Source organism: Lissotriton helveticus, chromosome 8 (genome assembly GCF_964261635.1).
Source record: "Lissotriton helveticus chromosome 8, aLisHel1.1, whole genome shotgun sequence".
Lineage (NCBI taxonomy): Eukaryota > Metazoa > Chordata > Amphibia > Caudata > Salamandridae > Lissotriton > Lissotriton helveticus.
In genome coordinates, this window is record NC_136069.1 from 1,257,318,528 (window position 1) to 1,257,390,616 (window position 72,089).

A 72,089-nucleotide genomic window follows, 5' to 3' on the forward strand; every position below is an offset into this window, starting at 1 on the left:
ATTATGAATCACATTGTGCAGATGAGGTTTAGGCCTGTCCGGGGACACAGAAGAGGTCTGGCCTTTGTTCAAGAGTGCAGTGGACATGACTCACTTCATTGGTAGGCCTGCACATTTATTATCTCCTCTGTACTCTTCAACAAACGTAAATTTCATCTGCAACCCTGAGTAGGCCTCACCTCAAACAAACCTCTGGATAGTCCACACCTTATCGTCATCCTGAATCAATCATTTAAAATGTTAGGGACAGATTTATGATAGCCGTGTGTCTCTTTTGCGCCGCTGTGCGTCACATTTGTGACGCAGCGGCGGTGCAAAAGATGTGCTATGTTGCGACATATTTACAACTTGATGCATCTAGGCAGATGTGTCATGCTGTAAAGTCCCAAGCCACATGAAACCTGCGTCAGGTTTCATGTGAGTGTTTTGTTGTAGGGTGGGCAGTCATTTGTATGGAAGCCCTGTAAAACTAACACAGTAAAATTAAGAAGATTTCACTGAGACACCTTTATGGCATTGCTGAATCAAATCCTTACGCCTGTTTGAAACAGGCATAAGGAGTGATGCACAATGCAATGTGTGGCTTGCCCCTGTGCATTGCAGTAGATATGTCGCGCTTATGACGTGATTCCTGCAATGCGCCGTTTTTGTGGAACAGATGCGTGACGCATCTGTGCTGTTTTTGCTCAATGGTGCTCTGCATTGTAAATGCGGCACATCATGGGTGGCAGAGCAGTGGCGCACGTTAACTGGTGCATCCCTGGGGATGCGCCAGTTAACATAAATCTGCTCCTTTAAATTTAAGTATTAGCAGGGGACACAGTGTTGGTGAGGCTTATCCAAGGTTAAGAAGAGATGAGTCCTGTTCACTGAAAACTTGGACATAGGCCTCACCTCCTCAGCATCGCTGGACATGGTTAAATAATATCTGCAAAATGTTACTCTTGTTAAACAATTTTACTATTATAGTCTCTGAGATTTGTCTCTTACTCTGCAACATCTCATTGTTGTTCTCTTTTTTTAAAGATCACGACAACATCAAGCATGAGTGATAATGAGCAATCTGTTGATCTCGATCTTATCATTGTTATGTTATGTTATGTTAAATGGTTTTTTGTAGAGCGCACGGCTACTCAAAAAGAGTGTCCCGGCGCTTTTAATTGAGGCAGGCTGCAGTAAACTAACATAACACATTAAAAGAATAAAAGACACCAAAGTGGAAAAAGAAAACAGCACACAAAGATTGAACTTGTTATTGAAACATCAGTGGAAGTAGATCCCTTGGATGATTTATATCCTGTGGATGAGGAAGAATATGATGAGGATGCTGATTTGTCAGAATTGTATGACATAGGGTGGGCAGCTGACCTGCTCGAGCCTATTAACCTATAAAGACTTTTAAAAATAAATTTAAGTTACTCGAAATGAAAAGTAACCATGAAAACCGTTTATTTAAAATTAAATACAACTTCAAAAACAGATTGTGTGAAGTGTCTTTATTAAAATAGTGAAATATGCTAATAAAATTAGTTCAGATTCACATATAAAAGAGCACAGGTCAAATGTAGAAGCATTCCATTTCTTTGCTACTATTTGTGAGTTTTAAATTTGCTAATGCACTAAAAATTATTGTATGTAGAATTGACAACTAGTCTGTTAATTTTTTGACGACTGTTATTGATTTACTGTTTGGTAATAGTGGTTAATAACATTTTTATTATATTTTACCACAGATTCAACTGCAGATCACTACAAAATTTTACGATGCCTTCGAAGGACAGGAGGAAAAAGGCTACAAAACGTCAAACACAGCAGCTTACTAAATGCTTGCAGCAGTCCTCTACAATAAAAACTTGTCAAGTCACTAAGAAAGCTCCGGGTAAGACAACGAAATCTTTTTTAAGAAACATTTGCAGACGAAAAAGTATCAGTACAGAACATGTTTTAGTCCAGAAAAAGAGAGCTAATTTAAATGGGAAGGAAAGGCCACTCAAAAATGTTACTGCTAGAGCAGTAGATAACTCTGTGCATGGTAGTAGAAGGAAAAATCAGTTTAGGGACATTCGTAGACGAATGTTCCGCAATAGGATAATTGGCAATTTGTTAAAAAATATTAAGAAAAGTCAACAGAAAGTGGCTTTTTATAAGAGAAAGAAAGATGTAGAGAAAATTAATGATCAGGCTTTCGAAATTAAGCCAAAGTTATTTATTTTGATAATCAATAGAATTAGGAAACTAAACAAGGCAATTTATGATTTCAAATCAAATAGTAGATGGAAGAGAACAGTTAATCGTAGTAATTTTTGTGAAGATTTTTCAGGAGAATGGATGCATAGTTCAAGTTGTGAGGCATTTTTTAACGAGGAGAGTTATTTCCAGGATAATGATTTGGTGCATGCAGTTGACACCAGTGGTCGAGCATATGAGGTGAAAGATGGATGTGTGGTTGAAAAAGAAAAACTTGTGACAACAGAGGCAGAAGAGGTGTTAGGTGATGAAGTTTTAGGGAGACGTCCTAAGGGTCCAGTGTACACCTGGAAGTGTAGTAGTATTTGCAGTGTGCGACAGAAATCAATTGATTTGTTTTGTAATTTCTTACGTACATATAGTAAGAAAAGTCTGAAACAAAAAATTAAGTTGTTGCAAGACTTAGATCCTTGCAGATTGAGAGAACTGACAGGTTTGCATGGTCATTCATTGGCTTGTCTTTCCAGGAGAGTATGCCAGAGTGTTTTTCATCATTTCAGGATGCTAGCAGTGCATCATGATAAAGTGAGGAAAATAGTTAGAATGTTGTATTATGCTAAGAGTCCAGCAATTATGCTTAAACAATTATGCACTGCTCTTTTGCATGGTTCAGAAGTAGATGTGAAGAATATTTGTGCAGAAATTGAGTTTTGTTACTTTGCAAGAGGAGAATGTTGAAATTGACCCAGAAGAAGAAGGTAATGTGGAAGAGAGTGTACAGATTTCCAGTGCAGATAATTTTCAAAAGGAAATTGCCACGTTTCAGGTGAAATCAAGTGAGAGGCCTAATTTCACTTGTGTGTGTTGTCGACGCACTTATTATAAGAATCAGACTAAGTTAGTGGATTTATATGCAAAAAGTGAAAGAGAAAATAATAGTGAATGGAAGGATTTCGCAACATACTTGATGGTAGAAAATTGTTTTGATTTGGGATTGGATCAACGTGTGTGTACTTATTGTTGTAACAAATTAAATCAAAACCGGATGCCTGCTGGAGCGGTTCATAATAATCTGGAATTGGTTGAGATTCCTTCTGAATTTAAGGATTTAAATACTTATGAATCTATTTTGATTCAAAGTGTCCATCCCTTTCAGGCTATTGTACGAATGGAGCCAAAGACAGGGAAATTGCCTCCATCAGATTTACAGAGAGGATTAAAGGGAAGAGTTGTTTATTTGCCTCTAGATTTGAAGAAAAACATTAATTCAATTGGAGTAGAGAAAGTGGAAGAGGAACCTCTGGTTATCTTAGTTAATGGGGTTCCGACAAAGAGTAAGAAAATATGGCAAGATTTAGTGGATGTTAGGAAAGTCAAAAAGGCAACATTGTATTTGAAGAAAAAAAATAAGTACTATAAGAATGTATATGTTGCAGAAGAGGAAGTAAGTGAAGAAGAGGATAGCGATTTGTGTGCTGGTCAAATTGAGAAAGTAGAAGCCTCTAAAAATGAAGGAATATATGAACATTATAGTGTTCATCCTTTGCATTCCAAGGAAGTCATGGGGAATGCTATTGAGTTGTTTCAAATGAAACAAGCCAAAGGGAGTCCCATTAGTGTTTGGGAGGAAAGTTTGGAAGCTCGGTGTTTCCCACAGCTATTTCTAACAGGTGAAGGAGGAAGATATGATGAGCGACCTGATCAAATTCCTGCTTCTGAATACCGTACTTTACGATTGTATGCAGAAGATCCTAGGTTTCGTCAATGCATTCCCTATTTGTTTCATCTCCTGTTTGAAAGCGATCTGTCTGGACTGTCAGATGCAGTGAACCACATCTTGAAAAGTGGTGTACAGATGCAAAATATCTCGGCAAGGGACTTTATGGATAAAGTCAATGTGCAAGACAGTATTTTGGATTCTCACCTGATTATTCTCATGGCGTGTCAGCGTGGTACTAATGAGTACTGGTACCGTCGTCATGGTGATTTAAAATGTATGCTGAGGAACTTAGGAACTCCCACATGGTTCCTCACTCTCAGCTGTGCCGAGTATGGCTGGGAAGACTTACTTGAATTTCTACGAGAGGCAAATGGAAACATTGAAAATATCGAATTCAAGACATCCGGAGAACTGTGCTCTTTGGATCCAGTGAATGTATGCAGGTACTTCAATCATAGGTTTGAAGCTATGATGGCTTGTGATGTATTCCTATAGGTTCTGTATCGATCCCCCTATTCCTGACCCTATTCTGGTTAGCAAACTAACAAGTTAACTAGCAGCCATCCCATGAGGCAGAAAACCCCCATGATGCAGGAACCGTTATCTGATAAAGCCACACTACGGCACAGGAACGTGTTATTTGATTAGGTCATAACGCTTGCCATCTAATTAGACAAGCGATATTCCTCCAGCCCCTGATAAGGCATACGGAGTTCTCAAAACAAATCAAACCTATGACAACCTGGGAAAAACCCTGCGGCCATTGTTTTGATTTCACCGAGAACTTCATTTATTTGCTGGTTTTTATAGCGCTTGAATCGACTCCAGATGGAGTATCTCTGCGCTTTTGGTGCCGGCTAAACAGAAGATGTGATATTGGAGCAGATGCTAGATCTCATTTTTAAATAAAACAGTTTTCAGTTGCCTCCTGAATTTCAAGTGCTCAGTACACTGTCTTAGGGACAGAGGAAGTCTGTTCCATAGTGTGGGTCCTGTAATTGACAATGCTTTATTCCCATGCCTCGCTTTCTTGGCGCGGGGCACCACTAAGAGCAAATTGTTGCTTGATCTTAGCGTTCGAGATGGCATATAGGGAATAAATTTGTTTTTAAGATAAGCAGGCCCTTGTCCATGGAGACATTTGTGGATCAGGCAAGCTATCTTGAATTTTGTTCTTTGCCGGATCGAGAGCCAATGTAATTGCTCAAGGAGGGGTTTGGATGGAGTCCTTGGCGGGGCATTCAGAACTAGTCGGGCTGCTGTATTTTGAATGACCTGGAGCTTAGCCAGCACACCTTCATTGGCTGAAAGCAGCAGGCCATTACAATAATCGATCCGACTTAGCACGAGTGCCTGTACTAGCGTCCTCCTAAAAGAATCCGGCAGTAGAGGGAAGACCTTGCGCAGCAGGCTGATGGTATGGAAGCAAGAACCCGAGATAAAGTTGGAGTGCTGTTTTAGAGATAGTTCTTGGTCCAAACGGACCCCCAGGTTTTTCACTATCTGCTTTGGTTCTGGGGCTGCTCCCAAGTCCTGTGGCCACCAATCTGGGGCCCATAGCATCCTGGCTTCTCCAAACAGCATGACTTCCGTCTTGCTGACGTTGCACTGAAGGCAATTGGAAGACATCCAATGTGCCACTGCCTTCATGCCTGATGAAAAGGAGTTTCTTACTTCAGCGGAGAGGGTTTTAAAAGGGAAGAGGAGCTGGGTATCATCAGCGTAGGATACTGGGATAAACCCGTACCTACGCATCACTCTAGCCAGGGGTGCCACATAAATGTTGAAGAGGGTCGGGCTAAGACACGAACCCTGGGGCACCCCTTTTGATATCTCCATCTCCGCTGAACGATATGCACCCATGGTGACAGTCTGGGTGCGCTCGGATAAAAAACTCCTTAGCCAGGCAAGGGCTTTGTTCTTAATGCCAGCGTTCGACAACCGCTCAGTCAGGATGCAATGTGACACGGTGTCGAACGCTGCAGACAGATCTAAAAGAAGTAAGATTACTGAGATGCCCTTGTCCTGGTACATGTGCAGGTCATCAGTGACTGACAGAAGGGTGGATTCAGTGCTATGTTTGGGTCTGAACCCTGACTGAGAGTAGTCTAGAGCCCCAGCAAGTTCGATATAGCTGGAGAGATGGTGGTTGACATGCTTCTCAGTCAGTTTTCCTAGGAAAGGTAGTAATGAGATGGGCCTCAGATTAGCCAATTCGGTCCATGGAGTCGCAGTGTTTTTCCTAATTGGTCTAACAATGGCTCGTTTCCATTCTCTGGGGACATTACCTGTGCTCAGAGAAAGGTTTACCATGTCTCCAATCATGGGGCATAGTTGGTCCGCTAAGGCGGGCATTATCCTTGCTGGGATAGTATCGTCTGGGCTACCACTTTTGATCTGTAAGATCAAAGAGAGGATGTTATCGGACGAAATAGGAGGGAAGGTATCCAAAGAGTACGTACTCTGCTTCAGGTCGGCGTCTATTGGGAGAGGCGCTGTATCTGTAGTGATGGTCTTACTGGCATTGATTATTTTCTCATAGATTTTGTCTATTTTTTCTGTAAAAAATTGAGATATTTCATTGCACAGCTGCTGTGATGCTACCTCAGGTGTTTCACATGCTGTGGGTTTAACAAATGTTTGAAGGATTTGATAAAGGACCCTGGGTGAATTCCCTGCAGCTGTGATTTGTGCCGTAATGTGGGTTTTTCGTGCTACCCGGATGGCTTTATGGTAGATGGATAGTGAGTCCCAATATTTGTTCTTGTCCTCTACCAAATGAGAGGTTCTCCACTTCTTCTCCAGCTTCCTGGCGGTTAGCTTTAACGTCCTTAGATGGTCCGAGAACCAGACTTCCTGTTTTTTAGCAGGTCGGGATTTAAATTGCTTCATGGGGGCAATTTTATCTATCGCATCCCTAGTTGCGCATTCAATTTTCCCAAGTGCTATTTCAGCATTATCAGTGGGGAGGATGGCAACGGGCTTGAATTTTTCCTTGAAGGTCTCAGCAGTAACTTTGGGCCATTGTATGCACACACTAGGTAGGGAGATAGTCCTTGCAGGGGTAGGGTTAGAATATGGGGTGTAGAATTCCATTAAAAAGTGATCAGTCCAGTTAACCTGAACTCCAGGTAGACATGAAATTGACAGGAAATTAGATAGAACCAGGTCGAGCGTGTGTCCGGCCTGATGTGTGGGCCCAGAATTTCGTTTTAATAGTCCTAATAAGGATAAATCTGTCAGTAGGGTCTGTGCCTCCTTACAATCCAGCTTTTCGCTGTGAACATTAAAATCTCCTACTAGTATGAAGTTGCTCTCATTATTAATATGAGGGGCCAGTAGCTCAATCAGCCTATTGGAAAAGTTTCTGCAGGGCCCCGGAGGACGGTATACTAGGGCACCTTTTTGACTTTCTTTGGGGGACCATACAATTTTAAAAATTAGTAGTTCCATTTCAGGGGTACTTAGCTCATCTAATATCGTGATGCTGATTTCTTGTTTATATACAATGGCTATCCCACCACCAGATTTTATAGGTCGGTCCAGTCTGACTATCTTGTAGTCGACAGGAATTCCTAGGGTTATAGCAGGGGTGGAGTGTGGTTTTAACCATGTCTCTGTAAGATAGCACAAGTCGGGCTGTTTTGAGGAGATTAAGTCCCATACTTCAGCAGTATGTTTGGAAAGTGATCTAATATTGCAAAGTATGTTTTTCCTCCCAGAGGGAGTCTGGGTAGAATCGATCTCAATGTTTCTAGGCAATTTGCCTGGTTGATAATATTTAGCCCCAGAATTATCTCTTATTAGAGTACTGAACTGACTATGGCAATGGTAGCAGGAAAAAGGGCCCTCTATCTCAGGGAACACATCCCGTTTACAGCCCGATAGAGGGGCAGATTTAAGTTGCCACAGTACCTGAGGTGTATATTTGAGCCCTCGCGGGGAATGTCCTTGGAGACCGATTGAAGCAGCCCCCATGGCCCCTGTGCCCCGTCCTGTCGCGGACGGGCGCAGACGGGCTGGTCTTTGGCTCGTCTTAGGCGCAGACTTAGGCGCCACCCTGTGCGCAACCGCTGCGCGCTAGGGCCGCCGAGTGGCTAAATAGCCCTGTGTGCTAGAAGGCTAGAGCGCTAACCGCTCCACTCGAGCTTTCAGGAAGTACCTGGGCGTTTCACTCTGGCTCTTACCTGCCCCGCCCTCCGCTCAACGGTATTGGCTACCGAGTCGGACCGGGGCGGGCAGGCTGCAACACGGAGCAGAGATGTAGAAAACGAGCCTGAATGACCCTGGCAGCCCCAAAGAACGTGAGTGCGCAGTAAATGCGTGTTTAAAAATTATCACATCAATTTTAACACAAGGAACACACAGTGAGGTTTTAAAAATTCGTTATCAATTTTTAAAATAGCGTAACATAGAGCTAATTAGGAGAGAACAAAGCCAGCAGAGTCTTCTGCTCTGCAAATGTTTTACCTGGCGCCAAGCGGGGTAGGGAGACACTGCCACTGTCTACCTTTACCGCAATTCGCCTCGCCTCCTCGCAGCCTAAATAGCCCTGTGTGCTAGAAGGCTAGAGCGCTAACCGCTCCACTCGAGCTTTCAGGAAGTACCTGGGCGTTTCACTCTGGCTCTTACCTGCCCCGCCCTCCGCTCAACGGTATTGGCTACCGAGTCGGACCGGGGCGGGCAGGCTGCAACACGGAGCAGAGATGTAGAAAACGAGCCTGAATGACCCTGGCAGCCCCAAAGAACGTGAGTGCGCAGTAAATGCGTGTTTAAAAATTATCACATCAATTTTAACACAAGGAACACACAGTGAGGTTTTAAAAATTCGTTATCAATTTTTAAAATAGCGTAACATAGAGCTAATTAGGAGAGAACAAAGCCAGCAGAGTCTTCTGCTCTGCAAATGTTTTACCTGGCGCCAAGCGGGGTAGGGAGACACTGCCACTGTCTACCTTTACCGCAAAAGAATGTGCTAACGACCTGGTCGTATGACATCCTTATTGACGTATCTATGTCCATCCTTACGTCAACCTCGGCACCTTAAAGGTATAAATATTACCGATATTGCCCTATGCAATACACACGCGGTGGTGACGAGGACGGAGCAGCCAGAATTGCCGAATCCCAGAGCAGAGCAGACCCCGCTGGCGCAGCCCCGCCTTCTTGACGCGCTGAGAACGAGCAGCTGCCTATTTCTCCTGCCGAGAAATCCAGCTCCGGCGCTTCCGGGTAGCCCTCGCAGGCAGCCTGGAATATCGAGACCAGAGACGAGAGATACCATCCCTCATCCATCCTAGATTCCAGGTACAGAACTGAATAACCCCTCGCAGAGAATTCTTTAGTCAGTCACTTGGCAAAAACAAACTTAACTTAAACTGTAACTTTCTATTCCCGCCCACGTATTAGGCTTAGGTCAGGTACACGGGGTAGGCGTAGCTAGAAACCCCAGTTGAGTACGATTAGTCAAATGTATATGTGTATGTAATATATTTTATTCATTTTAAACCTTCATATGGCTTAGAAACCATATCAATGTTTTTACAGTATTATTTTATACTTCTGCTTTTAATGTATGCACTTTACTTAACTATAAGTATTGCAATAATATCGATCCATTTCTCTTGTACGAGAAAAGAGACTGATCAATAAATAACATATTTTATTGAACACGCCCGTCTCTTCCTTTTCTCTACAATCTGATGAGACTAAGAATGCACGTACTGACTGAGTAAAATAAATTGCCTTTTGTTCACACGACTCTCGAGATACACTCTTGATTAGGGGAGAGCAAAGTTGTCATGTTCTATGGTTGTCAGAAACTAAATCCCTTCTTGTCTATCCAGGGAGGTTCAACTCCTCCTTGCCTATTCGAGAAAGTTTCTAGTGAACTCTGAGCTAGCTGGCAAACCCAAAACTTTAAGTCTAATATCGACAGTAGTAGACCTAGTTAACGTCTGGTCTAGGCCTATACTATTGAAGGTATTATTCCAATGCGCAGAGCCTATTGGGATAATAGGAACTACACTACATGGCGCCCAACGCGTTTGGAAGGGCGATAAAACTAACGTAAGACATTTAGAGTAACTCCGTCGTGCTTTCTCACTCAGACCCCTTTTTCCCATAATACTCCAAAGACGTCTGGAGTGGGTGAAAGGTAATATCCTCCAAAACCTCGCAGGAGGAAACTCCTATGTATGGTACTTGGTTTAGTCAACGTTGAAGGATAAAACCGTTCCAAAATATTGTGCATCTAATCTTTGTTTCCATAAGAAACCTGATCTGCAAACAAAAGAACTAAGCTTCCTGTCGGTACAATGTCAGACAGTGAAGGAGAAAGAGAGGCAGTTAGATTAGCAGCTGAAATAGCAGCAGCTGATACTGCGCTGCAAGAAGCAGACCCGGGTATAATACTCATCCCGGTCATCAAAAGGAAATCTATAACTTTAAAACTTATAGAAAATGGACTGACACCTAGAGGTGGTACAGTCATATTCGTAATTGAGGCACACGAATATCGGCAGACAGAGGTATACTATTCATGGATAAATTTTCCAGCAGCAAATGCTGTAACAAAGTACTTCCACTATTACAAAATAGAGGAACCTCCTGAAATGTACACTCCTTTCGAGGAGGTGGAAGTACCACTTAAATTTCAAGAGCATTTGCTCTTATTTAATGGCGCCCTAAAACACAATAATCACATCACCAGGCTCGGTCCCTTAGGTAGACCAGGAGCAACGTGGCCGGTCCTAGCCGGATACACACCACATCCAGACATCAATGGGATGTCTGCAGCAGATCTTTTAGTACAACTAAAACAATTAATAAAAATACATAGACAATTAGTCCAGTATGTGATGCGGACTACAACAATTCAGCCAGCAATTAAAATTCCACAGCTGACCCCTCACCAGGGGAACACAAATAAAATTACACCACAGAACATACAATCCTGCCTAGGTAAAGTACCGGCTAAACGGGAACAAATACCATTCTGGTTGGCACAGAAAATCACCCAAATAGAGGCGGTGTTTCCAGACACCACCCCGTTAGAAAAACACAGGATTCTGAATATCTGTCTTCCAATGGGAATCGCACCACACATTAAGGACTGTGACACTTGGGGTACAGTCTTTGCTTCCATCTACACAAAAACGCACGGTGTTCCATCCATTTCGGTAATACCAGATGTGCTAAAACAAATTCAAGACGAATACGGTCCAGAACCCGCTTTAACTCTTGGTATGAAATTACTAAAAGACTTCAAGCAGGTCTTGGCTATATTGTTAGCCAACATAAAGGGTGAAGCAGCAAACGTGGCGATCCGCCAGAGGTTAAAGGAGACAGATATAGCAGACCAACCAGCTGAAATTGCCAGAATCATAGAAAAATCCTATGAGGAACTAGGTAGAGATAGTTTAGGTGGAATACCAGTAAAACCACAACTAATTGAAAGTCCTGACAAAATATTTTTTAATAATAATTCAACATCACAGAAAAAGAGCTGGGATGGAAACAAACAATCCAATCCTAAAGAAAAGAAATTCCAGTCCAGAGGAAGGTCTCCTAGGCGAAGAGAAAAATCTCCGAACCAAAGACACAGGTCACCCCAGAGTGACCCCTCTGGGAAAAGATATAACCTTAGAAATTGGGATAATATAAAATAGCCTGATAGATATCAAGACATTGATACACGTCCCTCTCAATCTTTTCAGAATTCCTCGCAGAAATCGGAAAGAAGAGGACGATCAGAACAAAGAGAAGAGCACGCCAAGTCCAAAGACAAGGAACCTGCTCATCTAAAAAAGAAACTACAATTTCCAAAAAAGAAGGTAGCCAGTATCAAGGTAGTTAACAATGCCGAGAATACTGAGGACACAACTGAAAAACGGAGAATGGGCTCAGACAATGCTAGACAGCGCAGCAGAAGTGAGCATAGCTCGCAAAGTCCTTATGAATCTTCTGGAGACAGTGGACACGAATGAATATCTTCAAGTGGAAACTGCAGACACCAGAGTTAGCAAACCTCACAAAATATATGAAATAACATTACGTATAGAGGGGGATAAGACTAGAAAAATAAGGGGACTATTTTGGGATAATCTCTCCAAGGGCTATGACATCCTTCTAGCTGAAAAAGACTGGCCACCAGAGTTTGTCAGGGAGTGCCCTCATGGCGAAGAAATAATTATGCCTGCCTTCTCAAATCATATCCCAATTCATAAAAAATATACACTTGCTAGAAAGTGGGCAGTAGCTCTAGCTCCTGCTTTATATAAAAATCACGTAGGATGGGATGAGGACTCTCCTCCTCACAAAATCCAGTTAAAATCACAACCTACTGCACAGAGACAGTACCCAATTAAGCAAGAAGCTAAAAAACAGGTAAAAGAAATCCTAGATCAGCTAGAATACCAGGGGGTGATTGAAACTTGCACCTCACAAATGAACAACCCTTTGTTTCTGGTCTCCAAACCAGACAATTCATATCGTCTAGTTTTGGATTACCGACACCTTAACTCATGTTGCAAAACTTTTGCAGTGCAAAATTCGCATAGTGCTGCACTAATGAATAACATAGTGCGCAAAAAATACAAAACAACATTAGACATCTCTAATGGATTCTTTTGTCAAAACATAGCACCAGAGAGCAGATATTTGTCTGCGTTCTCAATAAATGGCACTCAAAAACAATTCTGTCGGTTAGCCCAGGGGTACAAGAACAGCCCGGGAGTATTCTCAGCGAGAGTAACAGAATTACTACAAACATATGATGACGAAGCATTATCTTATGTCGACGACATATACTTAACAGATGATGACTTGGAGACTCACTTGAAGAGAGTGAACACCATAATACTTGGGTTCGCAGCAGAGGGTTACAAATTCAACTTTAAAAAATCCAGAATTGCCCATCTGACAGTCCTGTTCTTAGGATATGAATTATCAAGTGAAGGCAAAAGCCTGGCTGACAATTTTCTAGAGAAATGTGCCGTACTCCAAGCACCTAGAACACTAAAAAACCTACAGTCAATTCTAGGCTTCCTAAATTTCGGAAGAACATACATTGCAAATTACGCAGAAAGGGTCAAACCCCTTTATGATCTAATAAAACCAGATTTTAAAAGAACCAGTTGGACTCAAATACACACAGAAATTCTGAGATCCTTACAAACAGACATGCTAATTAAAACAAAATTAGAAACACGTGATAACACACGCAATCTTGTGATTCGAGTCATCCCAGGAAGATGCGGATTCACATACCTGACCTCTAATGAGGGAGAAAAGGTACCAATTGCATTCAAATCACACTTGTACACTAAGGCTGAAATGAAATTTAGCCCAACGGAAAAAATTCTTACTGCAACACAGACAGCTATAGCAAAAGAACGAGCCCTGGCACAAGGTAAACGAATAATAATCGTGACACCGATACCAGCCTTAGAGGCTGTAACAAAAGCAAGCATTCCGAATGCTAAAGCGCTCCATCCGAGATGGATACAATGGGCTAATTCTCTTGCTGCAACAGACGTGGCGTACGAATTTGATCCTTACTTAAAAACACAAGAATTTCTCCAATATGAATTTGAATGTCCTCCGCCGACCGAAATTCTGCCTCTAGAACACTACGGCTGTATAATATATACAGACGGATCAGCACAACCCGCAGTGGGGGGTAAGCAAGCTTACAGTGCTGCGTGCGCAATTGTTAAAGGTCGCTGGCACGAAGGGAAATTTAAACCAGCTATCACTAAAACACAATCTCTAGGAGATTGTACAGCTCAGCGAGCTGAATTACTGGCGTTCAAGATGGCGCTTGAAAATACCGATCGAGAATTCCCCACACTCATAGTGTGCGATTCGTATTATTGCGTTCAATCTTACAATGAATACTTGCAGATCTGGCTTCAGAATGGTTTTAAGGATGCAAAAGGAGGCACAATCAAGCATAAAATGCTCTGGGAACAAGTAGTTCTATTACAAAAAGAACTACCAAAGACTCACGTGATACTCACGTGATGGCGTTCACGTTGCAGGGAATTCATTGGCTGATGAGGCCGCGAAGGCAGCCGTGCAAACGGCTTCCGTAGCTGCCATCACCCGGTCAAAAACAAAAATAGACAGCGAAATATTACAGGCTGTCAGCGCTACAGAAAAGGATTCGATAGAAACACTCCCGAAAGGCTTTCCTGTAAAATACTCATACATAACTGATGCAAACAATGTTCCTTTTGCTCGAATCCCTGGAGTGGGGGATAGGGCAATTCCAAACATGGAACATAGGTTAGGACTGATAATAGCGGCACACGAAAGGCTTGCGTCTATACATGCTGGCGTCTCAGCCACAGTAATATTATTAAAACAGAGATACTGGTGGCCACAAATGAGAAGACAAACAAGGAATTATGTTTTAGAATGTGAAATATGTCAAAAAATGAAAGTATCAACGGTGAGACGTCCAGCGCAGACGCCCCTTCTAATCTCGGATAAACCATTAGCCTGTGTTTACCTAGACCACTGTGGTCCCTTACAAAGGGATGGTAACTATAAATATATCTTGGTTGCAGTGGACTCATGTACGAGATTCATATGGATGTGGCCCCAGCGAACGGCTGACGCCAGAACTGTTATAAAAGATTTGCGAGTCTTTATCAGCACATACGCAATTGGCATGCTGCATTCGGACCATGGTCCTGCTTTTAGCTCTAGAGCTTATAAGGAGGCCATGGTCAGCATGGGCGTTACATTGCGGTACTCTTGTCCATTTCACCCTGAGGGGAACGGAATTGTTGAAAGAAAAAACCGTGACATAAAGCAATCTATAACGGCAAAGGTATTAGGTTCGGGAGCTGGGTGGGTCAAACATCTAATAAGTGTCCAACGTAGTCTAAATAACTTGCCAAGAAATTCTCTGAAGGGATTCAGTCCGTACGAATTATTATTTGGAACTAGGATGTTAATCTCTGACCTTGACAGTCAAACTTCAGTGGTGAAGGAAAAAAGCTTTGATATCAAAGACCGTTTGGCTATTTTGCAGGACTTAAATGAAACAAGAAAAGACCTGAGCAACATAAAGTTGAAACAACAGCCAACAACCACTGAAGAACCACCACCTGTCCCAGCAAGACCTGTCTGGATTCCAAAAGTCGGGGATCTAGTCAGAGAAAAGATCGCGGTAAAGAAGGAATTTGGGCCTTCTTACAGAAAAGCAGTTCCTGTCTTGTCTGTCAACGGGACAAGATCAGTTGTACTACCGCCGCTTGCTGGTAAAAAGGAGAACCGAGTTGTATCCATCGACCTGGTAAAACCACAATCATGTGGCCGATAACAAATAGTAGGCCAAGTGGACTCCCCATAAGTAGCAGAACACCAAGGTTTGCTACCAGTACAGAGGTCCTAACAAAGAGACTAATCACATTCGAAACGCCTACAGAAGAACAACAAGGACTATGCAACAATGCAATGGAACTTAGACCTCTGAAAACCCAAATAAAAACATTTAGCAGAGACACACCAACCTATAATGAAGTAACAAACGACTATGCAAGAAACAGTAATCCTGAAGCAATTGGAACAATTGACAGAACTGCATCCGGCTACTTCATAAACTTCGATGATTCCTCTGAAGGTTTCACTGAATCAAAGACACAGCCATCATCAAAAACCTTTAAAGATAAAGCTAAAGAACTTTTGAAACAACTGAAAGAAACATATCTGATTTCTCCATGGATCGAATTTTGGGTGGGTTTTGGTGCATTTATCCTCATACTTTGGCTCATCATGGTACTTACTTTGGGACGCTTCATTGAGGGAAAATATGCTAAAATGGACACAGCAAGTCAGAAAATCAACTTGATCCTCAAACCACACACATCTTCACACGTCGAGAAAAGAGAACTTTCTTCAGTCAACTTCACAGCCAATCCTATACCGGGTGGGGTAGCATGGGACAACACTGACTACGAAATCTATGGTCCGGTTGAAATCCTGAAATATCCACACCAAATTAAGATCTCATTGAGTGACTTTGTAAAACCAAGCTCATTTGCTGATGATTGGGACTTCGAAAGCATTAATAATATGATGTCTGACTTAGTAATGTCTGCTAAATTTACCAAACATGATTATTTGCAGGGTTCTACAAATTATGATAGTATGTATTGCTACAACCACTATGGTAACCATTTTTTACATAGATCTGCACAACCTAGAAATGTTTTAAATTATAATCAATAGGAACATTGTGCAACACCTCCAAAAGGAAGCTCAAGAACCGTTTACGACAAATAATCATACTTTTCAGGTTTTAACATAAGTAATGCTGAAACATTTTATTTCAAATTGTCAAACAAGACAGGGACGAAGACCATTATAACAAACACGAAATTGATATATTCAGACTCATTCTTTGAACAAATGAATACTTTTGGTTTTGATTATTGGGACAAAAATGTTGAATTGAAAAGTGTTTGGGGCACAAAAGAATGGCAAGTACAGGGTATAGAATCTTTGTTTAGAGCCTGCATGATCCCAGAACAAATTATATTTTTAAATGACACTGTTCAACAAACTACCTGTCTTGGCCTAGCCAAAATCAAAGACTTAAATAAACCGTCTATTCCAAAACCAACAATGAACAGCAATAGCTCTACGGATGAAGAGATAGACGTAAATTATGTATTAAACCAAAACAGAACACATCCAGATTGGAAAAAGTGGTTGATCTGGCCCACAGATACTAATAACTGTCAAAACAGATTCCTGAACAAAACACAGGGGTTCAAAATGACCAGGCCAGACCCTAGATAGCCTCAAAGACAACACCCAGGGATAATAACCACCTACAGTGTGGGCAAATTATGCCTTCAATGGCTACAAACTTCCACACTGGCAGAAATTAAGCAACACCTAACTTTACTTACTGATGGTGCTGACGTGCGTGATTTCACTATGGGACCACGCAAACAGCGTCAAAAGCGTTTCATAGCAGCCTCTGTATATGCAGCATACAATGAGGCCTGGAAGGTTACTCAAATTGAGACAGCAGAAAGGATACGGGAAATTGACCGTATTAATTTGGAAAAATCACTTTCTGTAGTGGACAATGGGTTAATGACTCTGTCCTCCAGAATTCTTTCTTTGGACAGCATTGTGTCTTCAGCAATCGACATATTATCGCAAGACTTGCTGTTGTTACAACACGGTCAGTCACAATTGCGTTCTATTGTACAGCTTGGCTGGACGTTACAAAATCTGCGTTCAGGCTATGTGCCTTTGCGTCTAATCAACACAACGTCACTATTCTATATCTTTAACCTTACTGATAGACAAATCAGTATGGCACAGAAGGGGGCTGATTATACAATCCTGAGCATTGAGAAACTTGAGAGATTACCAGTGACAATGTCAGAACGACCTGTCAGTGAATGGATAATACATGGGATAATTAATATTCCAATATCAACCTTCAGGTTTCAATACTGCCAAAAATATATACAGGCTGGCATGTATGAAAAATTAGGAAAAGGGTACATTAAAACAACATGGAACTTGCCCTATTCACATGCATGTGTCAGTAATAAAGGACAGAAAGTGTTTCTTAGTGGCAATAATTGTGCAATGTCACTAAGCTGTACACTTCTGTGTAACGGAATTAGTTTGCATGGAGCCTGTGAAGGGAACTCAAATAACCTTTCATGTCACCAGCAAGGCGCACCTGCAACAGAGATTGAACCATTCTTTCAAAGACTCTATAATGGGAGTTACATTCTAATTGTAGATCGCAGATGTTGTAGTCTTATGCCCGGGACTCCTTATCTCGTAACTACGACTGCGAAGGTCAAGTGCTGTGGACACTCATTGTTCCCCAGCTCCTTTCCAGACAGGGAGGCAAGGGCATGGCCCAACTTGAAAATTACTTCTATTCGAATAGATACTTTAAGCAGAATGAAAACAGTGCTTCTTCAGACGCCGACAAGGCTCACGCCATCAAAAGAAACGTATGATCTCCAAGTCACAAGGACGACTGCAGAGATACATTCATTGTTATCAACTAATTCCCCCATACATTTCGCAGAAATCCTGAATGAAATCTTAAATATTTCTGATACCAGTGGAGTCTCAAAGGTATTTAAGACAGTATTTTCGATGGCATTAACACCATTCAAAGCCATACTGGGTATTTTTCCAGATTTCGTCCATTCGATTTTTGGCGGACTTCCCCTCATTTTAGGACTGATTGCAGGAATCCTATTCCTAGTCCTTATATTTCGTTATGGCAAACCATGTCACAGACAGAACACCTGCGACAAGGGAAGAAACAATCCTAGCCATTGGATACCGGGACCGGATATCAAAAATCCTGGGACTATCCCGGCTTAGAGACCTGAACATGACTTGGTTTCTATCATTTCGACCAATGTGGCAACAATGTGTTTTACCTGTATTAAGGTGCCTGCTATGCGGAGAAGAATGCGTGTTAGACACCTGTCTGACGCTACAATCGGATGCGCCAATGGATGCAGAAACATTGTTGAGTCCAACAAAGGCTCATGCTTTGTGCTGCCCTCAACGGCTACCAATCCTGATGACGGCATTCGTGGAGGCTTCACCACTACGATTACGGGGTAGTGAAGTTCAAGATGAAAGCAGCATCGGTCAGGTACGACCTTCTGTCAGCAATCCAAATCAGAATGTCAATGGAGACAATCATGCGCACGAATGCATGGTTACACCTATTTCCGAGTTAGTGGCACTCTCCCAGGAAGCTGTTGACAACTTTTTCGAAAGCCTAAATGATATGATGTTCTCACCAGAGCAGAAATAGAGACTTTTGAGCAAGCTCGTACACGGCGTTCCCTGAATTTGGCCTTCAACTTTAATAATAAAGTCACATGAACAATTTTCCCTCCAGTTCACGGACAGCAATTTTTTCAGCAGCCCCAAAATATTTTGCATATTTTTCGGGACACTATCTTCTGCTTAAAGTAAGAACTATTCTTAGAGAACTAAAATTTCTAATTTTAGATAGCTTATAGACATTAGCTGCCCGCTGGTATGTTCATAAATATTTTATTCTGTGATGAAATGGTCTCGAACCTTTTTTTTTTTCTGTATTAAGAGCCATTTCATGTGTAAATTCTCATATACAAATTAGTGATAATGTATAGATATGCGTGATTACTTTAGCATTATTCTACAGCTTGAGTGCATACAATACATGTGACTGTTTTTTTCCGTATATTTGATAATTGCAAAATGCATCTATGTATTTTGGGGTGGTAAGGTATACACAATACTCTATAGTATGTTTTACTATGCATAGATTAGTAAATATGTCCATAGTTAGCGTGGAGTGGGTGTGATGTATTCCTATAGGTTCTGTATCGATCCCCCTATTCCTGACCCTATTCTGGTTAGCAAACTAACAAGTTAACTAGCAGCCATCCCATGAGGCAGAAAACCCCCATGATGCAGGAACCGTTATCTGATAAAGCCACACTACGGCACAGGAACGTGTTATCTGATTAGGTCATAACGCTTGCCATCTAATTAGACAAGCGATATTCCTCCAGCCCCTGATAAGGCATACGGAGTTCTCAAAACAAATCAAACCTATGACAACCTGGGAAAAACCCTGCGGCCATTGTTTTGATTTCACCGAGAACTTCAGCAAAAGAATGTGCTAACGACCTGGTCGTATGACATCCTTATTGACGTATCTATGTCCATCCTTACGTCAATCTCGGCACCTTAAAGGTATAAATATTACCGATATTGCCCTATGCAATACACACGCGGTGGTGACGAGGACGGAGCAGCCAGACTTGCCGAAGCCCAGAGCAGAGCAGACCCCGCTGGCGCAGCCCCGCCTTCTTGACGCGCTGAGAACGAGCAGCTGCCTATTTCTCCTGCCGAGAAATCCAGCTCCGGCGCTTCCGGGTAGCCCTCGCAGGCAGCCTGGAATATCGAGACCAGAGACGAGAGATACCATCCCTCATCCATCCTAGATTCCAGGTACAGAACTGAATAACCCCTCGCAGAGAATTCTTTAGTCAGTCACTTGGCAAAAACAAACTTAACTTAAACTGTAACTTTCTATTCCCGCCCACGTATTAGGCTTAGGTCAGGTACACGGGGTAGGCGTAGCTAGAAACACCAGTTGAGTACGATTAGTCAAATGTATATGTGTATGTAATATATTTTATTCATTTTAAACCTTCATATGGCTTAGAAACCATATCAATGTTTTTACAGTATTATTTTATACTTCTGCTTTTAATGTATGCACTTTACTTAACTATAAGTATTGCAATAATATCGATCCATTTCTCTTGTACGAGAAAAGAGACTGATCAATAAATAACATCTTTTATTGAACACGCCCGTCTCTTCCTTTTCTCTACAATCTGATGAGACTAAGAATGCACGTACTGACTGAGTAAAATAAATTGCCTTTTGTTCACACGACTCTCGAGATACACTCTTGATTAGGGGAGAGCAAAGTTGTCATGTTCTATGGTTGTCAGAAACTAAATCCCTTCTTGTCTATCCAGGGAGGTTCAACTCCTCCTTGCCTATTCGAGAAAGTTTCTAGTGAACTCTGAGCTAGCTGGCAAACCCAAAACTTTAAGTCTAATATCGACAGTAGTAGACCTAGTTAACGTCTGGTCTAGGCCTATACTATTGAAGGTATTATTCCAATGCGCAGAGCCTATTGGGATAATAGGAACTACACTACAGGCTTTCATCATGAACAAGAAAAATCCACCTCTTGGAGAGGTGTTGGATTTCTTCTGGAGAAAGGAGTACCAAGCAAGAGGTGCTCCTCATATACATATGCTGCTATGGATCAAAGATGCACCCAAATTTGGAACAGATCCGGATGACTTAGTGATGAGTTTCATAGAACAGTATTCTACATGTGCTGTTCCAAAGACAAAGGAAGACAAAAGCATAAGAGAATAAGTTTTACGCTTCCAAAGCCATCGTTGTGGAAAGTACTGTCGTCGTAAATTCAGAAACAAGGACAAGTTCTACACAAAATGTTGTTTCGGCTTTCCACGACCGGTGATTTCTAAAGGAAGAGTGAACAGTTTGATGTCTTTGCTGCGACATAATGTGACGAGGAAATCACCCAAAAACACATACAATTTGAAAAGGAACGAAGAGTCCAAGTACATCAACGACTACAACCCAGTGATTTTGTCCATGTGGAATGCTAACATGGATATACAGTTTGTGGCTGATAACTGTATGGCTGTGGCTCGGTATGTGACATCTTACATCACTAAAAAAGAAAAGACAGATTTTAAGGATATGTGGGAGGACATTTCCCATGAAAAAAGCCTCAGTAAGAAGTTGTACAGTTTCAGTCTGAAGATGTTGTCGCATCGAGAAATCGGAGCTTACGAATGTTCTGACCGGTTATCTTCAGCAAGTCTCTATGCCAAATCTAGGAGTATCATTTGGGCGAGTCTTGGTCTTGCTGCAACGCGTAATCGAGTTTTGAAACCTGTGCGAGAAATTGAGTATTTGGCGGAAAAGGAGCCAAACAGTACCGATATTTTGAAGACTAACATGTTGGATACATATTATCCAAATAGAAGCAGTCACCTCGAGAATGTTTGTCTGTATGAGGTTCTACAAAATTACATATTCAAGAGGAACATCAAAGAAGATATTGATAAAGGAGTGTATGCTGTAATTGGAAGTGAGGGATGTCTGGTCAAGCAAAGAAAATGCCAATTGGTAAACCATCGAAAATTGAGTGGCGAATCTCCTGAAAGAAAAGAGTTTTTCTATTTAGCTCTTTTGCAACTTTTCAAGCCTTGGCGTGCAGAAGAGGAACTGCTTGGAGATTTCCTCTGTTACGAAGACTCTTTCAATGCCGCCAAGGAGACCATAGAATGTCCTGTTTTTCCCAAATATCTAGAAATGTTGAATGCGGAAATCGAGCAGGAAGCAATGATTGCAGCCGAGATTGCTAGAGACAGTTCTCAGGACAGTCAGAGTTCTGTTTCATTGAGTCAGGATCCACTAGGAGGACCAGTTATCGAAAATGAAGCTGCCACTGCCATGATTGAAGTGGAAAGAGCCATGGCACATGCTCAGGAGGATGCGGTTAACTTAGAAGACTTGGAAAGACAACTCAACGTTGAGCAGAGGAAAATATATGATGAAGTTACCAACCAAATTGATCATGGATTAAGTCATGAGAAGAAAGAGTGCTCATGTACGTCGTTGAAGCCTGTCCGACTGTACGTGAGTGGAGAAGCGGGAACTGGAAAAAGTTTCCTCATTAAAGCAATTTCATGTTATTTGCAGAAAAGGACTGAGTCATCGCTGTCTTGTGTTGTCACCGCTCCAACTGGACTGGCAGCACATAACATTAAAGGTATTACTTTGCATCGTCTATTGATGGTGCCAGTGGAGCATGATAACAAATTACAATACCACAAGTTATCTGGAGATGCTTGTTGTGAAGTTTCAAGAGTCTTGAGGAAAATGAAACTTCTTATCATTGACGAAGTAAGCATGGTTTCCAATGTCATGCTTGCCTTTGTGCATTTGAGAATGCAAGAAGTTCTCAAAACAGAGTATGATGTGTTATTTGGTGGCAAACACATCATTGTTTTCGGTGATCTTCTACAGCTGACACCAGTGAAAGGACAACCTGTGTTCAAAATGCTCACGCATGAAGATACCAGGAAGTGCCTAGGGAGCATTGGCAACGTCAATATATGGTTAAACTTCAATTATGCTGAACTGCGTGAAAATATGCGTCAAGCGAAGGATGAAGATTATAAGAATATTCTACAAGATGTTAGAATCGGAAAAGTGACCGAGCATGGGAAAAAAGCTTTACATGCACGATTACTGTCAAATTTGTATCCAGAAGAAGACGTTGTGCCTGAGAATATTTTTCGGAAAATTACTGAGAAGAAATCTGGAATATGTTTGATTCCAACTCTTGCAGAATGTGCCATCTTCAACAACAAAATGTTGCATTTAGAAAACCAAGAGATTGTGAAACTGGAAGCTATTGACAGAGTAGAGCATATGGGATCAACAATTATTTTGTCTGAGAATTTGAAATTAAAATTGGATTCATTAGAGAAGACTATATCTAAAACTGCAGGTTTTGAAAAGACTCTGAATGTGTGCTTAAATTGCCGTATCATTTTAAGAAGGAATTTACATGTTGAAAGAGGTCTGGTAAATGGATCAATGGGTAATGTTGTTGATTTTGAGAAATACAGAAATAGAGATGGAATTGAATTTTTAAAAATTAAATTTGATGGCATTGAGGAAGTACAGCTAATTGGTCGTTGCTCTGCTAGGTTTTTGCTTGTAAAAGACTTATATGTTCGCCGTAAGCAGTTTCCTGTTTGCTTGGCATATGCGGTGACAATCCATAAATCACAAGGTTTAAGTGTAGACAGTGCATTGGTGAATATTGGCAGTTCTGTGTTCAAGGAGGGTATTGGCATATGTGGCATTGTCACGAGTCAGAAGTTTATCGGGATTGTACTTGATTGAGTGTGATGTCACAAACATGTGTGCGGATCTAGATTGTGTTAACTAATACAATAGGTTAAGAAGAGAGTATGCGCCACATTTGCCTCAATATCCTTTGTTTGAGAAACGTGTGGTAGGCCGGAAAGGAAGAAATGTGACCAATAGTAGGGAGGTTGTGGCAAAAAGACGAAAAGTCGATGAACCTGAAATTATAAGCAGAAAAAAAATGGATTCTGTTGAAGATGTTGTTGGTTTTCAATTTGAAAATAGTTCTGGTGTCAACTGCTATGCTAATGTAGTGGTTAATGTTGTCTTTTCTCTAGACACTTTAAAAGAAGAGATTGTGGTCAATTCGGATCAAAGATTTTGCAGTTTGTTGAATTCTGTGTTAGAGAAATGTAGCACTGATAGAACAAAAATAGAAAGTGTGTCTGAAATTCGAAATCTGTTAGACAAATGTTTAGGTCAAATGCAATTCTCTCAAAATATTCAGCAAGATTGTCAGGAGTTTTTAATGTATATGCTTGATGTATTGCAAGATGAAGGTGTAGATGTAGATCATCTGTTTGGCCTTTCTTATCAATGGCAGCATGACTGCGAGAACTGTAGGGTATCAAGTACTACTAGTGTAGGGTCTGAAAGATTTATATATTTAACTTTGCCAGACAGTAAATCAGTGTCCTTTAGTAAGCTAGTAAAAGCAGCTGATCACAACATGGAGTGTAGCCAATGTAAGTCTGCAATGTTCTCCACATTATTTATACGAACATATGGCCAGTATGTCATTTTAATGTTCCAACGATGTAGGCCTGATGGAACAAAATTGACAACTTTAATTAAAAAATTTGTGGCTTCGCAGTTGTCAATATCAGGAAGGACTTTTGTAACTGCAGCAATTATATATCATGACGGTCCTTCAACAACATCAGGACATTACACAGCTTATTTGAAGTCCAGACACGGCTGGTCATTCTGCAATGATTCTGTTTGAACTTTCCAAAAAAAATTGCCTTTTGACCTTAAAAATTCTTACCTGGTGTTTTTACAACCAAAATTTTAGGGTAGGAATCTCGGGATTTGCTCTGAGGAATTTCAAGAGGTTCTAATGGCTCCTACACTATTTGGCCTTGAGGATAAGTGTAGTACAGAGTGAAAAGTTAATGTGGAACATGAGTGAGCAAGAAGGGTGAGATATTACTAGCAACGACAAAGTGACCAAAGTAATAATCACGTATTCAAAGGACAAATTTGGTATATATAAGAATTATCTTGACATTTATTTGTACATTTACAGAATTAAAAACAATTTATTCTTACAAAAGTATAAAAAATCACAAGCAGTTAAAATACAATTCGTTACGAATACGTGATTATTACTTTGGTGTTGGCTGACACAATGAACATAGATCCAATTTAATGATTGGGGTGTTTTGGGTGCTTATATGTTTTGCTGTCCAACAATGTATATGTAACTTTATGGAAGTAGAGGGACACTTTGTCGTTGCTTGTTCTGAACCCGGTCCCTATTGCAAGTAGTAGGGTATCTCCCCCTTTTTTTAAATTTTTTTTAATTCTGAGATATTACTAGTACAGGATTGTGAAAGTGATCTTGGACGTTTTCTTTCTGAAAGTTGCGGAAAAAGAAAATGACGGGATTTGCTTAGAAGAATTCCAAGAGTTATAAATGGCTCTTACACGATTTGGCCTTGAGGAGAAGTGCGGTAGAGAGCGAGAAGTCATTTATTGTATGTAACATATTTGTCAATACGATGGAGCTTTTCTTTCAGAAAGTGGCGGGCAGAAAATATTAACAGCACAACAGAGTATAAGCTGTTCATAGGACATCCTTCGACGTCATGGAAAGTAAGTTACTTTTCAGGAGTTCTGATTTCTGATTGGTTATGTTATATGGGTTTTTTAAACACACAAATGATTGTGTTTTTTTTCCCCGCTGTTATATGATGAATACCTTCAACTCACTGTTTTTAGTGAAATTTGATATATTCTGAGAACAGCAAAAATAAACCATTTAACATGTATAATTATTTCTGTACCTTTTTGTATTTATGATATACATTTAGAACTGTGTAGGAGGCATGGAGAAACTGAGGCTTCTGTAAGTGTCAAGGGAGGTGAGTAATGTACATTGCTCTGTTGCATACAGTCCTCACCTTCTGCGTACTCTTGGATATGCTAGACTAAATCTGCACAATGAGATACCTAAGCTGAGGAAATACAGGTGATGTGATTGTGAAATGAGCAAAAATATTTGCACGTTTTTCAATTATATCACCTGTGTTTCCTAACATTACGAATCACATTGTGCAGATGAGGTTTAGGCCTGTCCAGGGACACAGAGGAGGTGTGGCCTTTGTTCAAGAGTGCAGTGGACATGACTCACTTCATTGGTAGGCCTGCACATGTATTATCTCCTCTGTACTCTTCAATAAGCCTAAATTTCATCTGCAACCCTGAGTAGGCCTCACCTCAAACAAATCTCTGGCTAGGCCACACCTTATCGGCATCCTGAAACAATCATTTAAAATGTTAGGGGCAGATTTATGATGTCATTTGAGATATCATCAGTGATGTCATCAGTGATGTCACTGACCATGTCATGAATGATGTAATATGTGAGATCATCAGCAGTGGATTGCAGGTGCGTGATATATAGTTAGTGCAACTAACTATATATGGAATTTCAATGGTTTTGTGTGAGTAAAATAAGGTTTTGTAAATGCTAATTCCTAACTATATATGGTCTATAACCTATGGTTTTTTCAGTGAATTTTCAAGGTTTTGTAAATGCTAATTCCTAACTATATATGGTCTATAACCTATGGTTTTTTAAGTGAATATATATATAAACATATTTAAACTTTACAGACACCCACATTCACAGGATGATGTCATCAGCGATGTCATCAGTGATGTCATTTGAGATGTCATCAGTGATGTCATCAGTGATGTCACTGACCATGTCATGAATGATGATGATGTAATATGTGTCGTCATCAGTAGTGCATTGCGGGGGTGCGAGTTATAGTTAGCTGAACTAACTATAACGGTCAAATTTCTCTGGTTTTGTATGAGTAAAATGTCCAACTAACTATAACATCCCTGAAACACAACACTTTTTTGTCCAAAAGGATCACAACTGCCTTCTAAACTACAATCGTTCTAAAGATCATAAACCAGTCATCCACTTCCTGACCCAATTTCATAATGGAAAACAGCATGTATGCAAGACCCTCAAAAAACATTGGAATCGTCAAATACAAAATCCTACTATATCAGATGCCCTCAAAGATTCAACACAACTCACTTTCACACGGAGAAAAAATCTTAGAGATGTTCTATTTCCCTCCTTTTTTCAACACACCTGCTCCAATTACTCAATCTGTAAACTAGGCAAGTCCAAAACCAAGGATGTAAACATGAATGGTCACTCATTCCAAATCAGATATTTCATAAATTGTGAGAGTATAAATTTCATTTACCTTATCTCCTGTCCCTGCAAAAAAACACTATATAGGCAGCACAACCCATCCGTTAAATATTTGGATCCAAGAAAATTATCGGAATATCCACAAAACTGATGAACGGCAGCCATTAGTTGGAGATTTTTGAGAAAAATCATCCACATCACCGCACCTTTACCATTTGTGCCCTCAAAAATTTGAGACAACATGCTAGAGGAGGCAATCTTGAACACAGGAAAGTGCCCTAATTATCCGCTTTGAAACTGTGGCAAAAGGTCTGAACAAAGATAACGAGTGGCACCATTGGCTCTGAGACAATTATCATGCAACTATAAGAGAACCCGTCATCCCCCAGACACTCCATTTGTAGACGTACATTATTATTAGCCATGCTGATAAGTTTGCCATTGTTTAATGGAAATTGTATTTGTAAACCTGGTTACACATGTTAGAGTCTCTGGCCCAGAAGTCTTCCTTTATCTGAAATGTTATACCTTAAAAATAGCCCAATTATGTGTATAACCAATGTTTCGGTAGTAGAAGGATTCCATCTGTATCTCATGCTCTTGCCAATTGTCTTGATCTTACTTCTTATGTCTCTTTACAGCGTTTACCTTCCCATAAAAAGGACTTATCCTAACCTTCTATTCTTTTCCCCTTAGTTTCTTTGCTTTCCTCTTTTGGTCAATACCCCCATAATATATGAGCTATCTCCGCTCCCCTCCCGTTATATTGTTATTCTGGCAATACATTTATATTAGTGCCTTCAAGATGGCCCATGCTCGTCGCCCTTTTTTTCTCTAAATCTTTATTTCTCTAAAATAATTTCTAGATGTCATCACTTGTCCCCAGTACAACCAAGATGGCTCCCAAATTGCGACGCATGGCAATTTCTGGACAGCCCAAGGTGCAAGTTCACTTATCAAAACTGGTCATTCCTGCCAACCCCTAGTACTAAAATACCAGTTACTAACTCCCCTAGGACCCTGCTACAATAAACATGCTAAAAAATAAGCCAAACCTCTCCGAAACATGTCCCTTACTTTTTCGGAATCAGTGAATTTTAATTGAAATGTACTACTTTTTACCACAGCGGCGTTAAATATGAAATATATGCTCAAGACCAACCCGTTAATGATACACTTGTGAAACATATGATTGATCGGAACACAACACAATTAATTAATTTACGGTTACTCAAGAATACAATATAAAATTAATACTTAAAGATGGCGACCAATCTTTGTGGACTGCCTTACTAACAAAAGCCCAGCCAATTGACTACTTAAAGAAGGCGCTCAAGTAAAACGCTGCTACACTGCAACAACATTAGCAATGCAGGATTGACACAGGACTGCCGTTTTCCACTCAGCAGAAGTAAGTCGATGGATTTCCTTCCCCCTCACCGACCTGCACGGCACACTACTTTCCTTTATGCTTTTTGTTGTCTTGTAAAACCAGGAAAGGGAGCAAGACTTATGTAGCTGCTGTTAGCTCTTGGACTCGCTCTACCCCTGAGCCTCAGTTTAGTTCTGCGCTCATAATTCCGAGCTGAATTACATGCCTCCCCGTAGATAATCCACCCAACCTATTCCTTGGCAATATCACTGGCACAAATCATGCTAGTTACTATAAAAAGCGTCCTATAGTTTGTGTTTACCTCTAATCGGTGTCAATATAGTGTTCCATTATCTAGGACCACTGTACCCCCCCCTTCTGTCTATGCTTGCCTTACCTGAATGATTTCCTCTTGAGGACCCTTTGCCTTTCTTCTCCCAATATCAACAATAATTCAATCATACCGCAGTCCTTACTACACAGCCATATATATAGCTGCAAGCATTTAATGTCCTGGAAGAACATGTGGCCATTTGGAAATAACTTGCTATCCTGCTGTGAACCAGCACTCGACCCAGGACACAATCAGACCTGGGGCCTCTCACAAGCCCCTTAAAAGTCCTGTCCTTTGCAGTTTTTCCATCCTGTTCTTATACTAGAAATCCTACCCACACACTAGGGAATTCCAGTTCTTTTTAGCCATCACAGTTACATGCCGCCACTCGTATTCCCCCGCAGTTATAACATTAGTTTAGCGATTATTTTGACAAATGTTCGGCATAATGACAAAATATCCAAAATCTAATCAAGTATTCATCTGTCTTTCTCTGTTAAGTATATGATTCGATTCGATTCGATTCATAAACTTTTATTCGGTTGCAAATCATGTAACCATGAAAAGTACACAAATATAATATTACAATACATATAAAAAATCAATGTATGTTACATTAAAAACAGTAGACATAAAAACCATAATTATAGACAATTCATTTAGATAGGGCAAAATACTTCAAAGATTACAACGAATTTTAAGACATGACTTTAAGAAGCAAGCTATGCATTTAGCAGTATGTTGAGAATCCAGAAACTGCAAGCTAAGTAAGCAGGCCGACAAGTTCTTAATCCCAATTTCCGAAGCAAAGGAATGATCCAGCACCTGCGGGGTGTATCATAGTATCTGCAAAACAGAATTACATGGATTGTTGATTGTGATGATATACCATCGCAAGGGCATTTCATAAGAGTATGCGACCAGTCCTTTGCTGTAGGAAACGTAACTAGGCGAAAAAAGGAATCAAAACGAAACCTAGTCAAAACATACTTTTCATGGTTAGTTAGATAATACGACAAATATGGCTGAATTCCAAAAACAATCTGGACAGACAGAATCTGTACATTTGAAGTTTTTGTGACTTTCTGTATAAGACGCAAATCTCTCAGGTGGCTTAAGCACAATTTTTTTAGATCTTTCCTATTGATATCAGCCAGTGTGCAAGGGTCTGAGAAATAGGATGTACGATTCAAGTCTTTGAGGAAGTTAGAGACGTAGGAAAGCCAGGGGATTTTATTCCAGTTTGCCAAAGACAAGCAGTCCGTTATCAGAGAACGGGTAAGATGGCATTGCTCTTTAGTCCAAATACAGTGCCATAGCAGGATCGGCTGGCATTTGATGATGTCTGTCAGGTAGTCAATACCCAGCTCGACATGGCATCCGTACGATGGGGCACTTTGTGGTAAAGCTAAAAGATATTTTAAGAACCCGTTCTGGACCGTTTGGAGAATAGCTGTAGGAGCGTACCCCCATACCCCTGCTCCGTAGGTTGCTACGCTGTGACATTTGGCATGGTAAGTTTTTAGCAGCTCTCCTGGGGCTGGTTTGCCCAGTTTCCTGGAAAAGGAAACTAGGGCGGAGGTTGCTCTTTGGAAGAGTAGCTTTTTGCTTAACATGGCTTGTTTCCATGAAAGTTTGTCGTCAACTAAAATTCCTAAGTAGGGATATTCTCTGGTACTTTCCAACCTGTCTTGATCTATAAAAACTGAATTAGGTTTTTTCGCCTTGGGGCCGAGATGCATGACAAAAGTTTTATTTTTATTGACTTTTAAGCCTAAGGATAGCATGAAGTGGCAGTACTTATTTAGCTGTTTTTGTAGCTGGTTTAATGTTCTGGCTAGGATTACCGAATCATCCGCATATAACAAAGCGGGAATGGGGCGGTGGTTAATAGTTGGAAGGTCCTGGCAGCCTTCAAGCATGGCAGCTTCCAAGCCATTAGTATATAAGTTGAAGAGGAAGGGAGCCAGGACACAGCCCTGTCTAACTCCTTTAACAACAGGAAATGATGATGTTAGTTCTCCGCCGATCCCATATCTGACGCACGCAGTAGCGTCAGAGTAGAGCTCGCGGAGGAATTGAATAAGAGGGGGATCTACCCCCAAATTACCTAGTATTGACCACAACCTGGTGTGAATAACGCAGTCGAATGCTGAACTAAGGTCAACATAAACTAGGTAAAGATTGCCTTTTTTAGCCCCCACGTATTTACCGATTAGAAGGGCCAAATTCAACGCTTGTTCTACAGTGCCAAGGCCCTCCTGGAAACCGTACTGGAGATCAGTCAAGATGTTGTTGGAGGATGCCCAATCCTGGAGGCGTTCCAGGATCAGGCACCTGCGACTTTCCCCAAGGAATCCAGGAGGGAGATAGGCCTGTAGCAAGCGGGGTTGTTACGATCGCCCTTCTTAAATATAGGGAGCAGAATGGAGGTGGACCATGAGTCTATTAAGCCAGTTTTTGTAACTGCTGACATGACCTGTGTGATAAGGGGAGTCCAGAGTTCTGGATTATGTGCAAAGATATCCAGCGGGACCCCGTCCGGTCCGGGTGCTTTACCAGTTTTTGAGGATGACAGCGCCGTAATAACCTCGTTATGGTAAAAAAGGAGGTCAACAGGGAATATGGTTTCCGTGGAGGGGTTACCGGATAAACAAGCCTCAGCACTGGTAACCTCTGGGGGACTACTGAAAATCCTTGAAAAATGGGCCACCCACTCATTTGCTGTCACTGCCACGTCAAGGTGCTGGGGGGATGTGGCTTCTGACAGAAAATTAGATTTTACTGTGCACCAGAACAGTGAGCTGTCTTTATGTAGGCAGCTCTCATGTAGTTGGGCCCACAAATTCTTTTTAATTTCTTTTCTGCGTTTATTAAGCGCTTGATTGTAGATCTTTCTGAGTTTAGTAATTTCAGCGCGATCTCTAGCTTGATTGTGAACTGCTTTTTTTAGATTAGTTAAAGCTACACGGCAGGTAGAGTCAAACCAGCCTTTAGATTCTGGGTTTCTGGATTTTTGTTTACGAAACAACTCATCTCGTATAATTTTTATAATTTCCAAAAAGCTGCTTAAGATCAGCTGTGGAGAAGAGTCTATGGATAAACAGTTGTTCATCCACGATAAAGCTCTTTTTACCACTTTTCTAGTTATTGCTTCTGGGTCGGTTTTGGACCACTTTACAGAGAAGCCATTTACTCTATCCATAGACAGGGATTGTTGATTCAATAGACTGTCCCTTGATGTATGAGGAAGGGGATTTTTAAGTATTACATCGATACTGATGGGGAAAGGATCGCTGGTAATATCAGAGCCTGTATTAAAATTTTTAAGTTGACCCTTAATTATCTGTGAACATAGAATATAATCGATGACACTTGAGAGACCCCTACCATGTAAAGTTGGTGTAAAGTCAACGGGTGGGTCTACAAGGTCATTCGCATATTCCAGTTCCAAGGAAAACATGCATTCATTTAGACAGTTTCCTAACTTCGTGTGGGAAAAGTGGGTCATAGGGCAACCGTTATCATGCTGTAGGCCACAAGTACCGTTCTTATACTTGTTACATAATTGTACGTTAAAATCACCCCCCCAAATCACATACGGGATTAAAGTAATGAACCTATTCCTCTGTTTCGTTACGTACGAAGTAATCTCAGTCAGAGTATTAACACAGTCATTAGGATGAAGGTTGTTATAAAAATTAACCAGAAAAAACAACATACATTGATTAAGTAAGACCTTTAAAATCTGAAAATTTCCACCCGACAATAGGACAGTTATATCCATTTCTGATAGTTTATTGGAAATATATACTGCAAGGCCACCTTTTGGTCTGCCCAAGGATTTGGAGCTAGCTGGGATGTGATAAGTTTTTTAGCCTACAATATGTATAGGTTCGACAGCCCAGGTTTCCTGAAAGCATGCTATTTGGTGTGCATTAACTACGTCCGACCAAGATTTAAGTTTTGTCTTGGAACGCAGACCAGCAACGTTCCAAAACAGGACTGATAGGGTCGGTGTTGAGTTTATCGGGGCAATAATTTCAGGAAAAGCGTTACAGGGTCTTATACCGGGCGGGGAAGCAGATCAGGCCACGAGGCTGCAGGGAGGTTATTAGCGGAATCATTGTGCGTGGATGGAATCGCACTAGGTGAACCTACTTCTGCTGCACTCGCGTAAACAATCTTCCCCGCGTTACCGAGTTGCTCATTAAATTCATTTATGTTAGCGTGGGACTGTTGGAAATCAGGAGTCATTTGAAGGGTAAGTATGGGTACATCCTTCATCAGCTCCAGGGCTTTACTTGGACGAGAGGTTCTTACAGATTTTATAGGTGGGGATGAGGTTTTGCGTCTTATGGAGAGGGAGCCCTTATGTGACTGATCACTAGCCAATAGTGGTCAATCAACCAATTCTAGGCAGTCGAATCTATTGACGAGTGGTGGTCCTCTCCAATTTATAGAGGGGGCTGTGTCTCTAGCATCATATCCTGACCAATTAACCCAGTCTCTTCGCCTATCCCGGCTTCCTACATGGGTCCAGTTCCAGGATAAGCTATCATTATAGCGAGGTTTTGGAGGGTAGAAATAAGCGAGTCTTTTTGTATCGACCCCGTCATTATTGACTTGCATACCCCAGGAGCAAATTTGCTCAGCTGTGTAAGGATCATCAAAGTTAACTATTACGCAGTCACCGGAAATTCTTTTCGGCTCATTGCCTATTCACGGGACCCTGCGGACCGTAGAAACTCTGGTTGTAGAATACGGTGGTAGAGGTCTATTCGTGGATAACCAATGCAGCACCTTATTTTTTAAAGACCATTCTGGTTCCTCCGCATTGGCACTCAGCTCGGGAACCCCGGTCATAATTACCACGAAGGGACTTGATTCTGGTGGCAAATGTACTGGATACCCACCCCTCCCCCTTTGTCTGATGTTAGTGATTTTACCTCCTGAAGGCTTAGTTTGGTTGTGTTTCAAAATGGTGGGGGGGACTGGAGTTTTGGGTACTTCAGGAATTTTTGTTGTCACTGATGTTTTTGATATCACTGGGGTTTTTGTTGTCATTGGGGTTTTCTTTGCCCCTACTGGTGGTGGTTTTGATTTAGCAGTTGTTACATCAGCGGGGGTTTTTGAGGCTTTTATGGCTTGCACCCCAACCTTGGAAGTTTTAGTACACGCTGATAGACCCCCTATTTGAGCCGTTCCCTCCCCCTTGTGGGAAATTGAGGTTTTGGTCAGGGTGGCTATCTGCTTTTCTAGCTTGATAAGGGGTTGCAGATAAGTTTTAACTAAGTCACCTAATCTGACTAAGAGTTGGTTATTTATTGCACACACTTCACACCCTCCACCCGTGCTGCAGTTTGGACTAAGATTTGCAGTATTCGAGGAGAGGTTAATAGTTTCAGTGGGTATAGTGTTTAACTCTCTAAATGTTGGACTAGCTTGTCCTACTGAGTGAATTGTAGGTTGCTCTTTGTGGTTTAGGTGTGTCTTAGGGTGTTTTGCTTTGTACGATTTCTTTTTGGTTTTTTGTTTGGGAATAGCACCCTCCCTCAAACCCCTACTAGGAGCTAAACTAGGGTCCTCCCGGGTCGGACTTGCAAATAGGGCGGGGATTTTTCTAACAGCAAGGATGATTCAGGGTCCGATAGCTCGAGTGAGGCAGACAAATCAACCATGCTTGGCATTGTGTGTGCTTCTGCGTGAAATTCAGCTTGCACTTCCAACAGGGGCCCGACTTCCTGATGCTGTGTGGGTGTGTTAACTACTGCTATAGAACCTAACGAGGAGCGCTTGGCCAGGGCCAAATCCATCGATACCCTGCGTTCGAGTAGGATTATGCCCTGATCAATTGCCTCATTCGCCCTGGTTATATATTGGTCAATTGGGCCGGTTATAAGTGCGTTCCCCTGTGCCGTTTTACTCCTGCTACCTCTAGTAGACATAGTTGGTAGGTAGGAGGTATCAGTGTAATAGCAATAGGGGAAAGGCAGAGGAATGTCCAACCAGCAAAGTTCAGAGTAGGTAATGTCAGAATTCAAATGTAAAGGGGGGTGGCCCAGTCCAGTCTTACCCGGTCTTTAACGGGCTTAAACGGGCCCGCCCTTGGCCCGGGCTTCGCCCGGCACATCCCGCCCACGTCCCGCGACATACAAAAACTGCATGTTTTTTCTCCCTTTTTTCTGTTTCTTGCTCCCATTTCCCTTGTCTCCCCCTTTTTCAGGTATCTGCATTTATCATGCTTGTTTAATGATTGACGCACTATTTAATACGTTTAAAGGGAACTTCCTCGATCTACTAATTTATCAAGAAGGTATTAACCAAAATGTGTATCATGTAATGCTGAATCTCTAATTTCACCCATAGAGCTTTCTTTCACATACTAATGAAACAGCCCAATCCTATGTAATGGCCTCCACATGAACTTTATAAATTTACCGCCGACTAACAATATACCTTAATAATAAAATAACTTTGCATGTTCACCAGAGTAACATTATACATGCACCTAATACTGGAATGCTTTTATGCAGAAACTGCAAAATGTCGTAATCGCTAAACGTCCTAATTGGTCTTTTGCCAGCATTGAAAAATGCGCTTTTAACTTCTCTAATCAAACGTCCATCTTTTTTCTTGTATCACTCTCGCACACTCCTTTTTCACATTTATCCTGGTCACTTGCTCTCTGACATTTTTAGAAATTGCACTTTTAAATATTGTGTACCATCTCCACTCCTGAACTTCTAATACTATGTACTCAGTGGTGTCTTATATCCAGTTCCTCAAAGTACATTGACTTATACTGTCAAAATACATCTCTTGCAGCCTTGAGAAAGCACTGGCCCTACCGACCACTTAGGGCAAAACATGTGTCGGCTGTTGCAGTACTCATAATGTAACCCAAATAACACTCTGGAAAAACCAGGATGTAACCAATAAGTTTGTTCATGACAAGAATATAAAAAGAATTTAAAAAATGTTTTCCAAAAACCAAATGGGATTCATGACTATCAAAACAAATGCCAATTAAGGAGGAGTACATGCTCAACTCATTCCGTACAGTTAAATAAATGAGGCTGGTAAGTGTAGTGCCTCGAGCTAATCTCCTCCACCCATCTAAATGATATTTGGGCAATACCATCCGGGTTCAGGATGCCTGGACCTTCTGTGAAACTGGGAACTTTGCTTAGATATGTACTTCTGTTATAGTTGACCTTCTTTTCTTCTGTTTAACCCATTCGGTGCTGCGGACGGCCCCCGGCCGTCCCACATGACGGTGGGTGTGTGCGGAGGACGGCCAGGGGCCATCCGAATCCCGCCCACTGATTAAAACGCCCGCACCGTCGCAGAATTCGCGCCGCGGTCAACGGGTAAAAAAAACATTTAGGTGACCAACAATTACTCACACCTGTAGTAATAATTTGTTACTCAAAGTGTCAAATGTAAGCAGTTGTAACATCACACATTGGCATGATGAAAATATGACAACATCACCCATAATCACATTGAAAATGTGGCAGCTATGTAGTACTGAAGGAGACGCATAAACGCATATTGGTGTAAAGTAGCCTTGTGAAGTGCCGGAGATCCTGGATTTTGTAGCATCTTCCCAGCCAGGGTACTCGCCGATGACTATGCCACACACGGAGCTTGGTATCACACTTCTTCATTCATCTGCGTCTAACTCCCCCTTTTGTACCGCTAACTGTGAACACAGAATTTTAAAGCAACCTTCACTGTATTACCCTTAAGCCATTACGTCATAGTACAGGAGCCAAAGGGGTTCCGTCATACCTCGCAAGACACTACAGATTTGACTAACACTTTTATTTAGTTTGTCCCCATTACCATGAGGATTGAAGACTGCCATGATGTCATAGCTGAGTAAACAAAACCTATTGTGTTACTTGTATTCCTCTCTTCTCAACTCGTGGTAGTGTAAATGACAGGGCAGTGACACATCATGGCTGGTCGGACCCAAGCCTGACATTGTTTGTTGCTTATGACAGGGTTCAGTGCATTTAGTCTATGACTGAAAACTAATTGAACAGCAACTGTGTAGTCTTAGCTCCTCCATGAAAATTGTTTTCTGTATTGTTTTCTGAATTTACTCATCCCCACAAGTGTGGAGCAGTGCATCACCAAGGCACTAGGTAGTTGTGAGGAAATAACTAGGGAAGAGTGGAGAATAAGTCTTATTACTAAGAATGGTTTCTGCCATATGAGGAGTATGGCTAGTGGAGAGAGCTGGCAAATGGTTCCACCAGCTCACCATAAGGCAAAGTCTCCACAAAGTAATTACTTTTTCTATGTGGTCAATAGGGACCTACAACTGACCAGCAACTGATAGTCACTGTCCATATTGGTCTGGCCCTGCCATTAGCACTCCAAAGCACATACCTTCCTACTTGGGCACTCACAGACTTCATGAGGCAGTTCAGCCTGACAGCAACTATAAAGTCCCAGACAAAACCATGACTGACCGTATTTCACAGCACTGACTGTGTGTTGTCTATAGCCTGACTGTTCCACATCTTTAGCTTTGTTGGCCCACCCACCCACAGATATCCAGCAGCCTGAAAAGGCAAAGACAGATTGGCTAGCAAACAAACCTTTGACAATGAATATTGCACTGAGTGTGCCAGTGAAGCAGCATCACTGTGAAATGAAATGAAATGAATGAAATGAAATGAAATTGGGTTTTGTAAAGCGCGTTACTACCCGGAGGCCTCGTAGAGCTGTGGAACGTTAGGGGTTAGGAGGCTACTTTCTGACTTTAATGGAAAAGAAGTGTTTTCAGGCTTTTCCTAAACTTTTGTAGGTCGGGTTCGCTGCGCAGTGTGGGTGGCAGGGAGTTCCAGACTGAGGCTGCGTTCCAAGAAAAGGAGCATCCACCCCATTTAGCCCGTTTGATTTTCTTAGTTGTGGCCAAAAAAGCTGTGCTTGAGCGTAGTGATCTCGGTGGATGGTAGGGGGTGGCTAGGGAGCAAATCATTGTGGGGGCTTTCTTCCACATGGCCTTGTGCATTATGCACATCGCCTTAAATTTTACTCTGGCTTGGATGGGCGGCCAGCGTAATTTCCTCAAGGCGGTGGCTCCTGAGTGTCTTCGGGGCAGTCCAAGAAGAAGGCGGGCTGCCGCGTTCTGGGTTACTTGGAGTCTTTTTATTGTGCTGGACGGTGCGCCCAAGTAGAGGGCATTCCCATAATCAAGACGGGACAGAACAACGGCCTGGACCATTATTCTCCGGGCTTCAAAAGGGAGGAGAGGCAGGACTTTCCTTAGCATCCTCAGCAGGCCAAAGCATGTGGCCGAGAGTATTGTGGCCTGTTGATTGAAGCTTAAGGTGTCATCTAACCATAGGCCTAGGCTTTTAATCCGCTCTTTTGGTTCAGGTGGGGTACCCATGCAGATCGGCCAGTCGATGGTAGGTCTTGGTACTGTTGTATTCCTCAGAAACATTATCTCTGTTTTGTCCCCGTTCAGCTTCAGGTGGGACAAAGCCATCCATTTTGTTATCGCTTCTAGGCGGCAACTCAGATTGTGGGGAGTGCTGCCTGGCTGATTCAGGGATACCACTAATTGTGTGTCGTCAGCATAAGTTATGATTTCAAAGCCAAATGGGAGCACAATTCCTGCCAGGGGTTCCATGTACACATTAAATAATGTGGGGCTCAGGGAGGAGCCCTGGGGCACACCCTGATTGAGGGGCCAGATTTTAGAGTGTGTGGCCCCCTCCACTACCTGAAATGTGCGATCTTTCAGAAAGGATCTTAGCCACCTGATAGCATTTCCTGTCACTCCCAGATTTATTAAGCGGGAGATTAGGATGTTGTTGTTCACGGTATCAAAGGCGGCACTCAGGTCCAACCGCATGATTGCTGTGGTGCCGCCTTGATCCATGTGCTTCCGGGCTAGTTCTGTTACTGTTAGCAGGGCTGCCTCTGTCCCCAGTTTTGGGCGGAAGCCAGCTTGAGAATCATGGAGTAGGTGGTTGGTTTCCAAGTATTGCATCAAGATGGAATTGATGTGCTTCTCAAGCAACTTGCTTATCCAGGGGAGGAGCGAAATCGGGCAATAGTTTGCCATTTTTCCAGGGTCTAGATTGGGCTTCTTCAAGAGGGCTCTTACTGGTGCACATTTCCAGGCTTTTGGTACGTTCCCTGTGATTATAGACCTGTTCATGATATTTAGGATGGTTGGTCTAATGGTGTCCGCAACCTTCAACAAGTGACGTGGAGGGGCGGGAACGGTGGGAGATCCGGATGTTACTTTTTGCATTAGTGCTTTAAGCGAGTCTTCCTCAAGCAGTGGGAATTCCGCTAGCTGGCAGACAGAGGTAGTGGGGATGGTATCTGTTTCAGAGGAGTGCGGTTCGGTAGAGTTAAAGGATTGGGAGATGGAATAGATCTTTTGATAAAAGTACTCTGCCTGATTGTCGCAGCGGTTTTGAGCTTCGCTGGGGTCGTGCATAATGGGAGGGGTGCTAATCAGGGATTTGGCAATTCGGAATATTTCCCTCGGGCTGTTGGACGCGGACCTAATTCGTTCCTCATAGAATGCTGACAGAGCCGAGTTAATTTCGGCTTTGTATCCCTTGATGGCTTCCTGATGCCTGTTCTTGTCCTGTTCCCTGAGTGTACGTCTCCATGTCCTCTCTAGTCTCCTACAGTTTTGTTTTAGCTCTTTTAGTTTAGAGTTAAGCCAAGGTGACTCTTTGCACTTGGTTTTTTCCTTGAGGGGTTTCAAAGGAGCTATCGCATCTAGTGAGGACCGTACCCATTCATTGTAATGTTTGTAAAGTATATCTGGATTGTCTCCTGTTTGAAGTGGGGTGGTGGAGAGGGAATTAGCCCATTGGTCGGTTGATATCTTCGCCCAGTTCCTGCCCCTTAGCATGGCACGAGGAGGAAATGATGGGGGGTTCAGAGTTTCCAAAATTAGTGGCACCAAGAAGTGGTTGGACAATGGAAGGGGGACTGGGTCCCTACATCAAGCCTGCGATCGTTACTTAGGACTGCGTCCAGCAGGTGACCTTAATTATGCGTGGGTTCGAATCCCTTTTGGGTAAATTGGAGGGCTGCAAGGTTATTTAGAAAGGACTTAGCTAGGGGGTCTGAGAGGTCATCCAGGTGAATATTTATGTCTCCCAATAGTGTGAAATAAGGTGAAGAAATGGCTAGCTCGGCAACGTAAGAGTGAAGGGATTCTATGAATTCTCCTATTTGTCCCGGAGGGCGGTAGAGAAGTAGTCCCGAAAATGTTGAGGTGGCAGATAGGTCTAAGGCAAAGCTCATGCTTTCACAGTCCGGGATTCCGACTGGGCAGGCTCTACATTGGTAGCAGTTTTTAAATAATATCCCTAGTCCTCCTCCTCTTCCCCCCTTTCTGTCAACTCTCTGTAGTCCATAGCCACGTTGCAGTATGGAGCTAATGTCTAGGTCAATCTCGTCTTTTAGCCAGGTTTCCGTCAGGAATATGGCATCCAGATCGAGATTGTCAAGGAGAAATGACATTTCCATGAAGTGTTTAGTCAAGGACCGGCAATTTAGGAGAAACATTTTAGGCGGGGGGATGGGGTTCTCCATTAGATTGCGCGGGGGTCTAGGGTCGAAACAGCAGTGTGAGCACTTCCTTATGGCATTGTTTGGGCACATAGAATGGCGGCATGATGACTCTGTTTTGGGCTCTAATTTCCTGAGGGCGTCAGAGTCATACCTTAATCAAATAGTGGATTTCTTCGGGCTTGAAGCAGGGAGGCTGGCCCCTGGGCGCTGCGGGGCGCGGACGGGCGCAGACGGGCTTGCCGCCGGCGCGCCGCCGGTGCGTGCGCTTGGCTTGCCATTTTTGTAGGGTGGTGCGCTCCAGGACTAGAGCTCTACCCTCCCGGAAGTGGTGGTGGAGCCGGCGGAAGTACGACTTTCCTCACTCTAGCCCTCCGCAACAAACGGCAGAAGCCGTGACGGAACGGGGCTCGGGAGAGTCAGCACATGTGATATCAGGCGCAGCTAGCAGCTGGTTCAGTGCACAATGAGGTAATTTGTTTTAAAAATAGTAATTCATTTTAAAACATAGTCTAAAACAACAAGGGGTTCTTTAAAAATAGTAAGTCATTTTTAAACAGATTTTAGTACAAACGGCAATGATATTCGCTGGCAAATTGTATCAGTGCTTCTGTTTACCATACAGTGGTCAGGCAGAGTCTCCGACAGAGACCTACCGCATCCACCGTGCGTGCTCCCGCCTTGCCACTTTTGGAGGGTGGTGTGCTCCAGGACTAGAGCGCTACCCTCCCGGAAGTGGTGGTGGAGCCGGCGGAAGTGCGAATTTCCTCCCTCTAGCCCTCCACAACAAACGGCAGAAGCCGCGACGGAACGGGGCTCGGGAGAGTCAGCACATGTGATATCAGGCGCAGCTAGCAGCGGGTTCAGTGCCCAATGAGGTAATTTGTTTTAAAAATAGTAATTCATTTTAAAACATAGTCTAAAACAACAAGGGGTTCCTTAAAAATAGTAAGTAATTTTTAAACAGATTTTAGTACAAACGGCAATGATATTCGCTGGCAAATTGTATCAGTGCTTCTGTTTACCATACAGCGGTCAGGCAGAGTCTCCGACAGAGACCTACCGCATCTACCACAACTAGATTGTTGTCTACCACTGATCCATCATCTCGGAGAAATAGCCATTTTTACACCACTTATAATTTATTAAGCATATGAATACCTACTGCCTGGGCTGCTGACTGGTAATATCAACACGTAGAACAACCTAGGTGCTAAGAATCAGACAACAGTGAAAACATAAAATACAGTGAACCAGTTGCACAAACATTATATTCACAAAAAGTGGTTAAAAATTGCACACCACCTTTTCGTGAATGGAATAGAATTTTTCGCACAAACCAATGCACTAATAGTTCAGTTCACAAAAATCCCTTACACACCCAAACTGCCTCATCTCAATACTATTCATGAGGTAGGCTGCAAATGGTGACTCACTCCCACTAGTGGCCATCAAAGGTGTGGTGGCCTGTCTGAGTCAGCAAACCACCAAGTCTGTTTTTTGAAAAGTAATGGGACTACATTTAAACAAAGAACAGTTTTGTTTTCTGAAAAGAATCATTGCTTGCTCCCTAACAAACTTTACTTTAACATTCACAAAGGCTAAGGGTTTCCAAAGGGGAATCTGCCCTTTTGCAAATGGGTTATCAACTCAATTCAGGTATCTGTAACTTTTCACAATGTTTTGCAACAGGATTTCTTTCGCAAAACATGTATACATTGCATTGTGAACTTCAATTTGGAAGGAATGCCTGAAATGCTCCCCTTCTAAATACTAATTTGTTCTGCACTTTTAAACCCAATTTGTGATGTGCTAACCATTTGCTGACTCGCAAAATGGGTAGAGTCCGTATCGATAAGCCATTTGGCTATTGCAAACCAAATGATTTTTGGAATCGCTGCTTTCCAACTACAAGATGGCGTTGTAAATCTGTCCCATGGTCTCTCTATTACTGTAGCCCCAGAGAGAAACTCCATCAAACATTGCATTGTTGGAGGTGCCAAAAGTGCATTATTACATTGCCTTGTGCAGAGTCGATAATGCACCACTGCTTGCACTCCCCTGAGATTCCTGCACCACTACTTCTTGGACTTATAGTTTGATAACATTATGCTATATATGCTGAATGTAACACACTTTCAGCAAGTTCAGGGTTTCAAAACCTGAAACCCATGTAAACGAAAGTCCCAGAAAGTAACATGTTGCCTCAAATTCCAAAAAAGGGTGGGGAGGGGAAGGGGGCTTTTTTCAGAAATATATCTAAATACCAAAGTGTAACTTCTTGGCTTTACTTTGCACAAGATGGCACTCAACTTGTCACACATGGCAATTAAATGACACACCTAAGCACATAGATAAGTCACACATTAGCAATCTCAAAACAAAGCAGCCATGCTAAATAAAAACAGGCACAAGGGCCCTGTTGTCCAGGGCCTGGGCTCTGGAAGCACAGGAAGACAGGTACACACACTACTTGCAGCAGTCTTGGTAACTCGTCAGTGCTGTCAGTCCTCCTAGTGCCTGCAGGTGAAGGATGTTTCTATCTTGTCAAGTCGTGGGCCGGAGAGGCCTTGAAACGTGTGTTGCAAGGTAACACTTCAGCAAACCCTTAGCTGATAGGTCACATTGAAACAGTTGCAAATGTCAACTGCTACTTGACCCCAGCAAGAGCAGCCTGCAAATCCCGGAGTTCCTTTTATTTTTAGATGGAAATGTAGTGCTTCCTCTGCTCCTCATGGTGCTCTTTGCAGCCTGAGCGTAGGGGTCACACGGACAGTGGCAGGGGTTGCAGGGGGCAAGCTAGTGGTCGCAATTACGACCCCTGGTGACTCCTAAATGATATCCATGATCACTGCTCATTCTCTACTACTTTGTAATATATTGCATTGTGCAGTCATAAAGTATAGCTAGTACATGATTGCATCCGTAATTAGCTGCCCTCTGATGCAGCTACCAGTAGTGCATCTGCTGCAATGCACAGGGCCCAAAGGTGGGAAGGGGCTGAACAACAACAGGCCCTTGAGCCTCTAGAGTGCACATAAATAACGATGCTGGAGTTCTGAAGAAGAATGAGCATTAAAATGACTTTGCATTTTGTTTTTATCTTGGCACATTACCTGTGCGCTCAAAGACAGAGGTTAAACATCAGTCAAGTCTTGACAAATTACTGTTTATTCTTTTAACATGGAGACTGGTGTTTGCTTTTCTTTCTGCTTACTGTAAAGTATGTGGATTAATGTAGTATCCTCAGTTCATTTAATTATGTTCTCTGTACCTAGCTGTTCAGCCAGTGTGAGTGTTCCGGTTAGAATGTTAGTGTTAGTGGAATGCTTGGGTGCCTGGTGTGAGTGTTGTCAGTTAGAAGATGGGCAGAGCAGCTAGGAGGCTGTTCCTGGTGGGGCTTGCTGTACCTCCTTCTAAGAACTTAATAAACTTCATCTACTTTTACCTGGCCATGTCTACAGCGTCTACTTGTGCCTCCTGCACACGTGGGGCCAGCCCACTACATTTTGGCGATGATCTGCAGGGGATTTTTCTTCAAGTCAACATGCCAAGTAACAGGAGTTAAGATAAAGCTGATGGGACCAAGAAGTCATACTGCTGGATGGCTTCTGAAGACAAGACAGTCACAGTTATCAGTGCATTCTGCGTGACGGGCAGAAGGCAGACGACCGTTAATAGAAGAACATAGACTTCCTTAGGAAAGAGTGCTGGACCTGCAAAAATGAATTATTTGAACATTGTTTGTTTCATCTTTTGATAAAACAAAATGCTCAGATAATTTTAAACAACTTCTTGGGGTTAATAATGCACAGTTCTTCCTCATTTATACCAGAAGTAAGAATATTTATCCTGAAATCTGTGGAAACCAGCTGGAATATTTCAAAACAAGCTGCTGCTCCCCAGTGTAAGATGCTCAGAGAGGGAGAGGGAGAGTAACTGTTATACACAGTACTATAATAGAGATGGGTGGGCCAACTAATTAATAGGGAGAGCTGAGTTAGAGGTCTGTCTTTTTTCTTCAGAGTCCATCTTGGCTCTAAGAGCCCAGGCACTTTACTCTGGGTATTCTGTTCATGAAATAATTTTAGGTGCTGCTGTCGATGTGATACCTGTTTTGTATGTGAGGCTATCTTAGCTTGCACTGCTAGAAACTATCTGTACCTGTGATGCGTGTGAGGGGAAAACACATGGTTGCCAAATGCTGCACATTGCATGTGTATGTTTACATACAGTCTTGAACTGCTGCTGAAAATGCTTTCCATGTTGTGTGCATGTGAATGAAGCTTTCATTGTATCTGACCAGTTCAGTACTGTTCTATGGGTGTGTGGAAAGCATGCATTCCTACCTGATCCTGTACCTGTTTTGTATGTGGAAATCTTGCTGTGCGTGTGAATCAAGATTGCACTCATACACTCCTGTGCTGTTCTTTACATTTGTACCAAATCTGAAATGCGGCTTGTTCAGTGTGTCTAAGGAAGGCGTGAAATGGTGCTGCACTTTGCCACACTTGTTTCATGTCTTTGAAGGAAGCTTACAATGGGCTTGCAATGCCACACTTTTTCCATTTTTTTAAGAATGCTTACACTGGCTGGCCCTGCAATACTACAGTTGTGCCATTTGTTTGAAGGAACTTTGCCCTGACCGTGCATTACCACACTTGTTACATGCCTTTAAAAGAAGCTTGCACTGTTCCTGCCATACTACATTTGTTCCTTATCTTTGATGGAAGCTTGCTCTGACTGGTCCTGCAGTAGCATACTTGTTCCATGTCTTTTGAGGAAACTTAAACTGATCCTGCTATACCACACGTGTTCCATGTTTTCCTAAGTAGTCTGTGATACTCTTTACTAATGTTGTATGTCATGCATGTGAGCCAATGACCCCCTGCACTCCTGCTCACTGTGCTCTATCTATTTCTGTGTGTTTTAGGTCTGCCAAAAGACTGGTTTAGCTGTTTGACCACTCTCATCTTTTCTAAAAAATAATAACGAATCTTGCTTAGAGAAAATGGACTTTAGGTAACCCAAGTTTAGGTATTCAACGGACGCTGTGTCATTCAGCCCTTCAGTACAGCATACATACAATTGGGCAGTGAGTCAGCCCTCTTCAGCCAAAGTCTTTGTTGCCAATGTTTAGCTCATTCTGATGTCAGGTAGTCTGAGTAACTATATTTTGCCTGCTTACTTTGTGTTACTCTGCATCCAGAGAAGTCCAACCTCAGGAGATAATTCCTCTAGTTCATCACCCAGCAGCTTATCTGAAAATGCAGAGTGGTGCTAATTGAGTAATAAGAGTACTAGCAACTGCGCTGCCATTGCTACTTTCCTACTGCTTACTTATGCAGAGTGCCAGGAGTAACTACTGCAAGCTTCAAAATAATGCCACCATCTTGAAACAATATTCTGTATACTCCCTCATTTTTTACTGTTCCAAGATGGCAGACCAGTGCAAAGCTTTACTTTTTAAATCTTTTAATTGAAATACCTGCCCTCCACATCTAGATGGCATATTTTCTCACTCTCTCTCTCTCTCTTTTTCTGTCTTTGTTCCTCATTTTTTTCTTTCTTCATATGCTTGCACTACAAAGAAAACCACCAGCTTTTTTTAGAAGGCAAGTGGGATTTTTTTTTATGCTAAGATTCTTGCTCAAAAAAGTCTACAAAGATCATACTCACGTAGTCTGCAGTGCTGGTCCAATTGTGGCTGATGGGAGGTTGGATAACGTCAGTGGACATTCAGCCTTCAGTGTATCTTGCTTTTAGAACTTTGAGTTAAAGATACTCAACATGTGTCTCCTATTCCACCATCTGTCCAGACTCTGCTCCTTCCTAGCGGTGTACCTGTGTTTGAGCAGCATGATTGTGTGAGGGCAGGATAGCCATGATTTTATGTGAGTGCATTGTAAGGGATGCGCCAGTATGAATGCAGGATTAACATTGTCTTTTGTGGGGGGAGGTTTTGGGGGTCCCGCTCCAACAGGAACCCAAGCTGGCACTATTGGGTATGACTAATGAGGTAGACCTGCCACGCCCACTCCTCACCTTCCTAGTTCTCGCACTGGTAGTAGCGAAAAGGGATATTGCAAAGTACTGGGGGTCACCGGAGCCGCCAGGACTAGAGGAATGGAGAAGAGGTGTGGACCTTTACATGGCAGCCGAGAGAGTGACGTATAAAGCAAGGGGGTGCCCGAAAAAATTTCGAAGGGTCTGGACCAAATGGCGGCATTACCATGGGTTGGATGGGGGCTGTGAGGGGGGAACTTACCAATCTGGCTATTTCATCGCCAGAGCACCGACAAGCGGGCTTTGACTGGGACACGATATGATAATTGCACCTTGTATCAGTGGACGTTGAATTGAGATGTTTCGCACTGTGACGGAAATTTGTGGCTTTGAGGTGGGTGGGTGTGGGAGTAGAGGCCTATGTACTGCTGATTTCACGACTGTAATGTTGAGTTTTGATAAAAATGCAAATAAAAATATTTAATAAAAAAAAAGAAAAAACATTGTCTTTTGTGAGTGCAGTGTAAATGATCCACAGGTTTAAATGTTGTGCCTGGGTGAGTCCAGATTCCAGCATATGCCTGTGTGAGTGCAGCATGAGGGGTGTGCCATGTGAGGGCAGCAGTGTGAGTGTAGGGTCCGTCCATGTTATGTCTTTAGATGTATGCACTTTACAAGGACCAAAATATTGGCTTTCGTAATGTCTTTTAGGCTTGTGGCTTTGACTTGCAGAAATGCAGTCTAGTGATTGGAAATATAATATTGTGTGTATTAGAATGGTATTCAGTTTTAATATGGCAGATCCAGGCTCTGTCAAAGGATGCTGAGGAGCGTCAGGGGCACCTCATAGACTGAGATGTTACCCTAGTGAGGGGGGGGTCAGTTACTTTACATGCACTAGGGCCCATGGCAACCGAGCTGCGTCACTGCTTTGAGGCTGGTAGAATCTGTCTGGAAATTCACAGAGAAAAAAGATAAAGAACACACTTCACAAAGAAACTTTGATTCTGAAGATCTGTTTCCCATTCAGACCTGAGATATCCACAGTTCCCCTTAATTGCACTGTCCCTGATTTAGAATGGCAAAAACCACATCTACCCTCTAGCACATCCATCATGTAAACATTATGCATTGGATACACAGCCACAATTGGACATTGAGGGCCACGCAAAAGGGACACAAGGCAACGCAGGTCACTTAGTGGGATTCACTAATCCATGCAAGGTCACCTTGCGTGGCTCTGTATGGCTTAATAAATTCAGAGTAACACATGGTAGCGCAAATCTCTGCCTTATGTTTCTCTACATAGGGAAGGCATCTCTCATGCATCCGCCCATGGATTTTGAAGGAATACCAGATTTACTAAGGTTAGTAAACCTGGGATTGTGTCAAAATGATACACCTTCCCAACGGAGCCTTAACAGGGAGAAATATGTAACGAGGAGAAATATCTTCTATATTTCCTCTTTCAACATGTGCTGCATTCTGCAGAAATCGTAGAAAAGGGAAAATTCCTCCAAGGAAGGTTTTTGTCCAGGGAGGTGTCCCTTACTGCAACACAGGTACCCTTGCACTATGGTGCAAGAGTATTTGCATTGGTGCTAGGCATCACCCAGTGTGTCAGCGCAGGGAGAGAGCAGGAAAGAGTCATATCTTAGGAGATAGGGTGAATTTATGTTCTCTCCCTGTCAAACAACACATCACAGCAAGTTCTCTTGCTGAGCTACGTTACATGAGTTTTGATAAATCTGCCCTATATAGAATATTGCATACTGTTCCAGGTGACGACTGACATGCTTTATCGTATATTGCCTTCCAGTGCTCTTTTTTAAGCAAAATTGTATCTTATACCACTTGCTGTATTGTTCCTTACTCCATATCTCCCAAGATATTCCAGAGTGTAGTGTGTAAACTCCTAAAAAACAGCAGACGGAATACACATTAGCATAAATATAGCTGAATTGAAAATAGGTCAAAACAAAAAATAAAAGTAAAGATAAAGAAATGAATATGAATTTCCCCCCCAAAAATCACAATCATACATAGAAAAAATAATATGGACCCTTAAGCAAATTAAGTTAAGAAGGGTAGTTTTAATATTAAAGAAGAAGAAAGAGCTAATGATACGAGTGTAGAGTGAGGAATTATAAGGAAAGGGACGAAAAGAAAAATTAGGGTATGAGAGTGGAGCTCTCAAAAAAGTGAAAAAGTAGGGGCTTGGGTGTTAAAACCTTTTCAGGAGTCCCAGGTCAGACATGGATTATTGTGTTCTGATTGTGTCACTCAGAGCATTTTACCACTGGTGTCCTGGAAATTATCCCTGATATTGAGCCCAAAACTGATCATGAACTACATCCCTCTAGCACCTGGCCTCAGAATAGTGAAGTTGAGGTTTACTCACAGAAGTGATGTGGGGCTTGAAAAGACAACTTGATCATTCAACCAATACAAGCAAATAACTCTAATGTCCAGCCAGTACATAATTGTTGTAAAAGAGCAAGTACTTTGCTCACAACACAAAGAATTCAATGCCACACATTCTACTGCAGATGGTAGGAAACTATAACTATAACTTTCAGCGATAGAAAAATGTTTTCATTATTGCTTGTGCAATAGTTCATAATCAGCCTTTGTAGCCTCCAGTACAAAGGTTAGGTTCTGGAGAGTCTCTTGAAAACGAACCTGTTCATGGGCCAGAACCTTATGATACTCCCCCTATTAATGAGGTCACCCACACTTTTTACTCTAAATACTGATGGTTATTACTCTGATAGTGCACTGGAGCCTGCTGCCCAGATCCCAGTCCCCAGTACCCGCACTCTTTACTAAAACTATTATGCTTGACTTGTTAATCCCAAATTGGCAAAATCTTTGCCCTCTTATAAGTCCCCAGTATATGGCACCAGGGGAACCCAGGGAATTAGTGATAATGGGGCTGCTACAGCATGGGTTTGTGACATGCTGGTGCGACCCATGCAACCTACTGACAGCAGGCCTGCCATTGCAGACTGCAGGAGCAGTGCAAACTGCTCGAACTAGTCTGTGCCCTCACCATGTGTGGTACAATCACATACACTGCCTTTAATGTATGTAAGGCACACCTAAGGTATGCTTCCTCAGCCAAGAGGCAGGGTGCATTATATTTAAGGTGTGGACAGGTAAGTGTAAGCCTATATGTCCCTATTGTTGTGCTCCCCATTGGAAACCACAATATGTGTTATTGGTCCATAGGTGAACATGTGCTGCCAAACGGGCACCCTCAATATTGGCAGCTCAATTATGGTACCACTAAAATAGTCATGTTTGGTATCAAACAACAGGCGTTCTCATCTCTGACATGTTTCATATGCCCTGGTGACAAGGCATGCACCCAGACTTAGAGGTTACCCCTTGTTGCCCAAGCTTTAGTGTGTTCTGGATGACCAGCCCGTGTTTTCCGGTGCCTGCTGCCACCAAGACAAGATTCAGACCTCCTGCCAGGCAGTGTGATCACTCCCAGGATCCAGAAACAAAAACTGGGCAGGAAGGAGGTCACACCTCCCTCCTACCCAAATGGCTAGTGAATTGGCACATCAGAGCAGTGAGCTTCAAAGACTACACTACCTCTCATACACATCTGGGCTTCTTCCTGAGGAGGAAACAGCTCCCCTCTTGCCCCAGGTATACTTGCACCAATGCAAGGTGGTAAGTTAGCTACACAGGAGGTGCACACCCCCAGGAAGGCTGGCCACATCTTTAGGGTGGGTAGGCTGGTCTGTATGCTTATAATTTAATTTAGACATCTTTAGGCGGTCAGAAATAGTGGGTTCTGGGTAGAAATGGTGACCTACACCACCAGATGTGGTCACCTCGGGGGCGGACTAGCTGCAGGGACTAGCTGCCCATTGGCTACAAGCTCCTACATCGCTAGCTCCCCTAAATCTAGGAGTTAAGGAACCCCCCGCAGGCCAGATTTTCAGATCTGAGCAACTTTCTTCAAGCAACGACCAAGAGGAGACCCGTGTCCCCAACAACAGGAGTTTGTTCCCCAGCACAAAGCAAAAGAGGGATAGTTTGTCCCTCAGGCAACAGACTTGGAACTGCATGATTGACCGTTGTCCTTAGCCAAAACCTGGCACTCTAGAAGAGGAGGACCCCTGTGAAAGTCAGAAGCACCCTCCGTCTCCACTGGGCGAGTGGCACTAGTCCCTGCAAGCTGCAGGTAAAACGCTCACCCGATCTAAAGAATCATAGGCCATCAGACCTTCCAAGGGATAGCCCAAATCCAGCTGGCTCAGAGCATTGTGGTAGTTGTAGTCACGCCTGCCCCAAAGTCTCAGGCTGATATGTTACTCCCCCAGACTCAGTGAAGTTCCCAAACCTTTTTGTGTGCTTTCCGTTAACAAGAGTTGTTGGTAGCCAGTCCAGTAACCGAACCCCACGCTCGACACTGTTACTACATAGCACATCATGTAATTATCATCATACATAAGCAGCTGTGTACCTGTAGTGTTTTGCATTTTGTTTCTTGCAGCACCATGTAAGCCGTAAAAACAACACCACCCACGGCCCCCATTCAGCATAAAGGACAGCCGGAACAACCCTGCACCTGGACTCGAGTTAGATAAAATTGGTTTGACTGTTGTGACCTGGTCCTGGGGCCCACATGACCATAACCCAGGTCAACCTGCAAGGGAGCGAATGGCACTAGTAGATTTTGCTATTGACCGCAATGTTATTTTCTCTATGTATTTTTTCTGCACTGATTTAATATTGCTACAAAAATCCATTACTCCGGTTATATTTATGCTAGCCCATTCATTTGGTGTCTAAAATAGGATAAAAATACACTCCATTTTTATAAATTGATGTTGGATATCTCTTGTGTCATGTCAATTACTAATCGTTCTTGTTGGTGCTCTTTGCCACTCTACCATGACTGAGCTAAGGATTTAGTAGTGTGAATCCAAGAACCATCTATGGGATATTATAATAATATTTCACGGTAAGGCCACCCAGCCATACCACGTAATATTCCACTTTCCTACATTATGGGCCTGATTACGAGTTGAGGTGTTATTTACCGCCCCATATAAATAATTGTACAACGGCATGCGGTATTTATCTGGTGTGATAAATAACACTTATTATGAGTTGATGGGGAATAACGTGTATTTAGGTGTTGAACTCATTAAATCTGCATGATAGGGTAAATACCTTATGTTTTCTCCTGTTCAATTTTGGCAGGTTTGACTTGTCGAAATGTAACGAAAGTTAAGTTATTTAACGCATCCAAGAAATACCTGATTAGTTAAATAACTTCAAACTCTTAGTTCTGACCCATGTGTAAACAGGGGTTAACGTATGGGTCAGAATATCATGAGTAACTTGTAATCAGGCACTAAGTGTTATAGAATTTCTCCTCTATAATCTCAAAGATATTCCTTCTATACTGCCTGACAAGGTCTTTTAGCATAAACACAATTTGTTAATCTTTCTGTGAGATACAAATTCTGTTACTTTGTACTGTTGCTGTTTTCTCTATTCAGTGGAGAAAAAACATAAATTTAAGCCAATGTTGCTGATAGACTAGAAGAATCACAGAATCATCAGTAAAAAGCACATAAAACACATGTAGCGAAGTTCATGAACCTAACCTCCTAGCGCTCATTTAGAACTGTAGAAAGGCTAATTGTGATTTGTGCCTGCAGATATGTCTGGCAGTTTCTATAACAGCCAGGGCTTTGATTCCCCCCAAAGGGCAGGAAGGCTGTTGTTTCACTAATAACATAACATATCATGCCGGGTGAAAAGAAGGAGAAACAACGAAACCAGCTTATTTGCTGAGAAAAACAAAATTAAAATCTGTAGCAAACTTTTTTTTCTAAGAACCTAAAATTGATGTGTGAAATCTTCTGTCACGGGGTCGTCATAAGTGCACTTCTGATGTGTGTTGAAAACAATAAAAACCAGGGCAGAAAAGCCATTTAAAAGAGAAAGAAGCTTGAACACTAAAAGTAAAGGAAAGGGAATATTACCTCTGTATTAGAATTGGTGTTATAACTATTGGGAAAAGGACTGCTAAATACTTTTTTCTAATTTTTAGTCGGGTAACCAGCCAATCAAGGAAAGATGTGTGTGTTACAATCAATCTTTAAATTCTGATATCTAACCAGTTCATACATTGGCTATTTCATTGAAAATGTAGATTGTTTTGTCAAGCATGAATTTTACAGTGCAGTTCTGCTGTGTGCTCTGTACATTTTCGGAAGTCAATGCCTCACCTTCCTGAACTTTGCAATGGATGAACTGAACCCAATCTACTGGGTTGTCTGATTGGAAGGCATGTGCTTTCCACCATGTTTGACATTCATACCCCCGAGTTTACAATAGAAGAACCACAGACTATTTCATTTGCTTATGTGAGAAATTAGGTTGTTGGATGAGTGGGGTGTTAACACTGCACAAGCAACAACCACAGTCCCTGTCAGGGTAAAACACAAAAGTCACGAAATTAGCCGGAGCTTAACCCTCTAGTGGCTTGGCACAAAAGCAGACTTGCTTAACGTAGAGGCAATGTTTAAAGTATTTATGCTGCACACAAACAGTAATAAAGTGAAAACACAACGCATGAAGAATCCCACACCAATTTAGAAAATGTTAAGAAATAATTTGACACCACAACAACAAAAATTCATTTACTAGAACTGTGGTTATGAATTTTTGAAGTTTAACGTAAAAACTAGCGACTATTAGATCAAAGCGCCAGCCGTGAACGTCTAGTTGTGCAAGACTGGCTCAAACTTTAAAAAAAAAGACAGCCAACCGGGATGGAGCGTGGGTCGGATACAAAGAATAGATTGAGCCTAGTCAACGCTTACCTTCCGGCCTAGTAGAAATTTTAGGAAAAAGTCTCAGAGAAGGTAATGTTCAATGAGGTAAGGCTGCAGGCAGTGTTCGAGTATGAGGTGTCGTGACTGGGGAGCTGCTGGACAAAGTTACTGTGATGATTTCTACGTTTGGAATTAGTCTCTTTTTGGAAGTTGAAAATCTCCAGCAGGATGAAGCTCGAAGCTCTAGCCAATTGGAGTTCCACAAGCCGAGACCCCTTGGGTGAAGGACCGCTGATCATGATTTGCTGGTGTGAAGAAGAATGCAGCACGAGCGGCCGGAAATTTAGGGCGACAGGTGAAGTACAGGCGATGCACCTTGGGTGGATAGACAAACATGTTGGCCCTGGTCTCCTCTCGGTTCTCAGAGCAGTTTGTAGCCAAAAATGTTCTATACACCAACTTTTGGATTTTTGCTATCTGGGCACCTTTAGCACCACCAGCAAGGATCAGGACTGGTGGGGCACCACTTGGGAGGGCTTAGAACTCACTCAGACCGGGTCCAGGTTCAAGTTGGTTGGAGCTGTTTCTGACCCTGATGCTCTGATCAAGGCCATTCAACTAGCCCTTAAATTCACTCTGGTAGTCCATAGTTCTGCAGTGAAACAGGGCTCAAGCAGCAGGGCATGCCCCTGGGGTTTCAATACAGGCTTCAGACTGCAAAGTGGTCCTTCCAGGTGCAGCAAAGCAGTCCTCTAAAGTATACAACAGGCTACAGCAGCATGCAGTCCTCCGAGAACTCTTCTGCAGGTCCCAAAGGTGAACTGTAGACTGCATCAAGGCACAGCATTTTCAATTGCTTCGCCGCCCCATATCCTGCCAGCGATGGCCCATCCAGGCACACCTAATTCTTCTATTGTGTGGCTATCTGGGAGGAATAAACAAAGTTCAACTGCCGACTACATCCACTCATGTGACTCAGGAACAGGTTGCAGGCACTAAATAGGTAGGGCAGGAAAATGCCACATTTGTAAAATTGGCATTTTGAAAATGGTAAATTAAAATTCAACTTTACCAGTAAAGAGGGTTTCAAATGACAATTTCTCAGACACCAAACGTGAAATGTGTACCTGTTCCCAATCAGTTAGCACTTCTTAAATGTACAAGGCAATCCAATGTTATCCAATGGGAGAGGTGTGTCTCACCATAGTGAACAATGAATGTAGGAGTTTTTCACTACCAGGACATGTAAAACTTTGAAGTACAAGTCCAACCTTTTAATTACAATGCATCCTGCCCTATGAGCAACCTAGTGCCTACCTTAAGGGTGACGTATATGCAATTACAGGGCAGGTTAAGCTCTGCCAGGGTTAAAGCTTGACCAGGGGTTTATTTTTGCAAAGTCACAATAGGAATTCTCATTGTGGAGATTCGCCCCAAGTGAGGATACTCCCCCATGACTGTGGGACCTCCGCCATGAGTACGGAGGCCCTTTGTGAATCAGGCCCCTTATAGTATCATTCTTTGTAGCTGGCTGACCAAATGCAAAATGTGTTTACATGATGACAAGCTAGAGTCTTTCCTTCAAAAACTGGTGTCAGATCAATCCGCTCTGATAACTTTAGCTTGGGCTATTTACTCCAAGACAAAGAGCAAGGGAAGATCACCAAAAATACTTTCTTTGGAGAACTGACAACCCTGAAGAGACCTTGAGGAATGTGACTTAGATCATGAAGGCATTTCCACTGCAGCTTCGTTCTTTGATATGATGTTTTGTGAAACTGAACCCGGACATGTGTCTGTGTCAATGATTGACAATATGACTTTGGTGACAAGATGAAATGATGACTTATGTGCATGCACACCTTAAACGTGGTTACATTTCCCTTGCCTCTACTTTAATATTTTATATTTTCTTTTTTTTAGCGTAATCCATGCAGGTAGCAATAATGTTTCTCAAGAATGATTATTTCTCACCTGGTGGTTTGAACACTGCTGGGTGCGCCATGCTAGATGACTGCACATGTAGTTCTCTCCATGTTCCTCACCACTGCAGCACTGCTGCAGGTTATTGTTTTCTCTGTCAGCAATTTGGAGGCGACGTCTCTAGAATAAATACTTGGCAACATGCGTATGTACTTGATGTACGACATCCATGTTGTGATGCCAGCAAAATTCACAATTTTATCCAAGGATGGAGATTTCCTGCTTTCTGCATCATTGCCTTGGATTGGCATATCCATTAGGTGATATTCATGTTGGCAGACATCACATTGCCAGAGGAGGCTTATGCTGGCTTATCCTTTGTGTAGCTGCCTGCAGTTTTGTCGTGTATTTCTATAGGTTCTGAATCAGTCCCCCTATTCCTGACCCTATTCTGGTTAAACTAACTATCAAGTTAACTAACAGTCAGCCCATGAGGCAAGAAATCCCCCATGATGCAGATACCGTTATCTGACGCAGTCACACTACGGCACAGGAACGTGTTATCTGATTAGGTCATAATGCTTGAGATCTAATTAGACAAGCGACATTCCTCCAGCCCCTGATAAGGCATACGACGTTCTCATAACAAATCAAACCTATGACAACCTGGATAATCCGTGCGGCCATTGTTTTGATTTCACAGAGAACTTTAGTAAAGAATGTGCTAACGAGCAAGTCGTATGACATCTTTATTGACGTACCTATGTCCATCCTTACGTCAATCCCGGCACCTTTAAGGTATAAATATTGCCGACCTTGCCCTATGCAGACACACGTGTGGTGACAAGACGGAGCAGCCATACTTGCCGAAGCCGAGAGCAGAAGCAGACCCCGCTGGCAGCAGCCCCGCCTTCCTGACGCGCTGAGAGACGCGCTGCTATCTCAAGCCGAGAGACCCAGCACCGGCGCTTCCGGGTAGCCCTAGCAGGCAGCCTGGAATATCGAGAGCAGAGAAAGAGATACCATTCCTCATTCATCCTAACTTCCAGGTACAGAACTGAATAACCCCTCACAGAGAATTCTTTAGTTATTCACTTGGCAAAAACAAACTTAACTTAAACTGTAACTTTCTATTCCCGCCCACGCATTAGACTTAGGTCAGGTACACGGGGTAGGCGTATTTAGAAACACCAGTTGAGTACGTTTAGTCAAATGTATATGTGTATGTAAATATATTTTAATCATTTTAAACATCATATGGCTCAGAAACCATATCAATGTTTTTACAGTATTATTTTATACTATTGCTTTTAATGTATGCACTTTACTTAACTATAAGTATTGCAATAATATCGATCCATTTCTTATGTATGGGAAAAGAGACTGATCAATAAATAACACCTTTTTATTGAACACGCCCGTCTCTTCCTTTTCTCTACATTCTAATGAGACTAAGAATGCACGTACTGACTGAGTAAAATAATTGCCTTGTGCTCACACGACTCTTGAGATTGACTCTTGATTAGGGGAGAGCAAAGTTGTCATGTTCTATGGTTGTCAGAAACTAAATCCCTTCTTGTCTAATCAGGGGAGTTAATTCCTTCCTTGAACATTCGAGAAAGTTTCTAGCGAACTCTGAGCTTAGCTGGCAAACCCAAAAATTAAGTCTAGTATCGACAGTAGTAGACCTAGTTAACTTCTGGCCTAGGCCTTTACTGCTGTAGGTACTATTCCAATGCGCAGAGCCTATTGGGAAAATAGGAGCTACACTACATGGCGCCCAACGCGTTTGGAAAGGGCGATAAAACTAACGTAAGACATTTAGAGTAACTCAGTCGTGCTTTCTCACTCAGACCCCTTTTCCCAAATACTCCAAAGACGTCTGGAGTGGGTGAAAGGTTATATCCTCCAAAACCTCGCAGGAGGGAACTCCTATGTATGGTTCTTGGTCAAGTCAACGTTGAAGGATAAACATTTCCAAAATATTGTGCATCTAATCTCTGTTTCCATAAAGAAACCTGATCTGCAAATAGACATAATATCATCCTGTCTGTAAAATGGGAGACAGTGATGAAGAAAGAGAGGCAGTTAGATTAGCAACTGAACTCGCAGATGCTGATGCTACCATGCAAGCAGCAGACCCGAATATAACACTCATTCCGGTCATTAAAAGGAGATCTATAACCTTAAAACTTATAGAAAATGGACTGACACCTAGAGGTGGCACAGTCATATTCGTAATCGAGGCACACGAATATCGGCAGACAGAGGTATACTATTCATGGATACATTTTCCAGCAGCAAATGCTGTAACAAAGTACTTCCACTATTACAAAGTAGAGGAACCTCCTGAAACATACACTCCTTTCGAGGAGGTGGAAGTACCACTCAAATTCCAAGAGCATTTGCTCTTATTTGATGGCGCCCTAAAACATAATAATCACATTACAAGGCTCGGTCCTTTAGGAAGACCAGGAGCAACGTGGCCGGTCCTAGCCGGATACACACCACATCCAGACATCGACGAGATGCCTGCACCACAGCTGTTAATACAGCTAAAACAATTACTAAAAATTCATAGACAATTAGTTCAGTATGTAATGCGGACTTCAACAATTCAGCCAGCGATTAAACTTCCACAGCTGACCCCTCACCAGGGGAACACAAATAAAATTACACCACAGAACATCCAATCCTGCCTAGGTAAAGTTCCAGCTAAACGGGAACAAATACCATTCTGGTTGGCACAGAAAATCACCCAAATAGAGGCGGTGTTTCCTGACACCACCCCGCTGGAAAAACACAGGATTCTGACTATATGTCTCCCAATGGGAATCGCACCACACATAGAGGACTGTGACACTTGGGGTACAGTCTTTGCTTCCATCTACACAAAAACGCACGGTGTTCCATCCATTTCGGTAATACCAGATGTGCTAAAACAAATTCAAGATGAATACGGTCCAGAACCTGCTTTAACTCTTGGTATGAAATTACTGAAAGACTTCAAGCAGGTCTCGGCTATATTACTAGCCAACATAAAAGGTGAAGCAGCAAACGTGGCGATCCGCCAGAGGTTAAAAGAGACAGATATAGCAGACCAACCAGCTGAAATTGCCAGAATCATAGAAAAATCCTATGAAGAACTAGGCAGAGATAGTCTAGGTGGAATACCAGTAAAACCGCAACTGACTACAAATCCAGAAAAAATATTTTTTAATAATAATAATTCACCAAAAAAGAACTGGGATGGAAACAAACAATCCAATCCTAAAGAAAAGAAATTCCAGTCCCGAGGAAGGTCTCCTAGGCGAAGAGAGAAATCTCCAAACCTAAGACAGAGGTCACCGCAGAGTGACCCCTCGGGGAATAGATATAACCTTAGAAATAGGGATAATATAAAAAAACCTGATAGATATCAAGACATTGATACACGTCCCTCTCAATCTTTTCAGAATTCCTCGCAGAAATCGGAAAGAAGAGGACGATCAGAAGAGCACGCCAAGTCCAAAGACAAGGAACCTGCTCAGCTAAAAAAGAAATTACAAATTCCAAAAAAGAAGGTAGCCAGTATCAAGGTAGTTAACAATGCCGAGAATACTGAGGACACAACTGAAAAACGGAGAGTGGGCTCAGACAATGCTAGACAGCGCAGCAGAGGTGAGCATAGCTCGCAAAGTCCTTATGAATCATCTGGAGACAGTGGACACGAATGAATACCTTCAAGTGGAAACTGCAGACACCAGAGTTAGCAAGCCCCACAAGATATACGAGATAACATTACGTATAGAGGGAGATAAGACCAGGAAAATAAGGGGACTATTTTGGGATAATCTATCCGAGGGCTATGATATCCTTCTAGCTGAAAAAGACTGGCCACCAGAGTTTGTCAGGGAGTGCCCTCATGGCGAAGAAGTAATTATGCCGGCCTTCTCGAATCAAATACCGATTCATAAAAAATACACACTTGCTAGAAAGTGGGCAGTGGCCTTAGCACCTGCTTTATATAAAAATCATGTAGGATGGGATGAGGATTCTCCTCCTCACAAAATCCAGTTAAAATCACAACCTACTGCACAAAGGCAGTACCCAATTAAGCAAGAAGCTAAAAAACAAGTAAATGAAATACTAGATCAGCTAGAAAACCAGGGGGTGATTGAAACTTGCACCTCACAAATGAGCAATCCTTTGTTTCCGGTCTCCAAACCAGACAATTCATATCGTCTAGTTTTGGATTACCGACACCTTAACACATGTTGTAAAACTTTTGCAGTGCAAAACTCACACAGTGCTGCACTAATGAATAACATAGTGCGCAAAAAATACAAAACAACCTTGGACATCTCCAATGGATTCTTTTGTCAAAACATAGCACCAGAAAGCAGATATTTAACTGCATTCTCAGTAAAAGGCACTCAAAAACAATTCTGTCGGTTAGCCCAGGGGTACAAGAACAGCCCGGGGGTATTCTCAGCGAGAGTAACAGAATTACTACAACTATATGATGATGAAGCATTATCTTATGTCGATGACATTTACTTAACAGATGACGACTTGGAGACTCACTTGAAAAGGGTGAACACCATAATACTTGGGTTCGCTGCAGAGGGTTACAAATTCAACTTCAAAAAATCCAGAATTGCCCATCTGACAGTCCTATTCTTAGGATATGAGTTATCAAGTGAAGGTAAAAGCCTGGCAGACAATTTCCTAGAGAAATGTGCCGTAATCCAAGCTCCTAAAACACTAAAAAACCTACAGTCAATTCTAGGTTTCCTAAATTTCGGAAGAACATACATTGCAAATTACGCAGAAAGGGTAAAACCCCTTTATGATCTAATTAAACCAGACTTTAAAAGATCCAATTGGACTCAAACACACACAGAAATTTTGAGATCCTTACAAACAGACATGCTAATTAAAACAAAATTAGAAACACGTGATAACACACGCAACCTTGTGATCCGAGTCATCCCAGGAAGATGCGGATTCACATACCTGACCTCTAATGAGGGAGAAAAGGTACCAATTGCATTCAAATCACACATGTACACAGAAGCTGAACAGAAATTCAGCAATACAGAAAAAATCATTCGTGCAGTTCAAACCGCAATAGCTAGAGAAAAAGACATAGCTGACGGTAGACATATCACAGTCAGAACAGCAGAATCAGCCTTTGAGGCACTAACAACACCGTGTAATTTACCAACAACAACATTGAATCCGTAATGGATACAATGGGTGAATTCAATCACAACGGACAAAGTATACTACTACTTTGATCCAGAACTAGAAGAATTAAAAAATCTAAAATATGAAAGAACGTATCCTCTGCCAATCGACATTCTGCCTCTACGACATTACGCCTGTGTAATCTATACAGACGGACATGCTCAACCCTCCGTTTGGGGAGAACAAGCATACAACCCCACATGTGAGATTACAAAAGAAGTGTGGCGCGGAGGTATATTAAAACCTCTATTAACAAAATCACACTCAGTAGAAACTAATTCAGAACAACAAACTGAAATAATCGCATTGAAAATGGCGCTAGATAATGCGGATCGCGAATTCCCGACACTTATAGTGTCAGATTCATATTACTGCGTCAAATCATATAACAGCGATTTGCAGACATGGATTCAGAACGGTTACAAAGATGACACAGATGCACCAATAAAGCAGAGAATGCTCTGGGAATAAATAGCTCTTTTACAAAAAGAACTACCAAAGACTCACGTGACTCACTCACTGAGTCATCAACGTGATGGCGTTCACGTTGTAGGGAATTCATTGGCTGAAACAGCCGCAGCGGCAGCCACTAAATCGGCTCCCGTAGTTCGAAAAAAGCGTACATTAAAATACATTGACGGTGAAACATTGCTGGCGGTGAAAACGTCATCAAAAGGCGACTGCTCAGCGTTACCGATCAACTATCCACTCAATTACACATACATAATCGATGCAAACTCCGTCCCTTTTGCTCGAATCCCTGGAGTGGGGGATAGAGTGATTCCAAACATGGACAGGAGAAGCTTGTTAATCGCAGACGCACATATGGGTGAGGGTCTTGGACACCTCAAACTAAAAGATTCTCTGGAAGATTTACAATCACGGTACTGGTGGCCAGGCATGAGCCTACATCATACCATGTTTGTAAAAAACTGCCCAAACTGCAACAGAAATCGCAGTGGGGAGAGAAAAAATAAAATACGGTGGAATCTGACTGCAGATAACATCACCAGTAAAAAGAATGGCTTGCGATTAACATATACAGGCTAGTTTCCACTTATAATGTAGATCCACAGCACTCGGCTGACGTCCGGACTGTTATACAAAGATTTGCGAGTCTAAATGGCATATACGCTAAGAGCATGCTACGTTCGACCATTGTTTTCACTCAGGCAATCCAGCCTGGGGGGGAAATATGGCCAAATGAGCACAGCCCAGCGGGAATCTTCTCACTTCCTTCCTGAGGGTACGGGATGGTGTAAAGAAAAAGCCAAGGCAGAAAGCAATCTATAATAGAAAGGATATTAGGTTCGGGAGCTGGGTGGGTCAAACATCTAATAAGTGTCCAACGTAGTCTAAATAACTTGCCAAGAAATTCTCTGAAGGGATTCAGTCCGTACGAATTATTATTCGGAACTAGGATGTTGATCTCTGACCTTGATAGTCAGACTTCAGTGGTAATAGCAAAAACCTTTGATGTCAAAGACCGTTTGGCTATTTTGCAGGACTTAAACAAAACAAGAAAAGACCTGAGCAACATACAGTTGAAACAACAGCCAACAACCACTGAAGAATCACCACCTGTCCCAGCAAGACCTGTCTGGATTCCAAAAGTCGGGGATCTAGTCAGGGAGAAGATCGCGGTAAAGAAGGAATTTGGGCCTTCTTACAGAAAAGCAGTTCCTGTCTTGTCTGTCAACGGGACAAGATCAGTTGTACTACCGCCACTTGCTGGAAAAAAGGAGAACCGAGTTGTATCCATCGACCTGGTAAAACCACAACATGTGGCCGATAACAAACAGTAGGCCAAGCGGACTCCCAATAAGTAGCAGAACACCAAGGTTTGCTACCAGTACAGAGGTCCTAACAAAGAGGCTCATCACATTCGAAACGCCTACAGAAGAACAACAAGGACTATGCAACAATGCAATAGAACTAAGACCTCTGAAAACCCAAATAAAAACATTTAGCAGAGACACACCAATCTACAATGAAGTACCAAGTGACAATGCAAGAAACAAAAATCCTGAAGCAATTGGAACAATTGACAGAACTGCATCCGGGTACTTCATCAACTTCGATGATTCCTCTGACGGCTTCAGTGAATCAAAGACACAGCCATCATCAAAATCCTTTAAAGACAAAGCTAAGGAACTTTTGAAACAACTGAAAGAAACATATCTGGTTTCTCCATGGATTGAATTTTGGGTGGGTTTTGGTGCATTTATCCTCATACTTTGGCTCATCATGGTATTTACTTTGGGACGCTTCATTGAGGGAAAATATGCTAAAATGGACACAGCAAGTCAGAACATCAACTTGGTCCTCAAACCACACACATCTTCACACGTCGAGAAAAGAGAACTTTCTTCAGCCAACTTCACAGCCAATCCGATACCTGGTGGGGTAGCCTGGGACAACACTGACTATGAAATTTATGGTCCTGTCGAGATCCTTAAGTATCCACACCAAATCAAGATCTCCTTGAGTGACTTTGCAAAACCAAACTCATTTGCTGATGATTGGGATTTCGAAAGTATCAACAACATGATGTCTGACTTAGTAATGTCTGCTAAATTTACAAAACATGATTATTTGCAAGGTTCTACAAATTATGATAGTATGTATTGCTATAACCACTATGGTAACAGTTTTTTGCATAAATCTGCACAACCTAGAAATGTTTTAAATTATAATCAATGGGAACATTGTGCTACACCTCCAAAAGGGAGCTCTAGAACTGTTTATGACAAATATTCATATTTTTCAGGTTTTAACACAAGTAATGCTGAAACATTTTATTTTAAATTGTCAAACAAGACAGGGATGAAAACCATGATAACCAACACAAAATTGATATATTCAGATTCATTCTTTGAAAAAATGAATACTTTTGGATTTGATTATTGGGACAAAAATGTTGATTTGAAAAGTGTTTGGGGTACAAAAGAATGGCAAGTACAGGGTTTAGAAGCTTTGTTTAGAGCCTGCATGATCCCAGAACAAATGATATTTTTAAATGACACTGTTCAACAAACCACCTGTCTTGGCTTAGCCAAAATCAAAGATTTAAATAACCTGTCTATTCCAAAGCCAACACGGTTTAGCAACACTTCTGAAGATGAAGAGATAGACATAAACCAAATTCTTAACCAAAACAGAACACATCCTGATTGGAAACAATGGTTGATCTGGCCCACAGATACAAATCACTGTCAAGATAGATTCCTGAATAAAACACAGGGTTTCAAAATGACCAGGCCAGACCCTAGATATCCCCAAAGACATCCCCCAGGGATAATAACAACCTACAGTGTGGGCAAATTATGCCTTCAATGGCTACAAACTTCCACACTGCCTGAAATTAAGCAACACCTAACTTTACTTACTGATGGTGCTGACTTGCGTGATTTCATACTGGGACCACGCAAACAGCGTCAAAAGCGTTTCATAGCAGCCTCTGTATATGCAGCATACAATGAGGCCTGGAAGGTTACTCAAATTGAAACAGCAGAAAGAATACGGGAAATTGACCGTATCAATTTGGAAAAATCACTTTCTGTAGTGGACAATGGGTTAATGACTCTGTCCTCCAGAATTTTTTCATTGGACAGCATTGTGTCGTCAGCAATCGATATATTATCGCAAGACTTACTGTTATTACAACATGGTCAGTCACAATTGCGTTCCATTGTACAGCTAGGCTGGACGTTACAAAATCTGCGTTCAGGCTATGTGCCTTGGCGTTTAATCAACACAACGTCACTATTCCAAATCTTTAACCTTACTGATAGACAAATCGGTATGGCGCAAAAGGGTGCTGATTATACAATCTTGAGCATTGAAAAACTAGAAAGATTACCGTTGACAATGTCAGAACGACCTGTCAGTGAATGGATAATCCACGGAATAATAAATATTCCAATCTCAACCTTCAGGTTTCAATACTGCCAAAAATATATACAGGCTGGCATGTACGAGAAATTGGGAAAGGGGTACCTTAAAACAACTTGGAACCTGCCCTATTCACATGCATGTGTCAGTAATAAAGGACAGAAAGTGTTTCTTAGTGGCAACAATTGTGCTATGTCACTAAGCGGCACGCTTCTGTGTAACGGTATTAGTTTGCATGGAGCCTGTGAAGGGAATTCATACAACCTTTCATGTCACCAGCAAGGCGCACCTGCAACTGAAATAGAACCATTCTTTCAAAGACTCTATAATGGGAGTTACATTCTTATTGTAGACCGCAGATGTTGCAGTCTTATGCCCGGGACTCCTTATCTAGTAACTACTACGGCGAAGGTCAAGTGCTGTGGACGTTCTTTGTTCCCCAGCTCCTTTCCAGACAGGGAGGCAAGGGCATGGCCCAGTTTGAAAATTACTTCTATTCGAATAGACACTTTAAGCAGAATGAAAACAGTGCTTCTTCAGACGCCTACAAGGCTCACGTCATCAAAAGAAACGTATGATCTACAAGTCGCAAGGACGACTGCAGAGATACATACATTATTATCAACTAATTCCCCCGTACATTTCGCGGAAATCCTAAGCGCAATCTTAAATATTTCTGATACCACTGGGGTCTCAAAGGTATTTAAGACAGTATTTTCGATGGCATTAACACCATTCAAAGCCATACTGGGTATTTTTCCAGATTTCGTCCATTCGATTTTTGGCGGACTTCCCCTGATCCTGGGACTAATTGCAGGAATCCTATTCCTAGTCCTTATTTTTCGTTATGGCAACCCATGTCACAGATCAAACTCTCGCGACAATGGAAGATACGATCCTAGCCATTGGATACCGGGACCGGATATCAAAAATCCTGGGACTCTCCCGGCTTAGAGACCTGAACATGACTTGGTTTCTATCATTTCGACCAATGTGGCAAAGGTGTGTTTTACCTGTACTAAGGTGCCTGCTATGCGGAGAAGAATGCGTGTTAGACACCTGTCTGACGCTACAATCGGATGCGCCAGTGGATGCAGATACACTGTTGGTTCCTACCAAGGTTCACGCTTTGTGCTGCCCTCAAAGGCTGCCAATCCTGATGACGGCATTCCTGGAATCTTCACCACTACGACTGAAGAGTAGTGAAGTTCAAGGTGAAAGCAGCATCGAACAGGTACGACCTTCTGTCAGTAATGCAAATCAGAATGTCAATGGAGACAATCATGCGCACGAATGCATGGTTACCCCTATTTCCGACTTAGTGGAACTTTCCCATGAAGCTGTTGACAGTTTTTTCGAAAGCCTGAATGATATGATGTTCTCTCCAGAACAGAAATAGAGACTTTTGAGTAAACTCGCACACGGCGTTCCCTGAATTCGGCCTTCAACTTTAAAAATAAAGTCACATGAACAATTTCACTCCAGTTCACGGACAGCAATTTTTTTCAGCAAGCCCCTTAAAATATTTTTCTACATATTTTTTCCCGGGACACTGATCTTCTGCTTAAAGTAAGAAACTATTCCTAGAGAACTAAGATTTCTATTTTTAGATACTTTATAGACTTTAACTGCCCGCTGGTATGTTCACAAATATTTTATTATGTGATGAAATGGTCTCGAACTTCCTTTCTGTATAGCCATATTAAGAGCCATTTCATGTGTATTTCTCATATACCAATAAGCAATAATGCATAAAAATGCGTGTTTACTTTTGCATTTAATTCATAGCTTAAGTGCATACAATATATATGACTGCAATTTTTCAGTATATTTGAAAATTTCGAAATGCATTTATGTATTTTGGGGTGGTAAGGTATACACTATACTCTATAGTATGTTGTACTATGTTATACTATGCATAGATTAGTAGATATGACCATACTTAGCGTGGAGTGGGTGTCGTGTATTTCTATAGGTTCTGAATCAGTCCCCCTATTCCTGACCCTATTCTGGTTAAACTAACTATCAAGTTAACTAACAGTCAGCCCATGAGGCAAGAAATCCCCCATGATGCAGATACCGTTATCTGACGCAGTCACACTACGGCACAGGAACGTGTTATCTGATTAGGTCATAACGCTTGAGATCTAATTAGACAAGCGACATTCCTCCAGCCCCTGATAAGGCATACGACGTTCTCATAACAAATCAAACCTATGACAACCTGGATAATCCGTGCGGCCATTGTTTTGATTTCACAGAGAACTTTAGTAAAGAATGTGCTAACGAGCAAGTCGTATGACATCTTTATTGACGTACCTATGTCCATCCTTACGTCAATCCCGGCACCTTTAAGGTATAAATATTGCCGACCTTGCCCTATGCAGACACACGCGTGGTGACAAGACGGAGCAGCCATACTTGCCGAACCCGAGAGCAGAAGCAGACCCCGCTGGCAGCAGCCCCGCCTTCCTGACGCGCTGAGAGACGCGCTGCTATCTCAAGCCGAGAGACCCAGCACCGGCGCTTCCGGGTAGCCCTCGCAGGCAGCCTGGAATATCGAGAGCAGAGAAAGAGATACCATTCCTCATTCATCCTAACTTCCAGGTACAGAACTGAATAACCCCTCACAGAGAATTCTTTAGTTATTCACTTGGCAAAAACAAACTTAACTTAAACTGTAACTTTCTATTCCCGCCCACGCATTAGACTTAGGTCAGGTACACGGGGTAGGCGTATTTAGAAACACCAGTTGAGTACGTTTAGTCAAATGTATATGTGTATGTAAATATATTTTAATCATTTTAAACATCATATGGCTCAGAAACCATATCAATGTTTTTACAGTATTATTTTATACTATTGCTTTTAATGTATGCACTTTACTTAACTATAAGTATTGCAATAATATCGATCCATTTCTCATGTATGAGAAAAGAGACTGATCAATAAATAACACCTTTTTATTGAACACGCCCGTCTCTTCCTTTTCTCTACATTCTGATGAGACTAAGAATGCACGTACTGACTGAGTAAAATAATTGCCTTGTGCTCACACGACTCTTGAGATTGACTCTTGATTAGGGGAGAGCAAAGTTGTCATGTTCTATGGTTGTCAGAAACTAAATCCCTTCTTGTCTAATCAGGGGAGTTAATTCCTTCCTTGAACATTCGAGAAAGTTTCTAGCGAACTCTGAGCTTAGCTGGCAAACCCAAAAATTAAGTCTAGTATCGACAGTAGTAGACCTAGTTAACGTCTGGCCTAGGCCTTTACTGCTGTAGGTAATATTCCAATGCGCAGAGCCTATTGGGAAAATAGGAGCTACACTACAGTTTGATACATTTTTCAGTTACCTTTCTGCATCTATTTCGATTGATCCTTGCAACAAATTCTCTCCAAAACACTGCCTTGATTAAACACTGCTTAATGAGCAGGCCTCTTCCAGTGGCAGCTGTATTTTCCAATGCCTTCCTGTGCACCCTGTACTGGTTTGGCCTCATGGCAAATGATGTAGAACAGTACAGCTTTGGATACGTCAGTGGTCTTTCAGCACTTTTCGGCACTGCAATGATGTCTACCCAAAAAGCTGAAGTTAACAGTGGTTTATTCAAGCGGAAAACAGGTAATTCCAGTTTGTATTGCTCACCATTCTGCAACTGCCAATCAAGAACCTAAATATTTTCAACACTTGGGGTCTACACACCTCATCAAAGGACCAGGGTGGGAAGGCAAACTTTGGACTACACTTACACTAGGTGTAAACTATTTACACAAGGGAAGTCAAATACTCAACAATGTGGGCTCTTAAAAATAATTTGGACCCCAGCATTAACATTTTTTGGCCAGTGCTCGTTTTGACTATGAAGAGCTTGGCCCCAACCCTCAGCGTCTGTAGACAGCAGACTCATTGTTTTAAATTGAGATTGACAGTTTTGACGAATAGGCTAGCCTCCATTGCTAAAACTCATAGAGGTAACCTTCCTGTAATGAAACCCATAAAACCAGATCGGCAGCTTGAGGGAGACATTTTATATTTATCTAATCATCCTTGTAAGAACTTCACCTGCCTGGAAAAGAATGAAGTGAGGGAAAAACCTCTTATGATAAGTGCAGAAGCTTCCTCAGCACATATGTGTCAGTCACTGTTGCAATTGCGTTCTGTCCATTTGGCGCACCAAGATTTTTGATCACCTGTTTTGGAACTTTTTACTGTGGGTGAGAATCACTACTTGTGTTTCTCCCACTGTATTCACGAGATAAATGGGGACTGGGAGCTATTTATGGTCTGGGGCACGTGCTCCAATGTCAAATGCTAGATCCAAAGAGGGGGGTCACTGTTCCGTCAGTGTGGGTGCTATAGAGTCACGCTCACCCCGAGAAGAGAGTAATGAGAGAGAGTGGGAAGTATAAGGAGGATATAACTAGGTCCGTGACCCTCTTTGTGAAGGGGGGAAAGACACTTCTTATCTCTTGTTGCCCTCACACACCGGAGGGATGTCATGCTTCATCACCGGGCGGTTGCTCCAATGCCCTACGGGTTCCGTGAAGGGTCGCTTTGGCGGAGATCTTTTTAAGAGAACAGCCGTGTGATGAATGCGGGTATATGGAAAGGGTCCTGCGTGCACTGTGAAAGTGGTGGTAAGATAAAAATGACTAAGGAATACCGGTAAGGTTAGTCTTTAATAGTGTAGGCACCCTTGTCATATTAAAAACCAAAAGGTTGTGAGTGACAACTGCGGGTAATGATGTACCCTGGGTAACTAAAAATGGTCAGGTTGAAATGTTTCACGTTCAGATGATCATTATGATCCCATGCGCTTCATCAGGACCAGTGATAAATAGTGAGATAGTGTAGTGTGAGAGTGCAAGTGCTAGGGTTATATTAGCCCCCAGTATAAGTGGAGTGTAAGCAGGTTGTGAAAACTACAGCTCCGCTTTAACTACTTGGTTGATCTACTCCTAATGAAGACCTAAATTGGAATGGAGAATTACTCCTTGGGCTGCTGGCATTGGTATCCCCTAAGCTTCACTGGGGTTTTGCAGTAAAATCTTTTGCTTTACAGCACCTACCCCACCAAACGCCGGCCCGGATCTGGGCTGGCGTTTGGTGGGGTAGGTGCTACGGGGATATCAATGCCAGCAGCCCGTGGAGTAAGTCTCTCTTTGGATACTGCCAGTGTTCCCCGTTTAAGATAAGGCATTACAAAGCAGGTAGTGTAAGGGGTACTTGGCTGGTTACATGTGAACACTGTGCATGTGAGACTGTCATTTTGCACAGCCCGGTAAACGCACACAGGTAGCCTGGCACAGAGGGGACTTTAGGTTTTGACCTAGAGCAAGCCTTATATATAGTAGTTGCCCTTCATATTTTTTTATCTGCAGTGACACAGCATTTTACTCATAAATGCTACCTTAGGGTGCAGGTTCACTAACTTTAGGCCCACAAAGTCCAGTGAGGTATGAAACTAGGGTGGAACATGTGCGCCCAGTTTGACTTTACAGGTCCCAATATCATACTTGTGAGAAAAATAATCATCATAACACGACAATTCAGAAAAGCATAGTAGAAATACATTCATATTTTCAATTACAATTTTAAAATATGGGTTGCGATGGTCCATGCCATATAAAAGAAGTTATAAAAATCTAATGTAGAATATTTCATACAATAAGAAAATAGTATATTAAAATTACAATAATTAATAAATATGATAGCAAATCTCATAAAGGAAATCAGCCAGCGTGCTAAGATCGATGAGGGGTACAAAAGGGGGTGGTGATGGACGGAGCATCTGAATCAATCAAACACTCACACCCAGTCAAAAGATCTGGGTTTAATCCATCACCGTTCTTTAGCCCACTCTGCCACCCCAGCTCAGACACGGCTATATATAAATCAGTCTGACCCTGTGCCTCATGGGAACAGTCCAGCCCGAACTGCCAAGCCATGTCTTCCCTGGACCGGAAACAAGCTTCCGGGGACCAGTTTCTGGCATTCCAGCCGTCTTCAGCCTGGCTTGCTTGAATCCAGTGGCAAAGTGAGCAAGGGACTCGCGTCTGAGCATACCCTGCCACACTTATGGCGGCCAAAAGCGGTACAAAAGGGGGTGGTGATGGACGGAGCATCTGAATCAATTGTTCAAGCGCTCCGTCCATCATTCTCTTTTGTATCGCTTTGTTCGCCCTAAGTGTGGCAGGGTATGCTCAGACGTGAGTCCCTTGTTCACTTGGCCACTGGATTCAAGATAGCCTGGCTGATGAGGATTATGAATCCGAAACCGGTCCCAGGATGCTTGTTTCCGGTCCAGGGAAGACATGGCTTGGCAGTTCGGGCTGGACTGTTCCCATAAGGCACAGGGTCAGACCGATTTGCATATAGCCATGTCTGAACTGGGGTGGCTGAGTGAACTAAAGAATGGTGATGGATTAAACCCAGATCAGTTTACTGGGGGTGAGTGTTTGATTTGTTCAAGCGCTCCGTCCATCATTCTCTTTTGTATCGCTTTGTTCGCCCTAAGTGTGGCAGGGTATGCTCAGACGTAAGTCCCTTGTTCACTAGGCCACTGGATTCAAGATTGCCTGGCTGATGAGGATTATGAATCCGAAACCGGTCCCAGGATGCTTGTTTCCGGTCCAGGGAAGACATGGCTTGGCAGTTTGGGCTGGACTGTTCCCATAAGGCACAGGGTCAGATTGATTTGCATATAGCCATGTCTGAACTGGGGTGGCTGAGTGAACTAAAGAATGGTGATGGATTAAACCCAGATAAATTGACTGGGGGTGAGTGTTTGATTTGTTCAAGCGCTCCGTCCATCATTCTCTTTTGTATCGCTAAGATCGATGAGGGGGCACCTGAGCTCAAGAAAGTGTGCGGGCCAAATGCTATAAAGGACATCAGAGAACAAGCAATGTGTGATGACATAAACTTCTAAGCAGACAAAACAAATTTAGGTGGTATGGTGTAAAAATAGTGAATATTTCCACGTAATTGAGTATATTGGGAGGCAGCCCCAGATGAGCCTGGGTATAGAATTTATCCCAGAGCTTTGGTTATGATACTCCAGCCCCAATGAAGACATTTGGCAACAACGCAAACAACTAGATCTAGTGTCTCAGTGCACAGAAGCCTGAGTGCTACATAAAGTTGCCTACACCTAAGCTGTTTGCTGATCGGGATGATCCAGCTTTTTCTTGGCCTTGCGTATTCAGGGCAGAAGAAAACAAAATCTGTCATGGTTTATTCTGCCTGTAGGCATGCTGGGCAGACAGTGCACAAATCACTCCTAGATTTTTATTTGGAGCATGAAGATAGAAGGGCAAGTGTGTCATAGCAAAATTTGAGGTACAATTGTCTGGCAACTCGTGAAAGGATGTAATCTAAAAAGGGTTAAAACTCAATTTGGGGCTTGAAATCGAGGCAGTCACTACTTAAAGAACCTTAGTTCGCTTTACTTATTTCAAGGTCCTGCCTATGCTCCTAGAAGGCTTCCTTGAGTGTGTCCCTAGATAGCTGTACTGTACCAGTGTAATCAGACTAGAAATCACTTTGACCAAGTAGGGTCAGAGGGCCCTTTACATAGCCTACCCACTTGATTTTACCAGTTTATACAGCGTCACTATTTCTTTGAAGGTGTTGTGATAATCTTCCAAGGCTGTGGTGGACTTCAGCCTATACCAATTGAGCAGGGGTCTAAAATGGGCCTTATGCCTACTGACGTGATGCTCAAGTCCCGACATAGTGGTACTAGAGGTGTGCTTTTAGGGAGGCTGACCAGGGCTCTTAAGAAGCCATTTTCGGCTACACCAAGTTGGTTTAGGCTTGAGGAGCCCCACAATTCTGCCCCTTACAGTGCACTACCCTCTGCCTTGACCCTGTATGCTTACATAGCAGTGGAAATATGCCTAACTTGACAATACTAATAAAGTCTTAGGATAGCTGATGCTTGATGGGTTAGACTCTACTTTTTTTGACCTGGGGAGACTATGCCATAGTACTAGTTAACTTAATTCCCATGTAATCAAACTTGGTGACCTTTTCTAGAGGCTTTCCTTCCAGCATTATCAT